This window comes from Homarus americanus, unplaced genomic scaffold (genome assembly GCF_018991925.1).
Source record: "Homarus americanus isolate GMGI-L3 unplaced genomic scaffold, GMGI_Hamer_2.0 scaffold17016, whole genome shotgun sequence".
NCBI lineage: Eukaryota > Metazoa > Arthropoda > Malacostraca > Decapoda > Nephropidae > Homarus > Homarus americanus.
The window spans coordinates 70,569-142,657 of NW_024735036.1; the positions used below are offsets into that span (position 1 = coordinate 70,569).

General features: G+C 42.2%; 2 protein-coding genes across 2 annotated transcripts; both read left to right on the top strand.

Moving 5' to 3' along the window:
* Positions 1-3,030: 3,030 nt before the first annotated feature.
* LOC121870756 lies at positions 3,031-50,841 on the top strand. The gene is made up of 3 exons (XM_042372699.1): positions 3,031-3,778; positions 9,940-10,462; positions 50,545-50,841. Exons 2-3 carry the CDS (start codon positions 9,945-9,947, stop codon positions 50,702-50,704), a joined length of 678 nt encoding a protein of 225 aa, XP_042228633.1. The 5' UTR covers positions 3,031-3,778; positions 9,940-9,944; the 3' UTR covers positions 50,705-50,841.
* Positions 50,842-61,294: 10,453 nt separating this feature from the next.
* Positions 61,295-68,051, top strand: LOC121870757. The gene is made up of 8 exons (XM_042372700.1): positions 61,295-61,498; positions 63,632-63,766; positions 63,975-64,103; positions 64,599-64,710; positions 65,571-65,678; positions 66,403-66,457; positions 66,792-66,875; positions 67,505-68,051. Exons 1-8 carry the CDS (start codon positions 61,318-61,320, stop codon positions 67,817-67,819), a joined length of 1,119 nt encoding a protein of 372 aa, XP_042228634.1. The 5' UTR covers positions 61,295-61,317; the 3' UTR covers positions 67,820-68,051.
* Positions 68,052-72,089: the final 4,038 nt, after the last annotated feature.

Consider the following 72,089-nt stretch of genomic DNA (forward strand, 5'->3'; position numbering starts at 1 on the left):
GAGGAGGAAACAGGAAATTACGTATCTGCTTTATCTGTTACACTTCCATGCATCAGAGACCCTCAAAACAGTAACATCTCGCTGCTCAACTGAGGGTGGGCTAATCTTCAGGTGATCAGGATGAGAGTGGGGGCTAATCTTCAGGTGATCAGAATGAGAGTGGGGGCTAATCTTCAGGTGATCAGAATGGGGGTGGGGGCTAATCTTCAGGTAATCTAATTTTTTTTTCAACAGAAGCAGCTTAACGTGTCATTGCAAATCAAACTATAATTTAACAAGAAAAAAACAATAGTGCGAACTGTATCTAAAATCTTGGTCTGTAACATAAAGGAATCAATATTTACATAACGTTAAGCTGGGATCTGTTACGTTACTAGACTTGTTACGTTATAAGCAGTCAATGTTATGTTATGTTCGTTGTATCTTTATCAATTATCGTATTGGCTAATTTTTCCTTCCCTTTCCTCTTTCTTTCTTTTTTGTGACTTTTTTTGTGACCTCTCTCTCTCTCTCTCTCTCTCTCTCTCTCACAAAACACAAACACATAACAGGTGATATATACAAAATGACTGGCCAATCACCACCAGGTTAATTATCATCGTCTCTTACCTGACTGGCCAATCACCACCAGGTAATTTGTCCTAATCTCTCACCTGACTGGACAATCATCACCAGGTAATTCGTCCTAATCTCTCACATGACTGGCCAATCACTACCAGGTAATTCGTCCTAATCTCTCACCTGACTGGCTAATCTTCGAGTAATTTATCCTAATCTCTCACTTGACTGGCCAATCACCACCAGGTAATTTATCCTAATCTCTCACCTGACTGGGACTAATCACTACCAGGTAATTCGTCCTAATCTCTCACCTGACTGGCCAATCATCACCAGGTAATTCGTCCTAATCTCTCACATGACTGGCTAATCACTACCAGGTAATTTATCCTAATCTCTCACCTGACTGGCTAATCACTACCAGGTAATTCGTCATAATCTCTCACATGACTGGCTAATCACTACCAGGTAATTATCCTAATCTCTCACCTGACTGGCTAATCACTACCAGGTAATTCGTCCTAATCTCTCACATGACTGGCCAATCACTACCAGGTAATTCGTCCTAATCTCTCACCTGACTGGCTAATCACTACCAGGTAATTCGTCCTAATCTCTCACATGACTGGCCAATCACTACCAGGTAATTCGTCCTAATCTCTCACCTGACTGGCTAATCTTCGAGTAATTTATCCTAATCTCTCACTTGACTGGCCAATCACCACCAGGTAATTTATCCTAATCTCTCACCTGACTGGCTAATCACTACCAGGTAATTTATCCTAATCTCTCACCTGACTGGCCAATCATCACCAGGTAATTCGTCCTAATCTCTCACATGACTGGCTAATCACTACCAGGTAATTTATCCTAATCTCTCACCTGACTGGCTAATCACTACCAGGTAATTCGTCCTAATCTCTCACATGACTGGCTAATCACTACCAGGTAATTTATCCTAATCTCTCACCTGACTGGCTAATCACTACCAGGTAATTCGTCCTAATCTCTCACATGACTGGCCAATCACTACCAGGTAATTCGTCCTAATCTCTCACCTGACTGGCTAATCACTACCAGGTAATTCGTCCTAATCTCTCACATGACTGGCCAATCACTACCAGGTAATTCGTCCTAATCTCTCACCTGACTGGCTGATCTTCAAGTAATTTGTGCTAATCTCTCACCTGACTGGCCAATCACTACCAGGTAATTCGTCCTAATCTCTCACCTGACTGGCCAATCACTACCAGGTAATTCGTCCTAAACTCTTACCTAAATGGCACCTGCTTCCAAAACGTAATATTTAAAGACATAATTTACGACATTCAGAATGGTTATGTTTGATGGTCATTACCTGTCGACAGATGTACAAAGTATGTCGTGTTTGGGTCTAAAAGTTGTCGGTATTTTTTTTGTCGGGTTTCGGTGTCAATGTTGTCGGAATTTTGTTTTCTGTCGGGTTGTGGACCGAAAGTTGTCGGTATTTAAATTTTGTCGGGCGTAAACTATGTTGGTTTTTGTCTGAAAGTTGTCTAAAATGGATAGAAGTGTCTAAAATGGGATGAAGATTGTCTAAAAATGGATAGAAGTGTTCAAAGTGTATAGAAGAGTAATTTATATATAAAAGACTTTTATTTGTCGAAACACAGTCTAAAAGATGTCTATAATTCGTCTAAGAGAATCTGAACTGTCTAAGAATGTCTAAAATGTCCTGAATGACCTTAAAAATAGTCGCAAATGGTAAAATAAACCTCTGAAATCTATCTAAATACGTCTAAGATGTCTAGAATATATGTCTAAAAGCGTGTAAAATACCCATCTACAAAAAACTAAATTAGTTATATAATGGAATAAAATGTCTAAAATTTGTCTAAAAGGCGTTAAAATAGAGAAGCTGACTCATACTCGGCGCTGAAAGATTAAGGAAGTATCGAGTGTGACTGACAGTTGAATCTAACACGAGAGTCAGCCAGCCAGTTAGACAGTCACCCAAGCAGTTTAGACAGTCAGCCAGTCAGTTAGTCAGCCAGTTAGACAGTCACCCAAGCAGTTTAGACAGCCAGCCAGGCAGTTTAGTCAGTCAACCAGGCAGTTAGACCCTCCTACACCCCCATCTCCACACCCACCCCCAACCACCCCACACCCCCATCCTCCCATACCCCCACCCACACACCTCCCACATCTACCAAAACCCCCATCCACTCCCCCAAGTACCCCCACACCCCAAACCCACACACCACCACCCCCACACCCCAACCACCCCACCCACCACACCACCACCCCCACCACCCCACCCACACACCACCACCCCCACACCCCAACCACCCCACCCACACCACCACCCCACCCCAACCACCCCCCACACCCCCACACCCCCAACCACCCCACCCACACCCCCAACCACCCCACACACTCACTCAAGTACCGCACTCCTCCACACCTCAGCGTCAGTAACCGTAGAGAGTTCGTGATGATCTGCCGCCGCTGCCTCTGCTCTAGTCGGAAGTCGGCTGGCAGTCAGTCCTGGTGATTTGCCGACGATAGACCCGTTAGAAACATTGGCTGGTGTGTCGCGCGAGAGACTGTGGCCGTGTACGAGAGACAGTAACCGCGTACGAGAGACAGTAACCGCATACAAGAGACAGTAACCGCATACAAGAGACAGTAACCGCATACAAGAGACAGTAACCGTACACGAGAGAGAGAGAGAGACAGTAACCGTATACGAGTAATAGTAATCGGTAAATAATGACCGTGTTGTGCCGTATGAAGCCTTAAAGGAGATAATGAACCATTTGAAAAGAAGAAATTCAATTATGTCTCTCCGTTACAGAATTGTCTTTTGAGAGAGAGAGAGAGAGAGAGAGAGAGAGAGAGAGAGAGATAGAGAGAGACAGAGAGATAATTTCCTCTCGTTAGTAGTGTAGTGGAGTGAGGGAGACATCGGTGTGTGTGTGTGTCGTGGAGGAGGAGAGAGGAGAGCAAGGAAGTGAAGAAGAAGAAGAATAAGAAGAAAAAGGGTTTAGTGTAAGCGAAGAGAAGGTGTAGGAGGGAGGGAGGAGAGGAAGGGAGAAGTTCCAAGGAAGAAGAAGAATAGGAGGAGGAGGAGGAGGAAGAAGAAGAAGACTGTCTGGTGTTGACCTATATCTTCCTAAGCCGTCTCACTCACCATGATCCTCCACAACACAACGCCCTAACCTAACCCACTACATCTCAGGTACTCAATTTACCTCGTGTTAATATCCTTGGTCTAGCTCAGGTAAATTAATCTTGGTCTTGCTCAGGTAAAGTCATATTGGTCTTGCTGAGGTAAAGTCATAATAGTCCACCTCAGGAAAACCATAAGTCATATTGGTCTACCTCAGGTAAAACCATATTAGACTACACTAGGTAAACTCATAAGCTATATTGGACTAGCTCAGGTAAAGCCATGAACTATATTGGACTAGCTCAGGTAAAGCCATGAGCCATATTGGACTAGCTCAGGTAAAGCCATAAGCCATATTGATCTTGCTCAGGTAAAGTCATATTGGTCTTGCTCAGGTAAAGTCATATTGGACTAGACAAGGTAAAATCATAATACACAGTGGCAGATTAGACCAGAGGGCCTGAAAGTAAAGGAGATAGGGCCATATTCGACCTGGCCAGATAAGGACATAGTGTAGAAGGCCATAGTGATATTAGATACGATATAATGTACACAACAGGTAAGACTAATATCCAAGGCCATATTGTATTAGTTACAAGATGAAATAGGTTCACCTGAAGATTAACCACCCTAACGCTTCTTGGGGAGGTTAGCTTAGGTCAGCATCAGAGTGGTTAAGCTTCAGGCGAAATAAGCTGGGGAGCCTAATCTTAGGTGAAATAAGCTGGGGAGCCTAACCTTCAGGTGAAATAAGCTGGGGAGGCTAATCTACAGGTGAAATAAGCTGGGGAGCCTAATCTTCAGGTGAAATAAGCTGGGGAGCCTAATCTTCAGGTGAAATAAGCTGGGGAGCCTAATCTTCAGGTAAAATAAGCTGGGGAGCCTAATCTTCAGGTAAAATAAGCTGGGGAGCCTAATCTACAGGTGAAATAAGCTGGGGAGCCTAATCTTCAGGTAAAATAAGCTGGGGTGACTAATCTTTAGGTAAAATAAGCTGGGGTGGTTAATTTCCAGGTGATCCGTGATAATTAGCGTGCGAATAAGTTATATCAATATAGTAACAGGTGTAAACATATAGTTAATAGCGTTCATTACTGTCTCCGTTCAGGTGTAAATTACCGTAATGCTGTTAGGTGTTGCTGTCTAATGGTGTCTGTCTGTCTGTCTATCTGTTTTTGTACCGAGCTTTTTGTCTCTTTGTCTGTTCCTTTTTTATCTCTTTAATTCTCTTTCTGTCTCTATCTTTTTCACTGTCTCTCTCTCTGTCTCTTTCTTAGTTTATCTCTCTATCTGTCCTTCTGTTTCTGCAACTCTTATTCTGTCTGTCAGTCTATCTTCCTGTCTGTCTCTCTGTATTAAGACACAACGTCGCAAAATATACAAAAAGTCACTAACGTACAATACAAAAAAATACAAAAAACAAACACACAAACAAAACAACAAACAAAACAAACAAACACAAACAACAACAAACAAACACAAACAACAACAAACACACAAACAACAACAAACAAACAAACACACAAACAACACCAAACAAACACACAAACAACACCAAACAAACACACAAACAACAGCAAACAAACACAAGCAAAACAACAACAAACAAACACAAACAAAACAACAACAACAAACACACAAACACCACTCAGAACGACCAATGACTGTGAAGAATTGATGTAACCATATTATCAGATGCTGCGAACTCCCTCCTCTCCTCCCCTTCCCTCCCTCATCTCCCCTTCATCTCCACTCCTCCTTCCTTTTCCTCCTCTCTTTTTCCCTTCCCACCCTTCCCCCTCCTCCTCCTCCTCCTCCTTCTTTTCCCTTTCCCTCTTCCTCCTTTCTCCTCTCCCTTCCCCTTCCTTCTTCCCCTCCTCCTCTAACTCTCCTCTTTCCCCTTCCCTCTTCTTTCCCTCCTTTCCATCCCCCTTTCCCTTCTCTCTCCTCCTCATACTCTTCCCCTCTTCATCTTCTCTCTCATCCCTCTTCCCCCTTAGTTGTTAAAGCTCATTAACGCAACGTAACCACCAAATTATGCAAAGTATTTTAACAATTAATAAAAAATATCATCCTAGTGCTATCATCCTGGTGCTATCATCCTGGTGCTATCATCCTGGTGCTATCATCCGTGCTGGTGCTATCATCCTGGTGCTATCATCATCCTGGTGCTATCATCCTGGTGCTATCATCCTGATGCTATCATCTGGTGCTATCATCCTCGTGCTATCATCCTCGTGCTACCATCCTCGTGCTATCATCCTGGTGCTATCATCCTGGTGCTATCATCCTCGTGCTATCCTCCTCATACCATCCTCGTACTACCATCCTCGTGCTACCATCCTCGTGCTACCATCCTCGTGCTATCATCCTGGTGCTATCATCCTGGTGCTATCATCCTGGTGCTATCATCCTGGTGCTACCATCCTGGTGCTATCATCCTGGTGCTATCATCCTGGTGCTATCATCCTGGTGCTGCAGAAAACCATTAGTAATGTCGCTTAAGATTAACTAAAGGTGTTAAGGGCGGTAATAATCTCTGTGTGACCGACGTTACGACGTGGAGGCAAGACAGTGTTATGTTGTCACTACAGGCAAGCACTGGAGAGTTAAAAAGTATGTGTATGTATGTATATATGTATATGCATGAATGTATCTCCGTCTCCACCTGTTAATTCCCAGCCACATGTCATTAAGGCCATTACCCACCTGGTTACCTGCTGGTCACAGGTAATAAACATCAACCCTCATTGACACACACACACGATGACACAGGTAAACTCTTAACATTGATTGATACTCAGGTGACCCTTTACAGTGGTGATGGTAGTGGTGATGGTGGTAGTGGTGGTGGTGGTTATGATGGTGGTAGTGGTGGTGGTGGTGATGGTGGTGGTGATGGTGGTAGTGGTGGTGGTGGTTATGATGGTGGTGATGGTGATGGTGGTAGTGATGGTGGTAGTGATGATGATAATGGTGATTATGGTTGTGATGGTCGTGGTGATGGTGGTGGTGGTGGTGATGGTGGTAGTGGTGATGGTGGTGGCGATGGTGGTGGTGATGGTGATGCCGACGACGACAATAATAATAATAGTAATAATAATAACGGCAACAACAATAATAACAATAACAATAACAATAACAATAATAACAATAATAATAATAATAACAACAATAATATTAATAATAATAATAATACGTTTTAAGACAACAACAGCGACAAAGTTATTGAATTTCTTTCTCATTTCAACGAAAATTATAGAAACACGAGTTGGCAACATAACGCATACACGATATCTCGTAATGCAGGTTTATAGTCTGTCTGTCTGTCTGTCTGTCTGTCTGTCATCACATCTTCACAGAGACAGACAGACAGACACATCAACACACCTTCACAGGCAGGCAGACAGACAAACAGACAGACGGACAGATTAATACACACACAACCACAGATAGACAGACAGACAGACAGACAGACAAGAATAAGCGATGACGTTACACTTCCATGCACTGACAGAGTTTACATAGTGACACTGTGTTGAATAATCTATTGACAAGTCATTCATTCATTCATTCTTTCATCACAATAAACGACAAGCTATTGGGAGGTGAATGAAGTGAGTGTATTCATTAAGTCACGAATGTATGTTTCTTATTCATCATTATGAGTGTATAAATGAGTAATGAAATTGAATGAGTTCCCAGTCTGTGTGTGTGTGTGTGTGTGTGGTGAATATCTTCCGTAATGGTCACTGATGATACACCTGTAGTCTGTCTGTCTGGAGTGAATTACAGTGGTGATTCTTTGTTTGGTATGAATGAGTCTTTCTTTCTCTGTCTTTCTCTCTCTCTCAATCACCCCCATTACCCCCCTCTCTCTCTCTCTCTCTCTCTCTCTCTCTCTCTCTCTCTACGAGTCATGGTATTACTCCGCTGATTACCAAGAATATACTCAGGGTTGGTCACACAAGGTTCCCATGTTCTTAAGTAAATGTTGAAGTGTTGAGGTGGATGAGGTGGATGATGAAGGTGGATGAGGTGGATGATGGAGGTGGATGAGGTGGATGATGGAGGTGGATGAGGTGGATGATGGAGGTTGATGAGGTGGATGATGGAAGTAGATGAAGGATGTGGAGGTGTTGAGGTGCTGAGGTGGATGATGGAGGTGGATGAGGGAGGTGGAGGAGCAATAAAATCACTCTTCACAACCCTGAATTTTAATGTTTCACGAGCTAAAAACTGAGACATAATTACTTGAATTTAAATATCTCATTATAAGCTGAGACATAGAGGACTATATTTTAATGTCTCGCGTACTGAACACTAAGACATTAAGCCATCAATTTTAATGTCCCACTTGCTATAAATTGAGACATAGGATTTAAATATTAATACCTTATAACGTAGACATAGACATATAAAAACATGCATTTTATCGTCTCACCGCCTTGAAATTAAGACATATCCTATAACAAGTTCATATAACACTTACGCGTATCTGACCCTCCTAGTATGGCACTCCTAGTATGGCACTCCTAGTATGGCACCACAATGACCCTCTTTTATACAACCTGAAAGAAAATATTGATCCTTTAGACATTATTATTTCCACAAAAAACATTTCAGTGTAAAAAACAAAATCTAAAAAATATTGATACATAAAACCAAATTATTTTTTCAGGGGTCAGGTAAGGTCATGATTATGGGGGGGGGGAGGGGGAATCGAACCTATGTCCTCGTGTATGATTAGTATCGAACCAAGATTCCGGATATGCTGGAATTGGCGATCAAAACCCAAGTGGTAAATAACAACAATGACAATGACTCAGGAATCTTCACTACACACGTCGCCTGGTCACAGTTGCTTATGGTGGTAGAAGCAGCAGCTGTAGGAAGAATTGGCTACAGGTAATTGATAGTTGATCTTTCTCATTAGTGCTTCAGGTAACATGTCCCTCGACCACACCTGCCTGCCGATCTGTATGTGTGTGTGTGTGTGTGTGTGTGTGTGTGTGTGTGTGTGTGTGTGTGTGTGTGTGTGTTGGGAAATATCTGCGAACTCCATAAACGAACGCCACTGTAAGCAATACCCTGGCGAACGTTCGTCTAGCGTTATCTGCATAAGTGTTAATATCTTAGGAGAGAGGGCTGGCGAACGTTAGTCTGGCGTACTCTCCATACATGTGTGTCGATCTATGTATTGGAGTGGATGAGGATGCCAGACGTTGGCATTCGCTCGCACTGGCACTTATATCTCTTGAAAGCCATGGGACAAACGAGAGAGAGAGATTTCATCGGGCACCAAATGCCAATCCAAATGTATCTTAGGAACAACAACAAACCCCCTTTTCTCTGTCCGTCTGTCTGTCTATATCCCTCATCCTCTACCCCCTTTTTTCTCTCCCTCTCTCTCTCTCTCTCTCTCTCTCTCTCTCTCTCTCCCTCTCTCCCCCCCTCCCTCCCTCTCTCTCTCAGGATGTAGATAAAAGACATAAGCCATGGGAGGAATAAGACACGCGGGAGATAAAGGCTCTTGGGGCAGGTGAACGAGAGAGAGAGAGAGAGAGAGAGAGAGAGAGAGAGAGAGAGAGAGACATAACATCTCACCTGCAGGTAATGATAACAAGTTGGTCTGTAGTTCTCAACCATTGAACACTAATAAGCTCATAACTTACCTTCTGTTACTCCCTAATTATCCTCTTCTCTTCTCACTTATTTTCTTTATCTTTTATTTTATGTCTTCTTTTGTTAATTATATCCTACTATTTTTTTATTTATTATTTATTCATTTTTTTCCCTTTGTTTCCTAATATATTTTTTTGGGTGTAAATATTAATTAAATTTTAGAGAATCGAAAGGATTAAGAATTTTGGGGTTAGAATTTAGGATCTTGGGACATATTTGGGACACACACACACACACACACACACACACACACACACACACACACACACACACACACACACACACACACACACCAACCTAACAGTCTTGCCTACGGTGCTCGCTATTTACCATCTTGCGGCAGATGGCGACGTCTGCTGCTCCCACACAATCCTCTCCAGCCCCCCATCTTCTAGACGGGCGGACGTTCCAGCAAGCCGCCGCCGCCGCATGTTGGTGAGAAGCCCGCAGGTGAACTGGAGCGAAGACGACGATGAATGGTTGAGGGTGTGTGTGTGTGTGTGTGTGTGTGCCGACCATACTCTAATAAATGTTTTGTTTTACAGGCGTGATGTTGTGGCGTGTGATGGTGGTGGCGGTGGCGGCGGCGGGGTGTGGCGGGGTGATAGAGGCGGTGGAGATGAAGGACACCATCAAGGACCTGTACGAGGCGCCGCCAGAGGGCCAACAAGGCAGACTCTTCCTCAACTACGACCAAGCGGCGGCCTTCAACACCTCCGTCGCCTTCACCATCCCGCTCTTCTCCTTCACCCTCCCCGGGGCAGGAGACACCACGGCCGCTGGTCTAGACACTCAGTCCTTCGGTGCCATTGCCTTCATCGCCCTCTTCCTCCTGGGTGGCCTCGGGGTGGCCATTTACACCACGTCTCAAGGGGCCACCGGCAGACAGTTCTTCGAGGGGCAGAGTGACCTTCAGGAGTCCCTCTTGGCCAAGATAGTGACGGAGTCGCTGGCGGGGCTGCCCAACGTGATCGACACAAGGAGCTGCGCCCAGCTGGCCATCTGTGGGGCCTACGCCGAGTCTTCAAGATATGGATTCTTGGCCTGGCCCGTCAGGCTCCTCGTCCCGTAAGTGTTGGCCATCTGTGTTACGTCACTTATACGTCATCACGAACACCCTTCCCCATCTGTTACGTCACTTACACGTCATTACTAAGACCTTAACCTCACCTATGTGTGACGTCACTTATACGTCATCACTAACACCTTAACCAATGTTCTTAATGGACGATATTTTTCAACCCTCCAATAATTGTTTTTTTTAACCCTATCACTTAAAGTAAACAAGTAAACAGCCTCTAGTGGTGAGATAAAGAAGTTGTTTATCTCCACGTTACGAGACAAGAGAGAGACAGCGAGACAAACACACACTGTCTCACCCCTTACTGGGCCCATGGCAGGTCACACACTGTCTCACCCCTTACTGGGCCCATGGCAGGTCACACACTGTCTCATCCCTTACTGGGCCCATGGCAGGTCACACACTGTCTCATCCCTTACTGGGCCCATGGCAGGTCACACACGGCCTCATCCCTTACTGGGCCCATGGCAGGTCACACACGGCCTCATCACTTCTAGACTTACTGGGCCCATGGCAGGTCACACACTGTCTCATCCCTTACTGGGCCCATGGCAGGTAACACACTGTCTCATCCCTTACTGGGCCCATGGCAGGTCACACACTGTCTCATCCCTTACTGGGCCCATGGCAGGTCACACACTGTCTCATCCCTTACTGGGCCCATGGCAGGTCACACACGGCCTCATAACCATAACATGATACAGCGAGATACATTACACCTAACCTGACTGTTCTGGTCCACTACTCCCTTGACTGTTAAATCAGACACAAAAATACGTCTTAGATCCATGAAAATACGTCTAGTACCTTATTTCATACAGAAACCATAATAACTACCTGATTTGTGGGGATTTTTTGCTTGCTTACATACATACATACATACATACATACATACATACATACATACTGTCTTAAGGTTTTACATACATATATTTACGTAGATGTGAACGAATAAGTGATAAATATTCTTGGGTTATAGAGTTATGAGACGAGAATAGCAATGTGTCGTAACTGTACTAGACCGGGGAACACACACACACACACACACACACACACACACACACACACACACACCAAGTTATTAAGTCAAGCATGGAAGACTAACACATTTCTGTCTTCTCTGTTAAAACACTAAGTCACTTCCCATACAATTTTCTTCCTCTTGTAACGTTATTATTATTTTACTCTATAATCTTGGTCATTATACTAATCTATAACTACCTTGTTTTAATTAGGACCTTTAATTATAGTTCCGTATCTTTATCTCAAGTTATAGAATCGATGATATGAGAAGTTCAGGTGTCTGTTAGTCCTGTGTGTGTGTGTGTGTGTGTGTGTGTGTGTGTGTGTGTGTCTGTCTTCAACTTTAGTCTATTAGATGAATTTAAGGAAGCTAGAGACACTATCATACTTCTAGCAGTTCTCAATAGTTACACCACACCACACCACATACCACATTACACACCACACCACACCACATACCACACTACACACCACACCACACACCACACCACACTACACACCACACTACACACCACACTACACACCACACCACACGAATCTTGAATACGTAATCTGAGTTTTGAGCCTGTGAAGTAATGAGTGTTTAAAGTCACATGGATTTGAGGCAGCATAAGGTGGAAGTCAATTAGTACGTTCAGGTGTTGTAGCAATGTGACCAGGTAGAGAGAGGAGGGGGAGAGAAGAGGATGAGGGGAGAGGTAGGGAGGGAGAAGAGGGATGAGGGGGAGAGGGGAGAAGAGGATGAGGGAGAGGGAGAGAGGATGAGGGAGAGGAGGGGGGGAGGGGGAGAAGAGGATGAGGGAGAGGAGGGAGGAGGAAGAGGATGAGGGAGGGAGAGGATGAGGGAGAGGGAGAGGATGAGGAGAGGGAGGGAAGGGGGAGAGACTGGAGAAGGGAGAAGAAAGAGGGGTGAGAATTAGATGGGTGAGGAAAGAGAGGGAGGAGGTGGAAAGCAGGAAGGAGTGGGGAGGGAGAGAGGAGGAAGGGGAGGGTGGTATGAGAGAGGAGGGGGGAAGGAGGGAATAGGATAAAGGAGGAAGGGAAGGGAAGGAATGGGATAAAGGAGGGGAAGGGAAGGGAAGGGAATGGGATAGAGGAGGGAAGGGAGGGAAAGGGATAGAGGAGGGAAAGGAGGGAATGAGATAGAGGAGGGAAGGAAGGGAATGGGGTAAAGGAGGGAAGGGAGGGAATGGGACAGAGGAGGGAAGGAAGGGAGGGAATGGGATAGAGGAGGGAAGGGAGGGAGGCAGGTTATTAGAATTCAGAGGAGTACCAATATCATACACTTGGGTATTTGGTTATTTTCATATTCAACCCTGAGTACGAAAACGTGAATCCACTGAGTATGATGACAGCCCCTTGAGTACAATGATTAAACTTGAGTACGAACCCTTAACCTCTTGAGTACAATCAGTGAACCTCTTGAGTACAATCAGTGAACCCCTTGAATACGAAGCCTTAACCCCTTCAATAAGATAACCTGTTGCCCTCAGTAAGGAAGCTGAATCATGGCGCTCAAGGGGTTAAGACAGAAATTTGCATATATAGAGAAGATTATCCCGACACACTGACCCTGACGGTATGGCATCCCCCTTACTACCACTACTACCATCATCACAACCACCATTATCACCACTACTACCACTATTACTACAACCACCACTACTACCACAACATATCCTCGGAAATTATTCAAAAGGTCAAAAAACTTTATCAGATCTTTCATGACACTGACAGATGATCAACAGACACACGCCACAGGTGATAATATTGACCACCACCTGTACAGTCCACGTCGGGTTGTACACCTGACCCACTCAGGTGTGCAAATCAGGTCACCTCAAACCACCAAATATCTCTGTCTTCCTTCGTACATTTTTTATCACAAACTTTTTGGCGCTAATTTTTACTTTGTTGATAAAAACTAATTAAATTTATAATAATTGTGATAATTTGGTGGTGGAATAAAAGTGTTTAAGACAAGTCAATAAACCTGTGAGGAGTAAACCCGATATAATTATTAAACCATTATTCAAGACTAAAACATTTCACCTAGTTAAGAAGCTGTGCAGACTCTCTCACTGATCTGTGTGGCTTGACAGCGGCTGAGTGCCACAATTGGCCACCTTCATACTTGCGGCCACACGACCACAAACTTGTGTTTTATCAGAATATTCTCAAAATGACTCGAGTGTTTCATAAAACAGCTGCTCTCACAGTCAACACAAGTAATGTGTTACAACCTACAAATATTAAACTATTTCCTGAAGTAAACCAAATTCCCAGACACTGAAGTAAAACAAACCCCAGACACACTTAACACAATACCTGACCATTATTTTATTACACTACTACACTGTATCTCTAAGTCTTACAACATAATTCCTCTATACTTAATGTTTTTATGAAAAACTCGATTACCTGCTGAACCGGTTCCTACACAGTAAACATGTCTTAAAATAATCAAACTAACTCGTAATGAAAGTATCTCCTGTGACTGACCAAAAAAAGGTGAAGGTAAGATTTATTAATTTGCTCACCTGGGACGTGTGAGTATTAGTGGTTCAAAGGTTCGTTCCAGTGGTTCAAAGGTTCGTTCCAGTGGTTCAAAGGTTCGTCAAGGGTTCCGGAACATTTACTCTCTCTCTCTCTCCCACGTCATCTACTAATGGTGGTAATGGTAGTAGTTGTAGTGGTGTGGTAATGATGGTGGTTGTGTTGGTAGTACCAGTAGTAGTAGTAGTAGTAGTAGTAGCGGTGGTACTGATGGTGGTAGTAGTGGTAATAGTGGTAGTGGTGGTAGTGATGATGGTAATAGTGGTAGTGATGGTGATAGTGGTGGTCGTGCTCATCAAGAATCCTCTCCACCAGTGAAGTTCTTCCCTCCTTTTCAAACACCTCACTACTCACTTTTCCTCCTCACCTCAACACAACCTTTCTCACTTCTGCCTACCCCCCTCCCCCCAACCCTCATAAAACACCATAACGACCATAGTAAACGACCTCATTGGGTGATTTTCCTACGTACAGTCAACCAACATTGACCCCACCCTGTCTCTCTCATACCATTAGATTGATTCTACGATACATCTGACTACACTAAACTCTTAAATAATTACCAGATATAATTTCTAAGTTCCTATTTATTAAAATTTATTCCGATGATCCTGTAAACATTTCGAGTAATTCTTATTTTATATTTTAGTTCATCTTAGGGTCAGTTTGTTGTCCCATACGCTTTCGCTTGTCTGTGATAGTTATTAATATCTTATCATAATATTTTCTTCTCTTATACCATATGGCTTATTATTTACACAAGTCGATTATAATACAAAGGTAGAAAATTATTGACTGTTTATACGGGAGAAGATAATTGAGAGAGAGAGAGAGAGAGAGAGTTATCACACAACATATGCTGGCAACATAGACCAACATAAATTACAACATGAATACAGTTAATATTTTTGTTATGTTACCGTTGTTCCTAGTTCATGCGTGACGTGATGACTTAATCCCTTGAGTACGATGCCTTAAGCGCAATCACATTGAGTACTAAGATTTAATGCTTTGAGTACGATGATTTAATACCTTGAGTACGATGATTTAATGCCTTAAGTACGATGACTTAATCCCTTGAGTACTAAGATTTAATGCATTGAGTACGATGATTTAATGCCTTGAGTACGATGATTTAATGCCTTGAGTACGATGACTTAATCCCTTGAGTACAATATTTCAGCCCCCTAAATACAGCATTACAAACTCATACAGGTGAATACGAAGCGCGCGCACGCACACACACACACACACACACACACATGCAGCACACAGACACATATGAGTAACATGTAAATAAATATGACCTTGGTTTAAACATAATACATTTCTACGTCACACTCACTGGGGTAGTTAGGCAGTGGGGTAAACAAGGTGACATACTCAGCAATATCGTATTAAGTGTCGGATACTGTGTTAAGTGTGTTGAGGAATTTAAATTTTAATTCTTGTTTTACTTCAGAAAATGGTTGAATATTTGTAAGTCTTAACACAAATAATATCAGGCCACTAGGAGAAGTGTTTTAGTCTTGAATAATGGTTTAATAATTTTATCGGGTTTACTCCTCACAGGTTTATTGACTCACAGATTTATTGACTTGTCTTAAACACTTTTATTCCACCACCAAATTATCACAATTATTATAAATTTAATTATTTTTTATCAACAAAGTAAAAATTAGCTCCAAAAAGTTTGTGATAAAAAATGTACGAAGGAAGACGGAGATATTTGGTGGTTTGAGGTGACCTGATTTGCACACCTGAGTGGGTCAGGTGTACAACCCGACGTGGACTGTACAGGTGGTGGTAAATATTATCACCTGTGGCGTGTGTTATGTTTCCTTTAGTTCCAACTGGTCATCTATTACGAGGAGAAGGATTTATGGAGTTATTATTGGTTGACTTACTGTTTATCAATGTCTGTACACCTGCACTGTTTATGTACATGCTGAATCACAGATAACTTGTTGTTCTTACTGATCCCTCCCTCCCCCCATCCCTCCCTCCTACCCTGCATCCCTCCCCACTCCCTCCCTCTCTCCCTCCCTCCCTCCCTCCATCGCTACCCTCCTCCCTCCTCCTCCATCCCTCTCTCCCTCCCCTCCATCCCTCCTCCATCGCTACCCCTACATCCCCTCCTCCATCCCTCCCTCCTTCCCTCCCCTCCTCCTCCTCACCCCTCCATCCTCATCCTCCCGTCTCTCTCCCATCCATCCCTCCCTCCCCTCCCTCCCTCCCTTCCTCCTCCTTCATCCTCATATCCCTCCCTCCTCCCTCCCTCCTTCCCTCCATCCCTTCCTCCTTCCCTCCCTCCTGAAACATTATTTTATTTTGTTGTAGATGAGAATGAAGTATTTTTCATAATACATTTATAAGTAAACATTAATGGAAGAATTCTCAAGGAAGATCCCTCAAGGAAGATCCCTCAAGGATCCCTCAAGGAAGATCCCTCCCTCAAGGAAGATCCCTCAAGGAAGAGATCCCTCAAGGAAGATCCCTCAAGGAAGATCCCTCAAGGAAGATCCCTCAAGGAAGATCTCCTCAAGGAAGATCCCCTCAAGAAGATTTCAAGGAAGATCCCTCAGGAAGATCCCTCAAGGAAGATCCCTCCGGAGTCCTCTCAAGGAAGATCCTCAAGGAAGATCCTCCAAATGGAACCCACAAGGAGATCCTCTGCTCTCAGAGATCCCTCAAGAAGATTCCTCAGGAAGATCCTCAAGGAAGATCCTCAAGATCCCTCAAGGAAGATCCTCAGAAGATCCCTCAAGTAAGATCCTCAAGTAAGATCCTCAAGGAAGATTCCTCAAGGAAGATCCCCTCAAGGAAGATCCTCCAGGAAGATCTCTCAAGATCCTCAAGGAAAGATCCTCAAGGAAGATCCCTCAAGGAAGATCCCTCAAGGAAGATCTCTCAAGGAAGATCCCTCAAGGAAGATCCCTCAAGGAAGATCCCTCAAGGAAGATCCCTCAAGGAAGATCCCTCAAGGAAGATCCCTCAAGGAAGATCTCTCAAGGAAGATCCCTCAAGGAAGATCCCTCAAGGAAGATCCCTCAAGTAAGATCTCTCAAGGAAGATCCCTCAAGTAAGATCCCTCAAGGAAGATCCCTCAAGTAAGATCTCTCAAGGAAGATCCCTCAAGGAACATCCCTCAAGGAACATCCCTCAAGGAGCATCTCTCAAGGAAGATTATATCATCTCTTCACTACCACCATAAGTGATACATCTCGATAAGGACTTGAGCAAACACTTGATAAACACACTCAGACAAACACACACTCAGACAAACACACACTCAGTCAGACAAACACACACTCAGTCAGACAAACACACACTCAGTCAAACACACACACACAGTCAGACAAACACACACACACAGTCAGACTAACACACACACACACACACACACACACAGTCAGTATAACACCTTCACGACACCTGTACCAAGAGAACAGGAGACGACACACCTTACATCCCTCACGGAAGGACGACGCCTGTGTTGACTCCACGGGACCCCTCTGTGTGCACTGTCAACATAGGTGTACACACAGGTGAGAGTGATATAGTGGTGGGTGTACATGGTCTGTGAGTGGGGGTGAAGTGTGAGAGTGTGTATGTGAGGTGTATGTGAGGTGTGTATGTGAGGGGGTGTATGTGTGTATGTGTGAGAGGGTGTATGTGAGGGAATGTGTGTGTGTGTCTTTCCGTCTGTCTGTCTTTCCCTCATTATAGAGACGTTGCTTTGGTAGACAGACAGAGACAGAAAAACAACAAACAGATAAACATATAGATAGACAGATGAAATACGGATTGATAACATATCAGAATAACACAAAAACACACACACACACACTCACCTCCACAAACACACACACACACACACACCACTCACACTCTTCACTCACACACCTCTCACACACACACACACACACACACACACACACACACACACACACACACACACACACACACACACACACACACACACACACTCACAATAAACACCACAGTCACGCAAACACTGCAAACAACAAACAAACAAACAAAACAACATCTTCCTGTATAACGGGAATAAACCAAAATCTATTTCACATTTCTGACATAATTCCATCATTAATGCAATTCCCTAACGTAAACAAACCAATTTTAGCCCTTAAAAGAGAGGTCTATAGGGACGTGTTTCCCCTCTACTCTTTTCCCTTATAATCGACTCCACCACCTCAGAACGAAAGGGAAATTGAATCTATTGTCGAAGACGAGGAATAATGACCCTTAGCCTCGCGGGTGATAAAGGTGGTAATGTGTTTGGGTTGTTGTAGTGTGTTACGTCTCAGTGCATGAAGTGTGGCGTCACACCTGCCGACTGAGTCACGTGTACGGTTGAGGGCGAACGAGACAGCAGGAGCAGCAACAGTAACAGCACCGAGTCGACAAAAACAGCAACAAGTCGACAAAAACAGCAACAAGTCGACAAAAACAGCAACAAGTCGACAAAAACAGCAACAAGTCGACAAAAAGTCGACAGAAAGCAACAAGTCGACCAGAAACAGCAACAAGTCGACAAAAACAGCAACAAGTCGACAAAACACCAACAAACCAACAAGTCGACAAATTCAACAAGCTGACAAAACACAACAAGTCGACAAAACACCAACAAGTCGACAAAACAGCAAATAAGTCGACAAAACAGCAACAAGTCGACAAAACAGCAACAAGCGACAAAACAGCAACAAAGTCGATAAACAGCAACAAGTCGACAGAAACACCAACAAGTCGACAGAACACCAACAAGTCGACAGAAACACCAACAAGTCGACAAAAACACCAAATAAGTCGACAAAACACCAACAAGTCGACAAAACAGCAACAAGTCGACAAAAACACCAACAAGTCGACAAAACAGCAACAAGTCGACAAAACAGCAACAAGTCGACAAAAACAGCAACAAGTCGACACAAACAGCACCGAGTCGACAAAAACACCAACAAGTCGACAAAAACAGAAACAACACCAGAAACAGCACCGAATCGACAAAAAACAGCAACAGCGGCGAGATTAAGATATGAAGAAACAAGAACAGTATATTTATGGCAGAGAACCCCCCCCCCCCAAGCGTTGCTGTGTTAGTTGCTGCAGTAGAACAGCAGATGTATCATTCCTCACAGCCATGACTTGAATAACAGCTGTGAAAATAATAACAGCAACAGCACCAACAGCATAAAATCAGACCACCTGTTGCAGAGGTGTACAGTTACAGGGACGCCGCTGTCAGCACCCCTAGAAGTCCGTGTTTCTCCTGCCGGCGCACCACTCACTACCGCAGGAGGTAACTCGTCCACAACAGGAGTGAAGATACGTAGGGAATTTATCAGGAAAATATTTATTAATAATCTTGAACATCTCGAGGAGACATAACGTTACACTACTACTACTACTACTACTACTACTACTACTACTACTACTTTTTTTTTTAATATACGTGGGCCTCTAGCCTCCCCCAATAGCCACACCTTCGCCACCATTTATTTACCTTAATATTAAATATCCTAATACATAAGAAACTATCCTATCTGTGTTAAATTAGTTGAGCCGCAGATTTATGCGGCATTCAGTGACTGTAGCCTCATAGTCGATATCTGCAGCAGTTGTCGGAGTAGGGGCAGAAGCTCTCGTTCCCCTGAGGCAGAGCAAAGCCGAACGAAGGAGAGAGAAAGTCAGTCGACATCTCATCCAGGCTGTGACATAACTTCTGGGCTGCTGCTTCTGTTCGGAGATCACCTCCGCCAGTCTGGCGTAGAAACATCTTGCACTTGGTCCCATCCCACCAGAGGTTGTGAACACTAGGGGAGTGAAGCTGCCTTGGTCAACGTTTTGGATTCTCTCCCCATTTGCCCTTATCTTGTCGTTCTCGTTCCTCCTATGCGCAGCATCGAGAGCTAAGTTACGGTGACATGCGGCCATGGGATAAAAAATCCTGATGTCGAAGAGTGCTCGCTGTCCTCGCGTCCAGAATCCTCGAGCACTGACGTCAACACGGGCTTCGTTAGATGTGTTAGAAGTCCTATGTTGGAGGATCTCACCATCCAATGGAAGGAGGGTCGGTTCTACCATGACATCCCGGCAGATTTCCTTCAACATATTTGCTGTAAGGTCCCTTACTTCGTCATGCCTCATGCATATGAAGCCCCCTTCTGGTAAAACCATGGCGTATCGCCATCATAGAATAGCCATTATCATCGCATTGGGGAGGGTAAATCCATATCTACTGGCCAACCGTATCTTTAGAGCAATGGCATCTGTAAATTCTTGCTTGTTAAGGCTGAAACCATTTGCCCTTATCGGTAATCGTGAGTTAACCAGTTCGAAAGTGCCCACCTCCTGCGCTATAGCTACTTTTTTTTTTTTTTGTCAGATTTTCTGGAACCTGCAGCAATAATTGCTGCAACATGTCATTTTGGCAGTGCTGCCGATCTGTTGTAATGGATCTACGGATCTTATTAACTTCGCTGGTGTCCACTTCCCCTGTTGCATTCTGGGCTATTATGTGGTCAGTGAGGGCTGCCGTGAGCTTAAGTGAATTTTGATGTTCAGAGTCAGCAATCTCCTCTGGAATAGTTAGTCCCATCCCTCCCAGTCTTGGTGGAAGGTGCAAGAAGTGTTCTTTCTACTGGGGGTTAAGTCGTGGTGTTTCACTAGTTTGGGAAATGAACTTGACACTGATTGCTTTTCCAAAGGGTGGAGGAGGGTCGGATCTCAGGGGATGCACATCAGGTAGTTCCAACGATGTTGACCTTTACGTGTGAATGCTGCAAAGGCTGCATGTGGCTCTGTGTTAGCAATCTCCGATAGAGCATGGATTTCGCTAACCCACCTGTTCACCTTTTCCCCACGATTGGGTCTTGAAGTCCGTAGTGCCACCATTGCGCCTAGATGTCTTTGGCCGTCCTTAGTTATTTTGACTCCTCACTTTCGCCGAAAATCTCCGCTAAGTCTTTTGATCATAATGATCTGGCTTCACGATGAGGAAGGATTTGCTGGCGTTTGGGTGGTAATTCATTTGTGGACCTCGCGATGTTACCAGGTCCCACCACTTTTGATGTCCTAATTTTTCCTTGCCCTTGTGAGGTCATCATCAAAGACATGCCAATTTGTTTGACCCCAGTTGTTTCATACTTCTTTATTTCTTGTTGAGCACTGATAGGGCTCTATTGCATACATTGCCATTGCAACGGGGTCTCCTTGTACAAGTTCCCTCGGTCGACTGTAGGATGGGTATCACCGTAGAGCCTTGTTGTTTACTACGTAGAGGTCTGAAGGATTCCTATACGAATTTTCGAATATACATCGCAAAAGCTAGGACACTTGATCTTGATGTTGTGCAGTGCCGCCCTTGCGGTTAAGCATGTTGAATGCGTTTGAAGCATCCACCAGGAGAACGGCCTCACAATCACGCTGCCAAATATCAATCTCATGGCGTGAATGGCCGCCTCCCCACCAGCCTGAGGGCCAGCACACACTTGTAGGGTTCCCTGCTGCTGCCCTGACATCATCCTTTACCACCTCCATTATACACTTTCCGATGATCCGCCTCAGCACTTCCCCCACCCCTATGGGTCTACATCCTGGTTTCTTTTCCAGAGGAATAAGGCGGCAGGCCGTCAGAGCCTGGAGGTGATGGCAGCAAGAGGATGCAAGCTTTCTTGCAAGGGTGGCAATGGCAGTGCAGAGATCGCTTGCTACAGGGCCAAACTTGTTTGTGCTGAGGATGACTCTCCAACCGTTTGCATCCAGACCTGAAGGGCCGGCTCCGCCTCGAGTCTTCAGTGCCTTTTTCCCCACCATCTCTCCTGTTATTTTCTCGAACAGGACAGCGTTTGGTGGGATATAAGCACCCTGGAGCCTGATGCCTTCATCTTCGCTTGCAGGGGGATGTTTCTCTTTCAATAGTTTTAATGTCGCTCTGTTTATTGGCATCACTCCACCGGAGGATTCATGTGTGAGAGATCTTACCGCGAGAGACACTTTTCCCACACGCATTTTGTTTCCAAATTGTCTTGCCACGTCATCGGTGTTTTGCTTTCCGTCACCCGTAGATTTTAGTCTCTCCTGCCGTGTTCTTGCTTCACATAGGAGATCATCTAGGGCCCCAGTCTGCCACATTGTCAACCTTCTCTTCATTGCTGCCACATTTTCTTTGTGCTTAGCCTTTGTGTGTGTCCTCTGACAAAATAGATGTGGTATTATTGCTACTACTACTACTACTACTTTTTTTTTTTTTATCACCGTGGCCTCCAGCCTCCCCCAATAGCCACACCTTCGCCACCATTTAATTACCTTAATATTAAATATCCTAATACATAAGTAGCTATCCTATCTGTGTTAAATTAGTTGAGCCGCAGATCTATGCGGCGTTATTGCGGCCTCGATCAATATCACCCAACTGTTGTCGGCTTTGGGGCCGATGTCTCTAATTCCCCTGAGGCAAGCAAAAGCCGACCGAAGAAGAAGGACAGTCGACATCTCTGTCAGGCTGTAACATAGCTTCTGGGCTGCTGGCTGTTTCGGAGATCAACTCCGCAGGGTGTGGGCATCTTGCACTTGGTCCCATCCCTCTTTGCGACTACTAATAACACCGTTGACAAAAAAACAAAAAAGCCAAAAACAATTTTTGTCTCAGTTTAAACAGTAAACCACGGATGAGGGCAGGAGGAGTGATTCAGGGGTGAGGGAGGGTGGGGTGAGGAGGCGTGAGGTGGGTGAGGGATGAGGTTGGGTGAGGTGGGGTGAGGAGGGGTGAGGTGGGGTGAGGGAGGTGAGGAGAAGGGGGTTAGGTTGGGTGGGGTGAGGAGGGAGTGAAAGAGAATTGAGGGGAGAAGGGGTTAGGTTAGGTTAGGTTGGGTTAGGTACCGGTCCGCATTGGTTACCTTAGAATAATTGACTCGTGTCGTATATAATAAATAGTAGTCATTTCCCGTCCGTACACACCAAGATTATAGCGGGTAGAGATGAACTGAACTGACTTGACTGAAAGATTATAGCGGGTAGAGATGAATTGAACTGACTTAACTGAAAGATTATAGCGGGTAGAGATGAACTGAACTGACTTAACTGAAAGATTATAGCGGGTAGAGATGAACTGAACTGACTTGACTGAATTCTTTGGTTTGGAGACATTTTATCGCACAGGTAAACTAAGTCAATCAATTAGGTCTCGTTTACCTGTCTTTACGTATAATTGACTCCAAGTGACTAATTTTACTCCAGGTGACTCTTATTGACTCCAGGTGACTCTAATTGACTCCAGGTGACTCTAATTGGCTCCAGGTGATTAATTAACTCCAGGTGACTAATTAACTCCAGGTGACTCTAATTGTCTCCAGGTGACTCTAATCGAATCCAGGTGATTCTAATTGACTCCAAGTGACTCTAATTGACTCCAGGTGACTAATTGACTCCAGGTGACTAATTGACTCCAGGTTACCAACTCCAGGTGACTCCATAAGACTCCAGGTCATTTGGAGAGGTTCCAGGGTAGTTCAGGTGAGTCTCCAGTACCTGTATATAGGGAGGCGGTCCAAGGCGTCACTGAATAGCAAGCAGCCAGAGGGTTAGTTAGGAATGTGTCAGGCAGGAGTAACCCAACCATAAATAAGATCGTGTTTGTGTGTGTATGTGTGTGTTTGTGTGTGGGTGTGTGTGTGTGTGTGTGTGTGTGTGTGTGTGTGTGTGTGTGTTTGTGTGTGGGTGGGTGTGTGTGTGTGTGTGTGTGTGTGTGTGTGTGTGTGTGTGTGTGTGTGTGTGTGGGGATATGTGTGTGTGTGTGTGTGTGTGTGTGTGTGTGTGTGTGTGTGTGTGTGTGTGTGTGTGTGTTTTGTGTGTGTGTGTGTGTGGATGTGTGTGTGTGTGTGTGTGTTACTGCAAATACTTCGTTTAAAGGGAATCAATTAAAAGACGAAATAAAGAAAAAAATGACTTACGGATTTTTTTTTTTAATGTCTTAACTCCTACGGAAATGATTGTTTGGGAGAGGAAAGTGGGTGTGGGTGAGTGGGTGTGGGTGAGTGGGTGTGGGTGGGTGGGGGAGGTTAGGGTAGGTGGGTGTGTCGAGTGTTTGGTGTTGGTTGGAGCAGTGCGTTGACTGTGTGTTTTGGAAGCGATGAACGAGGTATAATGAAGGTGTTTTAATGACATTGTACAGTACTCTCTCTCTCTCTCTCTCTCTCTCTCTCTCTCCTATACTAATGTCTAACCCCTCTCTCAGTTATATGCTTTGATAAGTTAAGTGGATTAAATTTGATTAACTTTATGCATTAACGTAACTGCGGATTATCATAAATGTAAACACACACACACACACACAAACAAACACACACACACACACACACACAGTCAAATAATAATATTCCCATTAGCTTGTAATACCTGGCCTTAAGTGTTCCATATCTGGCCCCCAAGTGTTCCAGACCTGACCATAAGTGTTCCATCTGGCCGTAAGTGCCCCCAGAACACCAAATCAAGGTTCCAGACCACCCAATCAAGGTTCCAGACCACCCAATCAAGGTTCCAGACCACCCAATCAAGGTTCCAGGACTGTCCACCGAGGTTTTAAACAAGACTTCGGTGGAGCACCTCACGGCAGCGCGCTCAAGCGATGGAAATAATGTACAGAGGATGACGACAGCAAGCCGGATGGCAGCATCTCTCTCTCTCTACCTCTCTCTCTCTCTCTCTCTCTCTCTCTCCCTCTCTCTCTCTCCTCTCTCCTTCCGTCTTTCTTAAGGTGTGCGTGTGTGTGCGTGTGTATGTGTGTGTGTGTGTGTGTGTGTGTGTGAATGTTTGTGAATGTGTGTGTGTGAATGTGTGTGTGTGTGTGTGTGCGTGTGTGTGTGCATGTGCGTGTGTGTGTGTAAGTGTGGAGAAAATGTGTGTGTGTGTGTGTGTGTGTGTGTGTGTGTGTGTGTGTGTGTGTGGAGCAGCATCTGACCTACTTACTGTAGTTCTATGACCGACGTATTGATGCTTCTACCTTCCTTTCACAGCCTGTCCTCTCTCTCTCTCTCTCTCCTCTTCATCCACCCCTCTTTCTCTTCCTCTCTCCTTCTCCCTCTCCTCCTCCCTGCATCTCTCCTCCTATACCTATCACTTCATTCTCCCTCACTTCTCCCTCCCTCCCTCCCTTATAACTACTTCTTGTTTTCTCCCTCATCTCCCCCTCCTTCCTTACACCTACTTCTTACTCTCTCCCTCTATTCCTCACATCTCCTTCTCTCTACTATACCTACTACTCTCCTTTCTCTCTTTTCTTTCCTATTTTCTCTATCTTCTCCTTGCTACCTTGCCCTCCTATCCTCCCCCCTGCTGGTAAAGAGGAAAAGGAAGGCTGAGTATCCAGGAAGGTCAGGTCGAACAGACAGACAGACACACACAGCAGTGAGGTCAGGTGAGACCTCTCCTCCTCCCGCCACCTTACCTCAGCTTGCCTCACCCTTGGGGGCAGGAGGAGGGGGAGGAGGACACGATATAGAGGAGATATGTAGAGGAGGAATAAGGCTAGAGAGAGAGAGGTGTATCTTCCTTCATGTTTGTTTGTTTGTTTGTTTACTTGTTTAATGAACCGGTTTTAGTTTGTTTACATTCAGTTGCTACTTCACCCGACCCTCTGTTCATGATACATTATACTAGAAATTATAAGACAGACATTAAACATAAGAAAATAAGGAGTCTGCAGTAGGCCGGTTGGCCTGTGCATGGCAGCTGCTGTCGAGAGTTACTACCACTCTCTGTCATCCATGAATCTATCTAGCCTCCTTTTGAAACTTTCCAGAGTTCCCGCACTTACTAAAAAGTTGCTAAGCTTGTTCCACTCGTCCACCACCCTATTTGTGAACCAGTTCCTTCCTATCTCCCTCCTAAACCTAAACTTATCCAACTTAAATCCGTTGCTCCGAGTCCTATCCTGCTCGGATATTATAAGAACTTTATCTATATCCCCTTTATTGATGCCTTTCACCCACTTAAATACTTCTATCATATCTCCCCGCACTCTTCGTCTTTCTAGGGAATGCAAGTTAAGTTTCTTAAACCTATCCTGATATGGAAGGTTTCTAAGTCCCGGAATTATTTTTGTCATTCTTCGCTGCACCGACTCTAGTGAATTGATATCCGTTCTATAATAGGGGCACCAGAACTGAACCGCATAATCGAGGTGCGACCTGACTAGCGCAAGATATAGTTGCAATAAGACCTCTGCACTCTTGTTACTTACACTTCTAGATATAAAACCTAATACTCATCATTCAAGCAGAAAAAGTAAGGTTTATAATGCTTTGAGTACGATGCCAGGGTCCTTGAATACGATGTCTTAACTGTTTGAGTACGATATCTTAACAGCTTGAATGCGATGTCTTAAGCACTTGAGTAAGGTGTCTTAACAGCTTGAGTACGATATCTTAACATCTTGAGTACGATGGCATAGCCACTAGAGTACACGGTTGACTAGTTAATGGCCCAAAACGCTTATGTGGACGTCGTCAGTTGTTGGTTTGTCCGAGTCAACAGTGTGCGCGCGCATGAGAGAGTTCATTGGTTCATTAACCAGAGGTGGGCAACAGGTGTGTTCTCATGGGGTTGGGTTAAGTTAAGTTAGGTTAGTGTTAGGGTTAATAATATTTAAATGAAATAACCTTACCTAACCTAACCTAACCTAACCTAACCTAACCTAACCTAATCTAACTTAACCTATCACACCTCACTGCGGGGTCAGATCTTCACTACATTACAGGTACTGGAGTTGAAGAATGTCATCTCACCTTTACCGTGACAATAACTGGACCAATTACCAAGGTGCATTAGACACAAAAAGATAAAATAATGCTTCAAGTAACAGGAAACACCGCGGTTGTGGCGACTAATTCACAGCGCCTGACATTTTCCTTCCAACCCACACTAGAACTACGCCAGACTAACGTTCGCCAGTCTTCTCACCACCATACAATTATACACTCGTGTAAGCTACGTCAGGTATAGTTCCAGGTACAGGTCCAGGTCTAGTTCCAGGTACAGGTATAAGTCCAGGTCTAGTTCCAGGTATAGTTCCAGGTAGAGTGACTTACTTCCTTCCTTCATAAAAAGTCTTACAGTTACAGAGACATAAATAACAGTCATACGGGAACACTATGAGATGCAGGTAAAGAAAGGTGTAAAAATAGATTAATTAAGACAAGACGTGTAATTAGTGCTCCCCTCTCCCTCTCTCTCTCTCTCTCTCTCTCTTTCTCCCTCTCCCTTCTTCCCTCCCTCTCTCCCTCCCCACCATCCTCCTCTCTCCCCTCCCCTCCCTCCTTTCTCTCCCCTTCCCCTCCTCCTCCCTCTCTCCCCTTCCCTCCTCCTCTCTCGCCCTCTCCCTCCTCCCTCCTCCCCTCCTCTCTCTCTCTTCTTACGCTCTCTCTCTCTCTCTTTTGCTCCATCTCTTCAGCACTATCTCTCTCCTCCTCCCTCCCTCCTCCCCTCCCTTTCTCTCCCCCCCTTCCCTCCCTCCCTCTCTCCCCTTCCTCCCTCCCTCCTCCCTCCCTCTCTCTCTCCCTCCCTTCATCCCCTCTCTCTCTCTTCCTTGCACTCTCTCTCTCTCTTTACTCCATCTCTTCAGCACTATCTCTCCCCTCTCTCTCGCCCTCTCTCCTCCCCTCCCCTCTCTCTCGCCTCTCTCCCTCCTCCCTCTCTCTCCCCTCCTTCCTCTCTCTCTCTTCCTTTGCTCTCTCTCTCTCTCTCTTTTACTCCATCTTCCAACACTATCTCTCCTCCCTCTCCTCCCTTCCTCTAATAGGACCTGACTTTACCCGTGCCTAATGCCTCACATGGCATTTCCCTCCTCCTCCTCCCTCTAATCCTTTTCTCCTTTTCATCTCCTTCTCTCTCTCTCTCTTTTCTCCCCCCTTCCTGCTATTTCTCCTCTCCTCCCCCATCCCCCATTATCTCTCCTCCTCCCTCCATCCTCCCACGCCATCCACACAAGCACGTATCTGCCCGCCTCCCCTCCCTCCTCCCTCCCGTCCCCTCTCCCTCACCCCTCCCTCCTCTCCTCCTCACCACCCACTGACTTCTGCCCTTTAAAGAACTAGACCAAGCGAACCCAGACGCACTTAAACAATACCCACCTTCCCCTACCACGCCCCACCTCCCCTACCACGCCCCACCTTCCCCTACCACACCCCACCACCACCACACCTCCACCTACCACCACCACACCCACATTTACGAGAATTTGAAGAAAAAAATAAATTACTCAACCAGTTCAAGTTTAAGTTCAAGCACAAATTACATTTATCTCAAATTAAACTTTACGTGATTAAGTTAAATTAAGTTGAGGCTTAAGTGTACGTATTTTATGAGCAAGTTCCACACATACGTTCAAGTTTATATGAGAATAAGTTCAGGTGTCATACTCAAACGGTTAAGACATCGTACTCAAGCGGTTATGATATTGTACTCAGACGGTTAAGATATCGTACTCAAACTGTCAAGAAATTGTACTGAAACGGTTAAAATATCGTACTCAAACGGTTAAGATATCGTACTCAAACGGTTAAGATATCGTACTCAAGCGGTTATGATATTGTACTCAGACGGTTAAGATATCGTACTCAGACGGTTAAGATATCGTACTCAAACTGTCAAGAAATTGTACTGAAACGGTTAAAATATCGTACTCAAACGGTTAAGATATCGTACTCAGGTGTTATGGGAATCTCAGGTACAAGTCAACAGGTGTGTGTACAGGTGTGTGTGTACGGGTGTGTAATAATAATAATAATAATAATAATAATAATAATAATAATAATAATAATAATAATAATAAACGGTTTATTAATAGAGTTGCAGCCGGTGGCTGAAAATTTACAGACTTACATTTGATTTAGAAAATGATATAATATGCATTGAATATATTTACAGGGCTGTACAGTACATAAATCAGGAGTTGTTTATTATTTTAACAATAGATGGGATGGTGCTGTTCTTATATCTATCAGTGCGGGCTCTTAAGGGCTGAATTTTGTTGTAGTGCCGGACTGAGGGAGGTGGGTGGGGGGCTGCCGGTGGCAGGAGGTGGCGATGACTAGGGTGGTGCATTAATTGGCTGCCAAACCTTTCCAGTGCTTGGTGGTGGAGGTCACTGAGGGATGACATTTCCAGGGTGGAGAGAGCGTTGATGTAGCCGGAGTATTCTGCGCCGAACATGATTCTGCAGGCCCTTTTCTGTACCTTCTCTAGCTGACGTTGTTGGGTGGAGTTGAGAGACGACGACCAGGCTGGTGACGCATACGTTAGTTTAGGGAGAATAAAGGCGTTGCAGATAGTCCTCAGCTCTGGCGTGGGTGTCCCAAGTGACCTAAGTCGTCGTAACATGTAGAGACGGTACGAGGCTGCCTTGACTGTTATTTACATGGGCCTTCCAGTCAAGTTTGTTGTCTATAGTACCACCCAGGAGTTTGGCAGACTGCACCAGCTGGAAAGGATGGGCACCCACTGTGACTGCTGGGGCTTGCACTGGAGTGGTGGCGGTATTGAAGAGCATGACTACGGTTTTGGTGTGGTTGATGGTGACCTTGTTCTCCGTAGTCCATGCCTGTAGTCTGTCCAGGGTGCCTTTTAGCGATGAGTAGCCTGGTGCGGTGTTGTCCACTGAAACGCCCACAGTGCAGTCATCCACGTACTTCCACCTGTGAGGAGTGTCCGATAGAGCGTCGTTGATCTGGATGAGGTGTGTGTGTGTGTGTGTGTGTGTGTGTGTATACCGGTGTGTATGTGTACAGGTGTGTATGTGTATAGGTGTGTGTGTGTACAGGTGTGCGTGTGTACAGGTTTATGTGTGTACAGGTATGTGTGTGTACAGGTGCGTGTGTATAGGTGTGTTGTGTACAGATGTATGTTTGTACAGTTGCGTGTGTGTACAGGTGTGTGTGTGTGTACAGGTGTGTATGTGTACAGGTGTGTATGTTTGTACAGGTGTGTGTGTGTGTGTGTGTGTGTGTGTTAATTAAGCCAGGTAGTCGCCGTGTACCTGTAGTCTCCTATACAGTATTGTCTTTATGAAACCTTTGCTGTGGGACTTGAGTGATCTTGACTTACGTCTGTCTGTGTATTTTATACATATAACGAGAGAGATAGAGATAGATAAAGAGAGAATTAAAGACAGACGGTGAGAAAGAGAGATAGAGACAGAGAGATAGAGACGAAACAGACAGACAGACACAAGCCACCTTATAAAACAAATAACTTCTCATCATAAGTAACAACATCAAACAAATTTCCAACCACACAACTTTCTCAACAACTCCAATTTTATTTTTCTATTTATTATATTTATTTATTCATTTATTTTTGTATTTACATTTTATTTTATTCAATTTTTTTTTACCTCAACCTGTTCTTTGGCCCAGCTGACATGATCTAGATTCTCACCAAATATTCTTAGGTTAAATTCTCGCCTCATAAATGCATTTAGATACGGTAGAGTCGCTTTTTTTTTGGTTTACGTGTTAGGTTAGGAGAGGAGAGGAGAGGGTAAGGTAGAAAAGAGGAGAGGGGGAGAGGAGAGGGGTAGAGGAAAGGAGAGGAGAGGGTAAGGTAGAAGAGAGGAGAGGGGGAGAGGAGAGGGGTAGAGGAAAGGAGAGGAGAGGGATAGAGGAGAAGAACATCCTGTGACCGTTCTTGTCGTCTGAGGCGGTAAACACTTCTTTGGAATTCACAGTTATTTTTACTGCCTATAGTTGGTAGGCTCTGTGTGTGTGTGTGTGTGTGTGTGTGTGTGTGTGTGTGTGTGGACGTACTGTACATGATTTAAAGTATGTTAATCAAATAGTAAACAATAAGAGTTATATATACAATTAACTGCCACCCACACCCACCCTGCCACCCACCCATCCACATTCTACAAGCTTTAAACCAGTCCTTTCCAATCTACCTAGACCAACAACCATTAAACCCCACATATCCACCCCACCCACCCTCACCCCACCCACCCCACCCACCCGAACCCACCCTGCTCACCCCGGCCACACCCTACCTTAACCTACCCGTACCCTAACCCACCCCACCCACCCCCATCCCTAACCCACCCCCACAAGGTAGACGCCCGGGGAGTAGGTCATGTGACTCAGAAACAACGTCTACCTCTCTTTACCTGCCCTAACATAAGAACATAACAATGGAGGAAACTGCAGCGGGCCTATTGGGCCATACTGGGCAGTCCCATTTACACCCAACCCCTATTGCTCATATAAGCATCCAACCTATGTTTGAAGCAATTCAGCGTATTCGAGTTAATGATGATATTTGGTAACTTGTTCCACTCATCCACTACTCTGTTTCCAAACCAGTGTTTACCAATTTCGCTCCTAATTCTAAATTTGTCGAACTTAAAACTATTGTTACGAGTTCGCTCCTGGTTGGATAGTTTGAGTACCTTTGTAATGTCCCCTTTGTTCAGCCTTTATTTCCATTTATACACCTCGATCATATCGCCCTTCACTCTACGTCTCTCGAGGGAGTGCAAATTAAGAAGCTTTAACCTGTCTCTGTACTCAAGGTTCCTAATGCCCGGGATTAGTCTTAGTCATTCTCCTCTGAATTCTTTCCAAGGATTCTATATCCATTCTGTAATACGGTGACCAGAACTGAACTGCCTAATCCAGGTGTGGTCTCACAAGCGCAAGAAATAGTTTTAGGATGACCTCGCTAATCTTGTAACTAACACTCCTTTGTATGAACCCAAGTACTTTATTAGCCTTGTTTCGAGCATATACACATTGTTTACTTGGGTTAAGATTCCTACTTATCATTACTCCTAAATCTTTCTCGCAGTCGGATTTCTCAATAACACAGTTGTTCATCTGGTATCTGGTTTCCCTGTTTACATCTCTTATACTGAATGCTTTACATTTGTCCACATTGAATCTCATCTGCCATTTTCAGACCATTCGAAAATTTTTTTAGATCTTCCTGTAGTTTTGTGGAGTCATCGTCAGATTTAATTACACGCTGCTTCCTGTCCTGTAACCACGCCCTAATCCATTTTACAATATCTCCTTTAATGCCATGAGCCTCCACTTTTCTTATTAGTCTTTCGTGGGGGACTCTGTCGAAGGCTTTGCTAAAGTCGAGATATACCACATCATAATTGTGCCCCTCGGCCACTGATTCGAAAACAGATGAAAAGAATGTTAATAGATTAGTTAGACATGAACGCCCGCTTGTGAAGCCATGTTGGGAATCATTGATCAACTTGTACTTCTCCAGGTGATTTCGAATAAAGTTTGAAATGATTGCTTCCAGTAATTTGCCTACAATTGATGTTAGACTGATTTGTCGGTAGTTAGAGGATAGTGATCTATCTCCCTTCTTGAAAATCGGTATTACATTCGCAACATGGCACACTTGATATTAGGAGACATTCTGATGTCAATCAACAGTAATTACTTTTTACTATACAAAAATGCCTGAGTACAATACTACATTAAAGAAAAAAGTATTGAAATTTTATGGTGAAAAGGGGGATCTAGACCCCCAGGACTCCCCCCATGGATCCGCCCTTGCCTTGACACTCTCTGACATTCTCTGACACTATCTTGATATTCCCTGAGACCCTCTGACACGTTATTAACACCCGCTGACAACACAATACACCACAATACACCACAATATGTCACTATACACCACAATACACCACAATACACCACCAACACGCCACTATACACCACAATACACCACTATACACCACAATATGCCACTATACACCACAATACACCACAATACGCCACCAACACGCCACTATACACCACAATACACTACTATACACCACAAAACACCACAATACACCACAATAAACCATCAACACGCCACTATACACTACAATACACAATAATACACCACAATACCACAATACCACAATACACACTATGCACCCACTATTCACTATTACATTTTCGCCCCCAGACCCTGATGTGGGTCAGTGACCTGGCCCAGGTGGCTAATCCCTAAAAAAATGCAACTTCTCCACAATACACAACTATACACCACAATACACAATATACACCACAATACACAACTATACACCACAATACACAACTACACCACAATACACAACTATACACCACAATACACAACTATACACCACAATACACAACTATACACCACAATACACAACTATACACCACAATACACACAACTATACACCACAATACACAACTATACACCACAATACACAACTATACACCACAATACACAACTATACACCACAATACACAACTATACACCTATTACACCAACTATACCACAATACACAACTATACACAATACACAACTATACACCACAATACACCAACTATACACCACAATACACAACTATACACCACAATACACAACTATACACCACAATACACAACTATACACCACAATACACAACTATACACCACAATACACAACTATACACCACAATACACAACTACACCACAATACACAACTATACACCACAATACACAACTATACCACAATACACCACAATACACCACTATTCACCACTATTCACCACAATACACCACAATACACCACTTTTCACCACTATTCACCACAATACACCATTATACACCACAATACACAACTATACATCACAATACACTACAATAAACCACCAACACGCCACTATACACCACAATACACCACAATAAACCACAATTCGCCACTATACACCACAATACACGGGAATATATTCAAGACACATTCCTACAAAAGATGAAAACCAGACCCAAGCATTAGAGTATACCATTATAATGCACCAGAGAAAAGGTAAGGTATAATCACCCTTAAACACACCTGTCTACCCACACTAATGACTTACTGCAACACACCTACACGTGTTTCTGCCTCAGTCGGTTCCTGGAAGTTGTCACCTTAGCCAGTGTTCTGTTCAACGCTTGTGCAATATATTTTTCTGAGGGATTTATATTTATGGAGGCTTTTGAAATATTGGACCTAACCTAACCTAATATAACCTATTGCTAACCTAACCTAATATAATCTATTGCTAACCTAACCTCACTTAATCTATCCTATTGTTAACCTAACCTACCACCCCCCAAATAATGTTAAAATGTCGAATCATCAGGTGAAATAAACTAAGGGGATGGGGGGGGGGGGCATTCAGGTGATACTTTATAAACCATTTTTAAAACTACATAATTCAGAGAGTCTTTTAGATATGCATTCATATACCTATAAACGGGAAATGCCCAAAAAAAAACTGACACGATTTTTTGTAAAGAATATGACAAGAGAATCATCGTAAGTCATCACATACTCTTATCCCCCGTAACATGACCATCTACAACCAAGAGTTAACACCAGAGGCTCGTCAATTAACCCATGAACGCGAAACACTTGTAGAAAATGTTAGTGATTTGAGGACGGACTAATGTAAAGATGGGGTTGGGATTATGGGGTCTGGCTTTGGTAGCGTGTGTGTGTGTGTGTGATGAGGGGGGGTGGTCTCTGTTACTCCAGGCTACTGCAGGGAGGGGGGATGGAAGGGGGTGGAGGAAGAGGGGAGGGAGTGAGAAGGAGGAAGAGAGGAGGAAGAGAAGCAAAGGAAAAAGGAGGAAGGAATAGGGATGGTGGAAGAGGAGGAAAACGGAAAAGGGGAAGATGATGATGGGGAAGGGTAGCAGGGAGGAAGGAAAGGATGGTGGAGAAAGAGGAGGGGGGGAATGGAAAAGGGATGGAGAGAGGCAGATATAATGTACAGAAAAATAACAAAATAATAACATAAGAAAGGAGGAAACTGCAGCGGGCCTATTGGCCCATACTGGGCAGTCCAGTTTACACCCAACCCTATTGCTCATATAAGCATCCAATCTATGTTTGAAGCTATCCAGCGTATTCGAGTTAATGATGATATTTGGTAACTTGTTCCATCCATCCACTACTCTGTTTCCAAACCAATGTTTACCTATTTCGCGCCTAAATCTAAATCTGTCTAATTTAAAACCACTGTTACGAGTTCGCTCCTGGTTGGAAAGTTTGAGTACCTTTGTAATGTCCCCTTTGTTTAGCCCTGACTTCCATTTATACACCTCGATCATGTCGCCCCCTCACTCTACGTCTCTCAAAGGAGTGCAAATTAAGATGCTTTAACCTGTCTCTGTACTCAAGGTTCCCAATGCCCGGGATTAGTCTTGTCATTCTCCTCTGAATTCTTTCCAAGGATTCTATATCCATTCTGTAATACGGTGACCAGAACTGAACTGCGTAATCCAGGTGAGGTCTCACAAGCACAAGATATAATCGTAAAATGACCTCGTTAGTCTTGTAACTAACACTCCTTTGCATGAACCCAAGTACTTTATTAACCTTGTTACGAGCAAAAACACATTGTTTACTTGGCTTAAGGTTCCTACTTATCATTACTCCTAAATCTCTCTCACAGTCGGATTTCTCAATGGCATCGTTGTTCATCTGGTAACTGGTTCCCTGTTTACATCTCCTATACTGAGTACTTTATATTTGTTCACGTTGAATTTCATCTGCCATTTTTCAGACCATTCAAAAAATTTGTTTAGATCTTTCTGTAGTTTTGCGGAGTCCTCGTCAGATTTAATAACATCCTATTTTAGTGTCGTCAGAAAATTTACTTATTTTACTGTCTGTGCCGATATCTATGTCGTCTATGTATATAATAAATAATAGTGGTCCAAGTACTGAGCCTTGGGGAACTCCATTAGTGACGTTGCTCCAATGGAATTTAGTGCCGTTAATGCTCACTCGCTGTTCCCTGTCCTGTAACCATGCCCTAATCCATTTAAGGATATTACCTTTGATGCCATGTGCTTGTACCTTTCTAATTAGTCTTTCGTGGGGGATTCTGTCGAAGGCTTTGCTAAAGTCGAGATATACCACATTATAATTGTGCCCTTCGTCCACCGATTCAAAAAATGATGAAAAGAATGTAAACAGATTAGTTAGACAAGAACGTCTGCTTGTGAAGCCACGCTGGGAATCATTGATCAATTGGTGCTTCTCCAGGTGATTTTGAATAGAGTTTGAAATGATTGCTTCCAGTAATTTGCCTACTCTTGATGTTAGACTGATTGGGCGGTAGTTAGAGGATAGTGATCTAGCCCCCTTCTTGAAAATCGGTATTACATTCGCTATCCTCCAGAATTCTGGAACTACGCCTGTTTTTAAGGACATGTTAAATAACTTTGCTAAGGGCATACTAAGCTCTTCCTTGCATTCATTTAATACTCTGGCAAATATCTCATCGGGACCAGGTAACTTATTAGGCTTTAGTTTGTCTATTTGCTTACTAACATCGTTACTAGTCACTACTATCTTGCTTAATTTGTTTTCTTCACTATCTCTGAATAGAGTCGGTGCCTCGGGTATCATGTTTAAATTTTCAGTGGTGAAAACTGTTGAAAAATATTTATTCAGATTATTGCTCATTTCTCCGTCGTTATCAGTTAGTTCGCCGGTATCTGTCTGTATTGGTCCAATCTTATCTAGTGTTTTAGTTTGATACATTTGGTAGAATCCTTTGGGGTTTGTCTTTGCCTCCCCTGCTTTCTTCACTTCATTATTCCTCTTAGCTTTCCTTATCTCGGACTTAACCCTACTCGCCAATACCCTATAATAATCCCGGAGGTAAATTTCGCCACGATTTATCCTTCTACCTATATCCTTCCTTTGGCCAATAAAGTTCTTTAAATAATTATTTGTCCATTTAGGGTCATTGTTGTCTGATCTGAGTTTTTTGTATGGGATGTTCTGCCTTTGTGCATTAAGTAACTCATTATTTAAATTGTCGTGGAACTCGGCAATCTCAGATCTCATTATCAGGTCGGCTTCAACGGTTAGGTTCACCCCCAAGTTTGACTTATGTTTGTATACCTGTACTGTCTATACACATTGTTTGTATACCTGCACTGTCTATGTACATTGTGTGTATACCTGCACTGTCTATACACATTGTTTGTATACCTGCACTGTCTATACACATTGTTTGTATACCTGCACTGTCTATGTACATTGTGTGTATACCTGCACTGTCTATACACATTGTTTGTATACCTGCACTGTCTATACACATTGTTTGTATACCTGCACTGTCTATGTACATTGTGTGTATACCTGCACTGTCTATACACATTGTTTGTATACCTGCACTGTCTATACACATTGTTTGTATACCTGCACTGTCTATGTACATTGTGTGTATACCTGCACTGTCTATACACATTGTTTGTATACCTGCACTGTCTATACACATTGTTTGTATACCTGCACTGTCTATGTACATTGTGTGTATACCTGCACTGTCTATACACATTGTTTGTATACCTGCACTGTCTATACACATTGTTTGTATACCTGCACTGTCTATACACATTGTTTGTATACCTGCACTGTCTATACACATTGTTTGTATACCTACTGTCTATACACATTGTTTGTATACCTGCACTGTCTATACACATTGTTTGTATACCTGCACTGTCTACGTCCAGTAAAGTACCTTCTGAATGAACGTAAACTAATACAGCGATTTTTCTGAACATGTTTCCAGCAATCAACCTGTCTTCACTGGTAGAACGAGTGTACACGTCAAACAGTGCAGGTCCAGTGGATAGGGAGGCTTGGGGGAAGGGGGGAGAAGGGTAAGGGGGAGGGGTAAGCTAAGGGGAGGGTGAAGAGGGGGAGAAGGTGGTGGAGGAAAGGGATGGGAAGAGGAGGGTGAAGGAAAAGGGGTAAAGAGATGACATCCCTTCTCCAACCCCCCACTACCCCCTCCACACCCCCCCACCACCGCCCCTCTTATGTTTTACCAAGAACTCCCGGAACAGTGCAGATGTATGACAAGGCATTACTGGTAGTGGTGTGATGTGGCGAGTGACCCATTGTGAACAGAATCTCGTCACTTGAGTTTTACAGCAGTCAACTCTCTCTCTCTCTCTCTCTCTCTCTCTCTCTCTCTGTTCCCTTCTTCCTGTCTGTCTCTCTCTCTCTCTATGTCTCTGTCTCTATGGCTTTGTCTCTATCTCTGTCCCCTTCTGTCTGTCTGTCTCTCTCTCTCTCCATTGCATATTGCAGTTAATTGAGCCTAAGTACAGGACCATGTTACGTCAAGTAGTGAATTATGGCGTTGATTAGGTTAGGTTAGGTTAACAAGAAAGTTAAGAAGAAAGTAACAATGAGAAAGAAAGTAAAAGAAGAAAATAACAGCAGGACATAAGTAAAAAAGAAAGCAACAATCAGAAAAAAAGCGAAGGAAGAAGTACAGGAAGAAAGTAAAAGAGAAAATAATAGCAGTAAGAAAGTAAAAAAGAAGCAACAATAAGAAAGAAAGTAGAGGAAGAACGTAACTATAAGAAGAAAAAGAAAGCAACATAGGAAAGAGATAGAACGTATACAGAAAGCATATTTGGTATAATTGCTTAAGCTATACAGGTCTATATATGGACCATTTTGGGAGGGCCATTTTAAGGGGACCATTTTAGGAGAGCCATTTTAAGGGGGGCATTTTTAGGAGGACCATTTTAGAGGGTCATTTTTAGGCGGGGCATTTTTAGGGGGGCATTTTTAGGGGGGCATTTTTAGGGGGCATTTTTAAGGGGGGACCATTTTTGGTAGGACCATTTATGGGGGACCATGTTTAGAGGGACCATGTTTAATTATTTATTGAGGCAAAAGAGCGTTGAGAGGAGGGGCGTCGGCTGCGTGCGTTTGCGGGCGCTGCGTTTTGCGTCTGCTTGCTGGAATTGAGTGTGAGAGCTTGATGTGCTTGCTGGAGGTGCGTGTGTTTCTGTGCGTTGCTGGAATTGGGTGTGCGTGCATGATAAACTTGCTGAACATGTTTGTAGTTGTGTGCGTGCGTGTATGTTGTGCTTGTTGGAGATACGTGTGCTTGCGTGCGTCGTGTTGGTGTGTGCTTGCTGGCGATGGGTGTGAGTGCATGACGTGCGTGATGGAGATGGATGAATCTGTGTCCGTGCTTGCGTCCGTGCATGACGTACTTGCTTGAGTCTGGAGATGCTTACGTGCCTGGTTCATGCTTGGGGGGGGGGCTGGCGCTTTATGCGGTTGTTTGCGTGTGTTTGTTAGAGTTTAATGTGCTTGTGTGCGTCCGTGAATTATCTATGCCGTATTTATGTGTGCGTATATGTTTGTGTGTGTGTGCGTGCGTGTGTGTGCGTGTGAGTGTTTTGTTTATGCTTTTGTGCACATACCGTATATATGTGCCAAGGTATGTATTGTTTATGTATATGTTAGTTGTGTATACACTCGCATGTGTATACTTTACCAAAACACACACACACACACACACCCCCACTGCTGGAATAGACATGTTTAACTCGGGTATTGTAATGTACTTCACCTGCCATGACACCTTTAATTAAGGACGCCAGATTGACCAGGTGAGGATGGCATAGCTTAAATAATCTCCCTGAAAGAGTTGTAGCCTAAAAGTTCCTTCTTAATGACACTGGCAGTTGTAGGCTCTTAAACAACAACAACAACAACACTAATAATAGCAACATTAACAACAACAACATTAACAGCAATAACAACTATAACAACAACAATGATAACAATAATAAAAGCAATAATAACAGTAATAAAACATTTATAACAAGAAAATAATAAAAACCACAAAATTAACAACAACAACAGCAACAAAGACACTCCAGCTTCACATCTCACGTCAAGGAAGAGGCAAGTCATGTAATCGTCATTAATTACCCGCGAAAAAATAGTAGTGACGTAATTTTTTTGGTGTTTACCCGGAAAATATAACGCAACGTCACCTATATATTTAGCCGGGAAAATACCTTTATATTTAACCGAAAAAATACCTATATGCTGTATATTTAACCGGGAAAATGCCTTCGTGTTTGACCGGGAAAATAATAATGAAATTATATACATTTAACATCATCGTTTACCGGGAAATATAAACTCAATTTCATATATTTTTTTACCATGAAATATATCGTGATTTACTTTTTATATAAAAGCAAAATAAAAAAATAAAATACAGTTAATTACAAAACCAGTTACTTCTTTATTACAAAAAATCCAGACTAAAAATAAACAGATAAATACTGAGACTTGCACAATGCAGTATTTCAGTATTGAACTTAAATAAATACTGTACATAAAAACGCCATTAACTACAATTACAATTAGAAGTTTTTTTTATTGTATTTACCAAACATTACACACAGATAAAATTAAATAAATAAAACAGAATTAAAACAAACTATTTTCAACAATGTAAGAACGAAGAACAATTACATGAGTCACACACACACACACACACACACACAGTAGATGTCTCGGAAGGCGTGACCGAGCTACAGCCAATTGACTTTACAAGTTTATAATGGCGTGTCTTAGTTTGTTGCAACCCAGCCAATTGTGTTGTCTTATCTACACATGGGTCTTTATATAGGACATGTGTATCTTACGAGAGGTTAGGTTAGGTTAGGTTAGGTTAGGTTATTCTTCAGGTAATCCAAGTGAATGTTTCCACCTAATTCAGATCTCCCTCTTAATCTAAACGAGCCGTCAAAAGTTTTCTAAATATTGAAGTATTCTGGCTAACACAAATGGCACACGCACACGCACACACACACACACACACACACGCACACACACACGCGCGCACACACAGCACGCGCACACACACGCACACACACACACACACACACACAGAGTTATGACAAGGTAGTGAGACGTCAGACGGAAGCTTCCTTGTAAGGTGATGGTTCGTGGTGTTCCCTCACAGCTGAGTGACTTAGTGTTGAGTGTGTCTTTACTACGGTATGTGGAAGTCCCTAACATAACCTAACCTAACCTAACCTCTCTATCTGTCAATTTGTCTATCTATGAGTCTCCCTACCTGCTCGTCTGTCTATATGTTTGTTTATATCTGTCTGTCTGTCTACCAGTTGTATCTCCCTCAACCATCGTAAACAGAGTTAACTGCCTCGTTCCGCTCGGCATATGGCAAGAGTCGTTCGTTACACCATTTTCTTAACATCTCATTAGCATATAATTACATATTTTTAATGGCTACTTACTGTTGAATTATAAGTGATAGACACGAGGTATTAAAATTTATTTTAGTTCTATATTTATGTCTATATTTGATGCTGCTTATCGATTATAGGTACTGAATAATAATAATAATAATAATAATAATACTAATACTAATACTAATACTAATACTAATACTAATACTAATACTAATACTAATAATAATAATAATAATAATAATAATAATAATAATAATAATAATAATAATAATAATACAACAAATAGGATAAATAAGGAGGTGAATATTAATATAAAATAATGTGCAAATGAAGATGGAAAGTGCCCGTGTAAGCAAGTTCTTGTTGTAGTCGACCTGTGAGTAAACAACTGTGTTCTTCCTCACTGGTTCTCTGTGTTTAGTTGGTCAAGTGTGTGTGTGTGTGTATTTACTTGTGGGAAAGAGAGTGGTGTGTATGTATGTATGTATGTATGTATATATTTACGTGTGTGAAAGAGACAGTGGTGTGTTTGTGTCCATTTGTATGTGTGTGTGTGTGTGTGTGTGAGAAATTTTTCGCTTATATGAGTCACATATACAAAAACACAAAATCATCCAATATACAAGACAGACAGACAAAAACAAACAGACAGAAACAAACACAGACAGACATAAAACAGACAGAAACAGATCGACAGACAGCAACGCCCATAAAGTCTCCTCACTTTCCTGTCTTATGTAACTCTTCCATCAACCATTAATTTTCCATTCCACGACCCACCGCCATCACCGCCTCGCCCTCACCAAAACTCAATCCATCACTATTTCAAAAGCTCAAATAATTACAATTTTCATCCCAGTAGACAGGGGAGAAGAGCGCGTCGGGAAGGGGGGGAGGGAGTAGTCAGAGGACCGTAAATAGATATAAGATTTTTTTTTTTAGCTTTTTAGGGTTGACAGACTGACAGACAGACAGACAGACGGACAGACAGACAGACAGACAGTCACATTTTACGTTCATGGCATCAAAATTACACTGAGAATATACCTTAACTGGATTTATTAACTAATCATCAATTACGTGACAAAAAAATTAACCTAGACAATATTTAACAAATTATCTATCCATATATATATATTTTTTAAACATTACTAAATGTATATATTTAAGGTAGAGTCTTAGCGCTATTCAGATGGCGAATATTTTGGTACTTTGTTATTCAGGTACAAAACATTCTTCTATGTTAACCTACGAGCAATATTCATCTTACGATATTTTTGTAAGAAACCTGTAAGATCGTCACGTATCTCATAGACAATTCCGAGGATAATCACCTACAGAAAACGGAGCTTTTTACCCAGGAGGGGGGAGGGGGGTCTTCGCCTGGCGTGAAGGGCGCTCTTGGTGTTCTTCAACGCTTAAGTGGGAGGTAATTTCACCGTCTGTCTACAAACCGCGGATATCCGTTGGTGGATTATTTTATTAGTGTGTTTCCTGAGGAGGAGTTGCTTGGACGGTCGGTGTTTTACGTGCTACGGTGGTGTTGGGAGAGAGAGAGAGAGAGAGAGAGAGAGGATGGTGGAATGAGAGACAGTATTAATGATACATATAGAGGGGGGAGGTGGTGGAGAGAGGAGAGTCACAAAAGATGTTGCAGTTCGCGTCCCAGGGGTAAAAAAATAATCATGACGCCATTACTATATCAAGTGGTTCATTCTCCGTTTAATAACAGTGTATAAAATATCTCCCTCACATTATCTCTCTAATCTAAACCACTCAACAAAACGTCTACCATCTCGTCTCGTTTCATCAAGGAGACGCATATAACAACCCTAAAACGATTCAAATAAGTTCATATTTGTCGTATTTTTTAGACTCATTTTACCATGTCTTAAATAAGGTTAAAGACGAGTGTGTGTAGACAGTCAAAAAAACTATCTGTACTTGGTGTGACCGATGAGTTCCAGAATGAACACTGTGACTCCTGTTGTCTCGGTAAGGTTGTCAAAATCCTTCTTCCTTTGTCATATTTATTCGACACAATTTGGTATAGATAGTTTTTTGAGTGACTATATGGTATATCTTATCTATGTATACTGGTATACTCGATATACAGAGGGTGTATATCATACCTGCACACACACACGCCACCCCTCCAAACACACGCCAACCCCAGCCACCCCTCCAAACACACGCCCACACACGCCACCCCTCCAAACACACGCCCACACACCACCCCACTACACGCCCACACAAGTCGCTTCAGGAACCAATTAGCTGTTTTGTTAAGCCTTTGTCAATACTGCACTAGAGCCGCCGTCAGCTGAGTCTGCGGTGTGCGCCCCCCTGTCATTATCTCCTTTAGGCGGTCTGTCTGCGATCTGCGCCGCGCATATATTTTAATAATATCATCTGCGCAGTCTATATCTAACCCTAATTGAGCAGTTTGTCTCTGATCCGCTGCGCTTCTTGTCATTAGCTCTTGTGAGTAGTGTGTCTGTGATCTGCGCTGCTCATATCTTGTAATAATATCATTTGCGCAGTTTGTCTTTGAACCGCGGCGCACCTCTGAACGCAGGACAAACATACCGAATTAAGCATTATAAGGGGGAAGGGGGGGGAGGAAGGGGGTGGGGAGGATAGAAGGAGGGGGTGGAGGGATGGAGGGTGGAGGAGGGAAGAGTGGGAAGGGTGATGGGGGAAGGTGGGGATGGAGAGGAAAGGTAGGGAGGAGGGGGTAAAGGAGGGTAAGGGGATAAGGAAGGGTAAGGGGAATAAGGGGGAGTAAGGAGGATAAGGGAGGGCAATGGGGGAGGGGGTTGTGGTTCGTAGACATTTGGGAACGAAAGTTTATCACATTAAACGGTTTTTTTTTAGTTTCTGAGTTTCAAGAGTCGTAATGAAACTTGTTAATAATGATCGTAAACCATCCACCTGACCTAACATGACCTGACCTTAAATAACCGCACATGACTTGACCTTCCTTCCTGCCTTCTTTTCAGCCTTCATTATTTCCTTCCTTCCTTCCTTCATTCTTTTATTCCTTCCTTCCTTCACGGGCAGACGGACGCATGAGACAGCCAACCCCCCTACCTCTCCCCCGGTAGGTAAAAAGTGCTCCCGCTACATGCAGGACGGGAGGAGAGAGGGGAGTGGGGAGAGGGCAGGGAGGACAAAGAGAGGAAGAGAGCGGGGAGGACAGGAGGTTAAGAAGAGTATTGAAGAATTAGATGGTTGGTTGACAGATGGATGAGTTGGTTGATAGATGGATGATTTGGTTGACAGATGGTTGGTTGGTTGATAGATGGATGAGTTGGTTGGCAGATGGATGAGTTGGTTGATAGATGGATAGGTTGGTTGGCAGATGGATGAATGTTGGATGGATGGATAAGTCAATTGGGAAGGGGAATGAAGTAGGGAAAAGGAAGGAAGGAGGGGAGGAAGGAAGGAAGAAATATGGGGAAGGAGAGGAGATGCGTGAGAGAGATTGAAGTGGGAGGGAAACATCGGAAGGAGAAGAAGAGGAGGGAGGAGTGGGGGGGGGAGGGAGGAAGGAGGAGGGAGGAAAAGGTAGGGAGGGAGGAAAAGAAGGGAGGAGATTTTATTTTTTGTAGAAAGGAGGTGAAGGAAGAGTGGGGGTGGGGGAAGGAAGTTATAGTTTGGAAATTGAAGAAATTTAGGAGGAGGTAAGAGAGGGCGGGCTGACCGCCTAGCTAAGCTAATAGTGTGTTAGGGTTGTGTCTTGGGTTAGTTATTGTCTGTCGGTACAGGCACTAGACAGCCTACCCTGTCCCATATATGGGTGTTTTAAGGGCCTTCTTTCATATTCCGCCGACCCACATGGCGGATGCTGGTCTAGGGAGGTATCTATTGCCTGGCCGTGTAGATCGGGGGTGGTAATGGACCTTTTGAGATTTGGTAACTTTTTGTGAACCATGTATGGTTGTTGTCGTTGTCTGGTGGGAGTCTTTGAAGGAGTTCTTGCTCTGGTCGTTCTATCTTTTACCAGACTCTGCTGGCCAGGGTGTGTAGCTGCTTGATGGGTTTCATTCTCAGGTCTCTATGTATCTCGGCTGTGGTTCTGGTGAAGGGGTATCTTTCACCTGTGACGAATCTTAGGGCTTCATTTTGGACCACCTGTGAGTAGGGAGGAGGAGGGAGGGAGGAGGAGGAAGGAAGGAAGGAAGGAAGGAAGGAAGGAAGGAGGAGGAAGGAGGGAGGAGGAGGAGGGAGGAGGAGGAGGGGAGGAAGGGAGAGGGAGGAGGGAGGAGGGAAGGGAGGGGAGGGAGGGAAGGAAGGAAGGAAGGAAGAGGGAGGGGGAGGGAGGAAGGGAAGGAAGGAAGGAAGGAAGGAAGGGAGGAGGGAAGGAAGGAAGGGAGGAGGGAAGGAAGGAAGGAAGGAGGGAAGGAAAGGTAGGGAAGGGAGGAAGGGAGGAGGGAAGGAAGGAAGGAAGGAAGGAAGGAAGGGAAGGAAGGGAGGAGGGAAGGAAAGGAAGGGAAGGGAGGAAGGGAAGTAAGGAAGGAAGGAGGAGGAGGACAGGAAGACATTAACTAGGGTGGGACCTCAGGTGACCGTCTGAAAGGTACAGGTAACTCTCTAAAGGATTTTTTACTAATTACTTTTAACACTTACAAACAATATAAAATAACTGTAAATAATTCCATTGGTAAGAAAATTGATGAGTTACCTGAAGATTAGCCCCTTTAAAGCTTGTGCAACACGGTATCTAACCTAACCTAACAGCACAAGGTGGTGTAGCTAGGGTGTCTAATCTCAGGTGATATAAGCTGGGGTGTGCAATCTTCAGGTGATATAAGCTGGGGTGTGTCATCTTCAGGTGATATAAGCTGGGGTGTGCAATCTTCAGGTGATACAAGCTGGGGTGTCTAATCTTCAGGTGATATAAGCTGGGGTGTCTAATCTTCAGGTGATATAAGCTGGGGTGTGCAATCTTCAGGTGGCGTAAGCTGGGGTGTCTAATCTTCAGGTGATATAAACTAGGGTGTCTAATCCTCAGGTGAACCAATTACCACACTCGTAGCGTCTAATTACAAAGGTGTGAGGGAGTAAACACCTTTGTATACTGTACCTGTTGACAGCCTACGACCACACCTTTATAAACGACTCCATTAACGCACCGATAACTTTGGGTTTTATAGGAGAGTTACCTAAGGGCGGTGGTGGCTTACCCGGGCGTAATTACCTACACCTGTGACTAGTGAAGGTGTGGGTGTGGAGCTTGATGTATTAAAATGTATATCTGATGTGGTTTTAACAGCTTCTTGACGTCTTGTTAATTGCCTTTTGGTGATGTTAAATTTTTGGTTCCCAAGGGCCACCTAGGCGTTAATTTGTTTAAGGTGTAGAAGCTGTCGCCAACACAACAACCACGCCCTATGTTAACGAGCTGCATGACCCAGTGTTAAGGAATAGTCCGAGAAGACCGGACAACTCGCCAACTGCACTGGCTAACTAATACTCCGGAATACGATCTGCAAATCAATTAACATCCAGGTTCCCAATTACTGCTGGGTAGACAGATAGATACACATACACACACACACACACATACACATACACATACACACACACACACACACACACACACACACACACACACCTACCCCCACACACACCTCAACAACACAACACACACACCCACAACCCTACACACCTTCACACACACAACTCATCCCTACACCCCTCCCACACACCCCCACCCACACCCACACAAGTCACGCCTTTTTCCTATGGTTAGTTGAACTCCATAAACAAACCGCAACACATAACTAACGACTCTCTCGGTGTTTACACTGAACCTCCGCCGCTCACACACACACACCTCTCTCTCTCTTCACTTGTTCTTTTAAGTAAATAAGTGTGTTTTGTAAGTAAAATTTAAGTATCTTTTTCTCCCCATCACTTCTCTCTCCCTCTCAGCCCTCTCTCCTTACTTCTTTCTCACATTCTGACTCCCCCATTCCCTCTTAGCCCTCTCTCTTCACTCTCTCACTTCTTTCTCATACTCTCAGTCCTCTCTCCCTCTCAGTCCCGTCACACTTCCCTCACCCTCTCACTGCTCCTTCTCCTCGCCTCCTCTCACCCAGATCATTTCATCCTTCTCTCTTTCACTTCCCCCCCTCTCTCTCTCACACATTCCTTTTTTGGGTCAAGGGTAAACCTGACTTGACCCCTGAGGGCCCATAACGGAGCGTCAACACGTAACTGACCACCTCCTCTCTCTCTCTCTCTCCTCTCTCTCTCTCTCTCTCTCTCTCTCTCTCTCTCTCTCTCTCTCTCTCTCTCTCTCTCTCTCTCTCGCTGGGTTGCTGTTGGTTTGTCTGTATGATGAATTAATCTCTTGTGAATAATGAGTTAGTTTCGTGAGTACAATAACTTAACCCCTTAAGTACGATGACTTAATACGAACGAGACTACTGAAACCCACAAAGAAATAAAGATGAAAAAACTAATAAATAAAGATGGAAATAAAAGCAAAGACAAAACAAATAAGAACATAAGAATGGAGGATACTGCAGTTGGCTTATTGGCCCATACTGGGCAGTCCCATTTACACCCAACCCCTATTGCTCATATATCCATCCAACCTATGTTTGAAGTTATCCAGAGTATTCGAGTTAATGATGATATTTGGTAACTTGTTCCACTCGTCCACTACTCTATTTCCAAACCAATGTTTACCTATTTCGCGCCCAAATCTAAATTTGTCTAATTTAAAACCATTGTTATGAGTTCGCTCCTGGTTGGATAGTTTGAGTACCTTGGTAATGTCCCCTTTGTTTAGCCCTGACTTCCATTTATACACCTCTATCATATCGCCCCTCACTCTACGTCTCTCGAGGGAGTGCAAATTAAGATGCTTTAACCTGTCTCTGTACTCGAGGTTCCAAATGCCAGGGATTAGTCTTGTCATTCTCCTGTGAATTCTTTCCAAGGATTCTATGTCCATTCTGTAATACGGTGACCAGAATTGAACTGCGTAATCCAAGTGAGGTCTCACAAGAGCAAGATATAGTTTTAGGATGACCTCGCTAGTCTTGTAACTAACACCCCTTTGTATGAACCCAAGTACCCAATAAAAAACAAATAACAATAACAAAAACAAAGACAAGAAATAAAAGGAAATAAATGAACCAAAAACAAGGACAAAAAATATTCTTAGAAAAAAATATTCATTGGTTAACAAAAAAATCATTATTCTCTCACTAAAACATTAACTCTCCTCAGACGGAACAAAGACAGTGAGATAATTACCCATTGTCTTTGTTAATGAAGTGAATCTCTCAATGGACGCATCACGTGAGATATTGTCTCTCTCTCTCTCTCTCTCTCTCTCTCTCTCTCTCTCTCTCTCTCTCTCTCTCTCTCTCTGTGTGTCAAAGGAATAACACGTCTTAACAACGCTTGACCTATCTTCGGCAATGGTTAAATCTCCACGCAAGAATAAACTTACGATCATTTAGGAATAAAACTTTACCACATTAACAATCAATAAAAACAACCCCCCCTTCCCCAAAAAAAAATAAAAAAATAAAAATAAATAAATCCTCAATTGAAATTTCAAACACAGGTACAGTTTCCAGGTAAAAAATCCAGGTAAAAGATAAATTCCCTACCGTGGGTTACAGAATTATGCAGGTGAACTGAATCTAAGAATTTACCTGTAAAATATATCTAACTTTTGGATAGTGGGTCAGGGCGTTGGCTGGTGTGCGTCTGGAAGCTGCTGAACCGGTGATACGAGACGAGGGAAAAACAAAAAATCACAAATACCTTTTCTTGAAGAACCTGGTGTGTGTGTGTTACAGGTGCTCTAAATTTACCTTTGCCTAATTAATACCTTTATTATCAGTTGGTAAAGTCATTTTTTAGGATGCCATAGACAGCATGTGGCAGACTCTTATCTTACAGAAATAGGTGATATTGATAGAAATAGTTGTATCACTTGAAGATTAGCCACCCCAGCTTATGTTACCTCAGAATTATAGCCACTCTAGCCTAGCCTAGCCTAACCTAACCTAACCTCACCTAAACTAACCTAACCTAACCTAAACCCTCCTCACCTCACCTCACCTAACCTAACCTAACCTCACCTACCTAAAACTAACCTAACCTAACCTACCTAACCTAACCTACCTACCTAACCTAACCTCACCTAAACTAACCTAACCTCACCTAACCTCACCTAAACTAACCTAACCTAACCTTACCTAACCTTACCTCACCTCACCTCACCTAAACTAACCTAACCTAAACTAACCTAACCTAAACTAACCTAACCTAACCTAACCTTTGGGGACGGACAGACAGACAGGACCCCCCCAAAAAAATACCTTGCCCTGAAATTGTGGGATGAGTGATAAACCTGACCAACAGAGAGGCAACAGATAAACCTGACCAACAGAGGCAACAGATAAACCTGGCCAACAGAGAGGCAAAACATAAGCCTGGCCAACAGAGGCAACAGATAAACCTGACCAACAGAGAGGCAACAGATAAACCTGGCCAACAGAGAGGCAACAGATAAACCTGGCCAACAGAGAGGCAAAACATAAGCCTGGCCAACACAGACAACAGACAACCCTCGCCAACAGAAGTAACAGACAAACCTGGCCAACAGACAGACAGCAGACACCACACTACATAATAAAACATTTCACCTCCCCAGATCCCGTCTAATACCTCTCTAATATAACACAAGTACAAAGTTACCTGTTATCTTTATCCTACTAAATTATTATTATTTTTTTTTTTACATTCCGGATCAAATTCTTTACACTTAAGATTAATATAATATCGAGTCGACTCAACAAAGCTTTTAAATATGTAGCCAACGATTTAACACAAAGACAAAAATAATGGAGTAAGTCTTAGAAATTCGTCTGGCAATATTCTTAGAAATTATTTAACTCATTCAAACCAATATTCTTAGGAATTATTTAACTCATTATTATTTAAACCAATTAGGAATTCTTTTAACTCATTATTATCTGTACCAATATTATAAAACCATTGTTACATTCACTGAGATATTTAGTGAACGAGAGAAAGCCAGTTCGACTTATCACTGTAAAATAGAAAACGAGTTCTCTTTTATGTCAGTTTTCTTCTATTAAGCCACATATGAAAGGGGAAACTATTCTAGATTCCAGATTTTTATTTTATTTGTTTATTTTTTATTTTTTGGGTCGAATTTGGAGTAAAAAAATCTATTTACACTATTCTAAATTAATGTTTTAGTACAAATACATGACCTGATCTGGTGTCCATTTTCTATGTTTTACAGGAAGAAGGAGGAACTATTACACTTCGAATTACACCATCACACTTAGAATTACACCATCACACTTAGAATTCACGTCATTAATTGTGTCTTCCCTCTACAGGTCTCCTCACAGTGTGCCTGAAGAAGAGATGACGGAGTACCAGAGAGCGGCGATGTACGGCGACGAAGGCGAACAGGATTGCCTCTACGAGTATCCCTGTCTGGTCCAGCCGCTTGAGATTCTCTTGTATGTTTATGATTATTGGTATGGCGAAGACTAGATGTGTCCCTCCCACTCCCTCCCACGACCCTCGCCCTGGGAGACGACACGACGCGACAGACTGCTGGAGTTGATATGAGAAGACCCCCCCCCCTCCCCCTGTCGTAAACAATGAAACCTCTATTTAACGGACGATATAGAAAAAAGTCCGTTATATCGAGGGTCCATTGTGATACCTCCATTTAACGGACTATAGAAAAAACAAAAGTCCGTTATATAGAGGATCCATTAGATGTGAAAATCCCCTCCTCATCATCTAACGGATTATATGGAAAGAGAAGTCCGTTATATCGAGGGGTTTATTATACTTGGCGGCTGAGTCTACAACAAGCCATCTTATGCCATCTTGTATGACCGGTCTACTGTAGGGACTTAAACAAGTGGCTGAGGACTTAAACAAGTGACTGAGGACTTAAACAAGTGACTGAGGACGTAAACAAGTGACTGGGGACTTAAACAAGTGACCGGGGACTTAAACAAGTGACTGAGGACGTAAATGAGTGACTGAGGATTTTATTGAGTGACTGAATACACCCTCTAGCTACAAGTCACTCAAGACACTCACTACTGGAGGGGAAATACACCCGGAAAATACATAGTTTCCTCACCTCATATAATAATATAATGATGTTTTTTCCCTCGTTCATTGTTGAGTAACTTCTCCCCATCAAGAAAAACAAAACAATAATGATAAATATCTTAAAAAAAAAACATTGAAAGAAAACAAAGTGACAAGGAAATTAGAAGAAAAAAAGGATATCAATGTATAATGTAATGTCACTTATCATTATATTGTACATGAAAAATGGGTGTAAAAATATTATATAATGACCTTGAATCCAAATATTGTAAGAATGATTGAAAGATAATGCGGTTAGTCTTAGAACCAACTCGATAATGACCAATATTTTTTTTTTAATATTTGTGATCCAGTGATAATGACTTATACAACCTGAGAATATCTTGAAAGGTAATAATATCAGTCAAATCAGCAAGAGAAGGCACCACGACTATCCAGGACCTATAGAGTGAGTTGAGTGACTTTATACCTGTGTTAAGAGTGATTAGAAGAGACGATAATAAAGTGAAAGACAGACAGATAAGACAGTCACTAGAACAGAGATAAATAAAGGTGAATGACGTGGTATAGTGACGTAGACCTGTGGATGAGGAGATACTATGAGAAAAGTGAAGGAATTTAGGTTGGTGTTAATTACAGGTGGAGACTCTCATTGGCCAGGTGTGATGACAAACATAACCATCATTTAGACTCCTGAGAGAGATTGGATAGTTAAGGCTGTGATGGACTGTCTCTTTGACCTGGTAAATGACAAGTTACACATTCCTTACAAAGTGACGACACCTACATGTCTTTTAAGGTAGAAACAGACAGACAGACAGACAGATAGGATGACAGAGACAGACAGTACCAAAAAAAAAACTGGACATTGTTGCCACTAGTTTAGAAATCTACTTTTCTCCGTCATTGGCATTGCATTTCTTTCTGTCAGCGAATGAGTGAGTGAATCAGTCAGCCAGTTGTGTATGGAGCCGCTGACGCAGCTTAAAATTCGCTTGGATAGATCGAAGAGAGTGACGTGGCCTACAGTCTCTCACACCAATACTTGCAATGTGTAAATATTGCAAAGTCAACATACGACATTCTTATGGGACATGCACGTGTCTTAGCGGAGATATACGGACATAGCTCTGGAATAGGTAGGTATATGGAGGGGGTGGAAGATGGAGAACTGAATGGGAGAGAAGCTGGTGTCTGTTATCTTACACTCATAACAGCTTGGGGGTAGTTGGGGGTTGGGGCAGGTGGGGGTAGGTTGGGGGGTATGGGGTAGGTTGGGGGTAGGATGGGGGTAGGTTGGGGGTAGGTTGGGGTAAGATGGGGGTAGGTTGGGGCTAGGATGGAGGTAGGATGGAGGTAGGTTGGAGGTAGGTTGGAGGTAGGATGGGGGTAGGTGGTTGGGAGATGAACAGGGAATCTTTCTGTAAATAGCATAAGGAATCTCAACACGCCCTCTGTGGTAGACGCTGCAGAAGGACCCACCTTAAGGCTCGCCACGACGTGATACTTTGTTGTCTATAAGGCGTCGAGGATGATGGAAAACCTGGCAGGTGTTTGTTAGACATAAACAGAGGAAAGATGTCTAACCTCTTCCTCGTGTGGAATTAATAAGACATTTAACTGAGGAACTTTTACTGAGACATATATGTGTGTGTGAAAAACTTGACAAGGAACTGGACCTCTGAGAAGTATTACACATCCATCTAATAATATTCCCCACTATTCTCTGTATGTGTAATGAGTAACACCACACATTAATGACTATTCCCATTCGTATGTTGTTGAGACCTTATGTTTATCGAGTGAGGAAGCCATCAATGACCAGGTTTGAGGTGTAGCTGTAATAAATGTTTATAATCCTTTAATGCACTACAGGGACCACGTTAGTGTGTTTTAGTGCTAACATGTCATTGATTCACGAGAGGGATACTGACTCCCAAGCTAAGAGTAACATAGTAATGGTACTTTATTTTTGGTTCATTACACGATGAGACAAATTCTGGGGGATACGTCTCAGCCGTATGTCAGTTCTTCGTTCAGTTGGTATTTTCATAGAACAGACTGTGGTTTTATAGCCAAGGGGATGTCTTGTCAACCCACAGAGCAGACTACAAGAGGAGACCCCATGCAGAAAAAAACATAATCAAAATATAAAGTTGTTATTGCATGATGATAAAAGACAAAATATAATTAATTTTGTGTTTTTGTGTACGTGTATTTGTTTATTTGCTCACTTCATACTTTCGCCAACACATTTTCACTTCATTTTGCAGAGAAAAATAACAAAAACACCACGAATGAGGCTTAAAAAACGGGACAAAACACAATGCTTGTTATATGTCCTCACAGGCGCGATTCTGTCTCTTTGCTTGAAGCTTAAACTCACCATAGAGAATTAGTAGTTAGTACACAAGGAACAAAAGAACGTTAATTGTCCTTCCCTTCCCCCCCACCCACCATCTCAAGTCCCTGCTTTCCTATATAACCTATAGTCACATGTTCAACGTCATATTATACTGTATATACACACAAATTTATTTCTATATTTACGAATCTCAAACACAAACTCACCGATACGAATTGAAAAAAGAAAAGAAAAAATCCTTCATTATTTTGGTGTTGTGATATTGAAAGTTATGTAAAGGATAAATAAGTTTCTTTCATATATAGAAAACGAGACGAGACAGAAGACGTAAATCTCATTCACTTTACTTTTTTTGTTTTTCTCGTTTTAAATGGTTCGTCTGGGATCACTTAATGTCCAGTTCACAAGACATCGATTAAATGGACAAACAAACATTTTTACATGATAAGAGGATAATAAATTTAATCCCTTTGAGGTTAATATATATCACAGGGTTAAAATTCCATTATCTTACGATTTTGAAGTTGAATTCTTAAATAAACCGAAGATAAGTTTTTCTAATGGACTAAAATCAACTCCTTTAATGCTTGGATAACGTTGTGATCTTTACAAGTACACAAGTCAGTTAGGGAGGAAGAGAAATTACCCTAAGAACGTTTGAGAATCTATCTAAAGTGTGTAGAAAAGTTCCCACAGCACTAGTTAGAGAGGGGGGGGGGAAAAGTTAACTTGATATAATAATGAGAATGTTAAGTGAGACAGACATTCTTACGGCATATAAATCGAGGAAGATGGGGAGGGGAAGAGAAGGCGGAGAGGAGGAGGAAGAGGAGAAGGTGGAGAGAAGGAGGAGGAAGAAGAGAAATATTCAACTCATTCATGTTTTGAGAAATTATTTTTATCGTCAAGTTCCACCAACACCCCCCCACCCTCTCCCCCCCCTCTCCCCCCCCCCCCTTCCTCCACCCCGACGGTCACTCATTTGAAGAAAAAACAAGAGTATAATAATAATGATAATACTCACTACAAAACCATTCAGAAAACACTATGATAAATCAAACAATTTCTTGCCATCTGCACCAGTAACAATATACAGTAGGTTTCCCATACTTGTTGTGGTGATTGTTGGATTTTTTTTTTAACTTAGTTGTGTTTATTAGACAAACAAAAACGTTTCTCGCTAGATTTTCAAGTCAGTTCATACGATCATATTTTACCGAGTCAGTTAATCTTAGCTTACTATAGGTTCATACTAGCTTGTGTTATGAAAGCTAATGATCATTATTAAACTGTTTAATAATTATATAATGACGCCATTCTTGCCATTAAACATTAATTATCGTCATTCACGTCACCACAATAAACCCTAGACGCTCCTACGACTATTTTCTGCAAGACATATGTATGTATGTATGTATGTATGTATGTATGTATGTATGTATGTATGTGTATGTATATATGTATAACACGTCCTTGCTGTTGCTACGGAGACAAAATAAGGGAGAACTTCTCATATGTATTAATATTTCAATTGAGGAAGAAATTTAGATTTTCTCTTCATTACCTCGAGGTTGGTCTTCGTTAAGTAGCGAAGAAGCTGTTGGCCAGTCTTAAATAAGGAACCTAACCTAACCTAATCTAACCTAACCTAACCTAACCTAATCTAACCTAATCTAACCTAACCTAATCTAACCTAACCTAATCTAACCTAACCTAACCTTTATCATAATACTCGTTTATATAAGAGGGCAATTATATTTATTTATTTACATTACTTATCGTTATTTATTTATTTATTTATTTATTTACGTGTTAGGATATATTTTATGTGTGTGTATGTATGTGTGTGTGTGCGTTTTCATGGTACTGTAAACTGTATGTATAGATATTCCAGAAGTTGCTTGTTTAACATGTACTGTAAAAATGAATAACTGGTTTCATAAAAATACATTTTGTCAATTACGTAAACAGAAGCAGATGTTATGTTATGTTATGTTAATTTAGATATACAACATTCTATTTGTAATTTCGTATGATCGTGTTTACAACAAAGTTCTGTTTAATCTATACGAGTGGATGTTATTGCAGTAACATGTATTAAACAATGAAAAGAGGTGTATAGCGTTGTATATTATGTGTATAGTTATAAGGGCAGATATGACGAACTGTATTATTATTATTATTATTATTATTATTATTATTATTATTATTGTCATTATTATTATTATTATTATTATTATTATTATTATTAGTATTATTATTATCATTATTATTATCATTATTAATATTAGTATTATTTTCTTTCTATTTTCATTGTGATTTGAAAGTTGTAATTAGTTGTATTAGTCATTTAGTGTATTGTTATAGGTTAATAAGTCAGTCAGCACGTCCCAGAATATTAATACAAGTTTTGAGTCAATATTGCATTAACTAAACTGTATAATATTTTGTCTGTATGAACGTTGACGAAAGACTTGGGTGAACAGTAATAATGAATGATTTAGTGAATAATGGTGATTTTTATTTTATTTTTTTTACTTTTTTTACATAACACGGATTATCCCCCTGGGCATATAGTTACTTTAAGTTAAGTGTCTGTAACTAGCAATTAGGTAGTTATGACTCAGTTCTACGAGTTCAGAATCCCCTCGAATTATGTAGTATAGTAAGTTGATGTGTTTTTATTTGTTTGTTAAAAATTTTGTAAGTAGGGTGAAAGAGGGAGGGACATACGCCAAACAAAGTCATTTATCTTTTATGTTCTGCGTGATTAAACGAGAGTGGGGACGCTCTCTGATTGGCTAATTTGTGGATAGAGTAATGAAAGCAATTATCACATTGGCTGACTGTTGATGTAGTATTTAAAAGCCAGTCCTTGATTGGTTGATATAGATATAGTATCAAAGATGCTGCTCCCTCATTGGCTGATATTGATGTAACAGCTAACAGGTTTCCTGATTGGCTGGTATTGATGTAATAGCTAAGACGTTTCCTGATTGGCTAATATAAATGTAGTATCAAAGACGTTCCCTGATTGGCTGATAATATAAGTCTTCATACTAAAGCCGTTTCTTGATTGGCTAACTATAAATGCATGACTACTGTGATCGTCTTCCATTGGACAGTGTTTTCATAAAGACTCAATGTGATTGGTTCATTGAGGAATGAATCAACGTTTGGCATTTGTTTCATGAGAGCGAATCACAAAACGATATTAATAAAACCGTATTTCCTCTCTACCTCTTAATATTTGTTCTTATTATTTTTCTTATTTTTGTCATTTTGTAAAGTATGAAAATAAACACAACTCTTTAATTATAACCTTTTGTTTATCCTCTAACGAAAAGCTGAAACATTTCTACAGTACGTTCTTATTAATGTCTACCGTATGAACATTGTTTATATACCTGCAGTGTCTATGTACATTGTTTGTATACCTGCACTGATTATGGACTATACATTGTACAAACAGACACGACAAATGGGCCCCAATCCTTAGGGGGTCCCATTTCAAACACATAGAACGGGGCCCCGATAAGAATGGTCCCATATACTGATGGTTAGATCATGCCAAGTTGGGCCCTCATTTGAACTACTGCATATTTACGGAGTCAAATAATACAAGGGGCCCATAAAGAACAAGGTCCCATAAAGACAAGGGCCCATTAAGGCAGGGGCCCATCAACACAAGGGGCCTATTAAGACAGGGGCCCATTAAGACAGGGGCCCACCAATACAAAGGGTCTATTAAAACTGAGTTGCACCATTTGAATAAAGTATTAAATCCTTACAACGCATAAGATTTAATGGGCTTCAAATATATCCCCACACTTAAAATGACCGCGTGACCCAATTCGTAAAAGGTCACTTGTTAGCCTCTTACGCTAGTTTGAGAGAGAGAGAGAGAGAGAGAGAGAGAGAGAGAGAGAGAGAGTACAGTAGAGTAAGCGGGCGTGTTTACTGTTAGCGGCTCAGCACATACCGTTAGTATCATCAGCATCACCGCGGCGCGCACTGACCAAGACCTGACTGTCATAGAAAACGAACACTAAATCATCATTAAAGAAAACGGAAAAAATTAAAGTAGTAACTAAACAAATTTGATGGCTTACACACGAGGAGGAAACTCGTGTATATTAACGTATGGAAAAACGTGCGTCCAAAAAGTAACAACTATAATGAGTAATGACGTGGAAGGTCAGATTTAACTCCCAATAATTGAGAGAAATAAGGTTAACATGACATTTAGATAGAATGAGAGATTTATTGTGTTTTTTCTTATAAGATTTGGATCACATGAAGAAAAGACAACTCAACTTATTTCACCTGATGATTAAACACCCCAACAATAAGTGGGTTGGGTTAGGTTAAGTTGGGTTGGTTAAGTTGTGTTGGTTTAGTTAGGGTTGATTAGTCAAGGTTAGGTTAAATAAGATTAGGCAAGGAGAATCGACCCAAAGGAATGCGAGTTCAATATTGCTGGATATGACTCCTTTACGAACCTTTCTCAAGAAACTTGCGAGAGGGGTGTGGTTATTTATGCTAGGCAAGACCTTAGAGCCAGCCAGGCGAGGGTACAGGGAGAGGATGTTTTTGAAGAGTCCAAGTGGTGTAAAATTAAACTAAAGGGAGGGGGACTTACTTATTGTAGGGTGTATCTACAAATACTCAAACTGTGGCCCACTAAATCAAAGGAACTTAAGAGCCTTAATAGACAACGCGGCGATGCTCAACCCTAGCCACCTCCTTATCATGGGGGACTTTAACTATGGCGACATCGACTGGAGAAACGAGTTCACCCCAAGTGACTTGTATAACCCTGCTACTCTTTTTGTAGAAACTCTGAGAGATAATTTTCTGTTCCAACATGTTAGACACCTGACACATTACAGAGGGGAGCAAACACCCAAGCCACTAGACCTCATCATAACAAACGAGGAGGGTATGGTGGCCAAACTGGAACACCTTGCCCCAGTTGGCACCAGTCACCATATAGTGTTGTCATTCAGATTTAACTGTTACCGAGTTCAAGATAAGGCCAGGCCAAGGTGCAAATATTACAAGGGAAATTACAACGGGATGAGGGAAGAGACGAGGGGTATCCACTGACCTGACTCATTAAGGCACAAGAACGCGGACACTACGCTGAATATCATAACTAGTAAAGTGACCCATTTGATCGATAAAAAATATACCAAATACCAAACCCAGTGCCTCTAGGAATATGAGGGGATCCCTACACATGAACCACGCGGCGGTCGACAAAGTTAAGAAGAAAACCCAGAAATTCAAGACGTGGGTTGGGTCAAACGATGAGCAGGACAGGAGGATGTATGCAAGAGTCAGAAACCAAGCAAAGATAGAATGTAGGAGGGCTGAAAAGGAGTTCCAGAGGCTGGTTGCAAGGGAGGTCAAGTCAAACCCAAAGGCGTTTTACCGCTATGCAAAGTCGAAATTAAAAACGCGAGTAGGAGTATCAGACCTGAGGCTTGAAGATGGTAGTTACGCAGATTCTGACCAGGATAAAGTTGAGGCATTGAACAGCTTCTTTTCCTCGGTGTTCACAAGAGAGGATGCGATTAACCTTCCTGCGTTTGAGGACAGACGGTTCGACACAGCACTGACCCACATTATGTTCACAGAAGAGGGTATTAGAAATAAACTGTCAAAGCTAAAGGTCCATAAGAGTCCCGGTCCTGACAAGGTGCATCCCAGAGTGCTAAGAGAGTTGTGCAACGAGCTTGCCGAGCCCCTGAAGATCCTGTTCTGTAAATGCCTGGATGAACGAAAGGTCCCCAGTGAATGGAAAGTGGCTTAAGTGAGTCCTATCTTCAAGAAGGGCGATGGTCACTCCACGAACAACTATAGACCGGTGAGCCCGACCAGCATAATATGTAAATTACTTGAGAGTATTATCAGAGATGCCGCGATGGAACATCTACTACGAAACAACCTTGTAAAGGATAGCCAACACGGTTTTATGCCGAGGCGCTCCTGCTTAACACAATTGCTCAAGGTATTGGATATTTGGACCCATGTTCTGGTAATATCGACAATATTTACCTACATTTTGCCAAGGCTTTCGACAGTGTACCCCACGAAAGGCTGAAAATCAAACTGGAAGGGTACGGAATAGGGGGAAATGTCCTAGCGTGGATAGAAGACTTTATACATGACCGCAAGCAGTGTGTGGTGATTAATGGCACGAAATCATCATCTGTACCTGTCACAAGCGGGGTACCACAGGGCAGTGTATTGGGCCTGCTGTTGTTTGTTTGTTTCATAAATGACATGTCTGACGTTGTACACTCCTCCATACAAATGTTTGCCGATGACGCCAAGTTATTTCGGGAAATCAAGAACCAAGCGGACTGTGAAGAGCTGCAGAAGGACCTCTGTGAGCTCCAAGAATGGTCTAAGAAATGGCTGCTGAGATTCAATGTCACGAAGTGTAAGAGGATGCACCTGGGGCGTACCAACGGTAAGGAGGCGTATCAAATGTCCCAACGGGATGAAGAAACTGCACTATTTGAGACTGAATGTGAGAAAGACCTAGGTGTGTATGTTGACAATGAGCTGAAGTTCTCGGGCCATTGCAAGAAGAAGGTAAATCAGGCAAATAAATTATTGGGTCTTATGAGAAGGTCGTTCAGATATCTAGACGGTCCATCCCTCGTAACGATCTTCAAGAGTGAAGTGCTTCCCCATCTGGAGTACTGTCACCCCGTCTGGTCCCCAAGATATGCTAGAGACCGTCAGTTGGTTGAAAATGTTCAAAAGAGGGCCACCAGACTGGTGCCTGCCCTTCGGCACCTCAGCTACCCTGAGAGATTGGAGCACCTGAACTTGCCTAGCTTATACTACAGACGGGCAAGGGGTGACCTAATAGAGGTGTAGTAGCATCTCAAGGGTCACTACTCAGTCGAGTGTCCTTACTTGGAGCTGGCGGGCGCTCGCCCCCCAAGGGGTCACAGCTCAAGATTGAAGAAGCCGCAAGTCCAGAAAACTGTGAGGGCAAACTTTTTCGGAGTGAGATTTGTGAACTCTTGGAACAATCTGCCAGAAAGTGTTGTGACGGCATCGAGTGTGAGCTCTTTCAAGACAAGACTTGACCAACACTGGAGCAGGTTCAGGTACATTCAGGAGCCGGTGCATGCCCAGTACTTGCCAACAGTGCGTAACAGAGACATGACCGATCGCCCAAGCGGCTAACGAGCCGATCAGTGGTGAAGAGGATAAAAGTAAGTAAAAGTTAAGTTAGGTTATGTTAGGGTTTGGGTCGTTAATAATCGGGTTGTATTTCGTCTAGGAATCGAACCATTGTCCATTCACTTACTTAAGAGAGTACACTGGCCACTACACCTCGGGGTGTCTTGTCCGATATCTGCAAAAAAAAAAAAAAAAAAAAATAATAATAATAATAATAAAATAAATTATTATCTATAATATATTTATATTTAACAAATTTTATACGAGGAAAAAGCAACTACGCCACATACACAATCAATATTTTTGCCTTGGTTTTTGTTTTTCTTATCAGTCAAGGTAACACGCATTTTATGGCATCAGATAGTGATTGTTATCAAAGCCGCCAGCTGATAGAACCACAGATAAGGAGAGAGACGACACCTCCCCCCACACACACACACACGCCCCTTAGTCCTGAATTATGGCTACTTGGAGGAACATCTGCTTTACCTCGGTACTTCTCTTCTTCTTCCTATGTCATCCAGGCCTATGTGAGAGTGATGGTGATGATGGTGGTGGTGATGGTGACAGAAGCTTAATGGTGGCGGCAATCAGCAAGAAGTATATGATGGTATGGAGTTCTCCCAATGATAAACTTGGAAGTGAGTTGGAACATATTATTTTTTGTTTATACATTATTGTGGTTAGGTTAGGTTAGGTGAAGTGGAGGGAAGGCTGGTGAACGTTAGTCTGGCGTAGCTTCCATAAGTGTGTCATTGTGGGGTGGAGGGAAGGCTGGCGAACGTTAGTCTGGTGTAGCTTCCATAAGTGTGTCATTGTGGGGTGGAGGGAAGGCTGGCGAACGTTAGTCTGGCGAAGTTTTCGTAAACATAACATTACGTGATAGAAGAAGAAACGCCAGGAGCTAGTGACTGCTCATATTGGCGAGATTTCCCTAATACGTAGACCATGAGGCGGTAGGGGTGTGTGAGGGGCGCGTCATGTGAGGTGAAGACTTGCTTCACTACAGAAGGGTGAGCTGATAACCCCCCCCCCCCCTGTGATGACTGGCACTTGGGCACATCGTTGGGTTAGGTTGGGTTAGGTTATTTAGTCATCAGGTAAAATAAACTGGGTTGCGTAATTTTCACGTTACAACATATCAATACAGGTACAAATACAGGTATAATCATTCTTAATTAACTAACAACAATACATTACAGGTATAAGTACATTCCCAGGTATCGAAATATTATCAATTCAGAACATGAGACTAAATACAGCAGTTTCATTATTTCACAAACAATAAATACAGTTACAGATAGAGATACAGGTAAAGAGATTTAATTAGTTCCTACAGGTACAGGTAGAGGTAGAGGTACAGGTAACTAATAAGAAGGTACATTCACGCGCCATACTCTCGACGCACCCTCTACCCCTGACTCGATGGAAGTCGTAGCCTTAGCTTCATACCGAACGTCACCACCCCCCCATCGTTCAGTGGTGCAATGTGGTAGCTCGAAGCTTCGCTGGATTGTACGAATAAATAGTTCATGATGTAATATTTGAGAGAATATATGCACGATACAGGTTTTTTTTTAGTGAGTTCACAACATTTCTTTTTACCATCACTATACTTAACATCACTATACAAGAGGGACTGTTCGGTTTGCAGCCCTGACTACGACTTCCCTCGAGCCAGGGGTAGAGGTAGAAGGTGCATCGTAACTATGGAGCGTGAGTGTACCTGGATGACACCCCAGTAATTTTACCATGATAACAATGCCTTGATAATTCCCCCTTCTTTCCTAACCCTCACCTACTCTGACAGTCTCCTTCCACCATCCTCTCCCTCCTTCTCTTATCCCCTCCCATCCTCACTCCCTCCCTCACCTATCCCTCCCATCCCTCTATGAGGGTCTGTCTCTGTTTCTCTTCAATTCTCCTTTCCTCTATGCTTCTCTCTCTCTCATTGTGTGTGTGTCCGTTAAAGAGAGAGAGAGAGAGAGAGAGAGAGAGAGAGAGAGAGAGAGAGAGAGAGAGAGAGAGAGAGAGAGAGAGAGAGTATTATAAACGAGTTAACAAAACATCGAGGCACTTACACTTGACCTTGGCACTCCCGTGATAAACAAACTCATAGTCACACTAAAAAGTATGTCCCTCAATATTGTCAATGCCTATGTGCCTCCCTCCACCCCTACTGTATCTGTCCCACCACACCATATCACCCCCACCCCCACCCTCCTTGTGGGGGACCTCAATGCCCGACACCCTAGTCTCTGCTCCCAGGGGCCCTACACAAACTCCCGGGGTAACTCCTGATTTTCTTACCTACAAACCACTGATGACCCTGTTACCAACACCTCTTCCCTCCCTGACCAGATATCCCTCCTCCTAGTCACAGGCCTGGCACTTGACCTTATTAGGGACCTGCCACACACTGCCATAAACAGATGAATTGTACCGGGAATTTCCCCCACACACTCATTATTCTGTCACTTTATGTAACTTGCTGACAAACCCCATGACCCTTCAGGCTTTTAAGCCCTTAATGCACGAGTCACAAAGGCAAGCATGAACTATGCGTGCTTCCCAGATGGGCGCTGGAAACGCTTTTGCGCTTCACTTTGCACAGGATGTAAGGGGGTGCCCAATAAACTAGCCCCCTCAGGGGCAAATAAAAACAGAAAAAATAACTCCATACAGTGACCTACCTGTCCGTCCGTCCGTCCGTCCGTCTATCTACTTTATGTGTAACAATCTCTTGCAATAACCTCCTTCCCAACACACAACAGGTTCATGGTCTGACTTCAACGATGATATAGACTCAGTCCTGTGTACCAGTGACCTGAATTGTACCGCTGCTCTCTACAACTTGGACTTGGCATTGAGCTACGAGTCACCCTTACCCTCTAAACCTTACTGTGTATGTGAGTACACTTCATACATGAGTACACTTTAGGTTATGTATTTGAGTTACACTATTTGTAAGTAGATTTTAATGATAATGTTCAGGTTCCTTGAAATGGTAACAGAATATATTAATTATTATTATTATTATTTCATTAATATTATTCCAATCATCATCATCATCATCATCATCACCCACACCCTTGATCCTTGGGTATGTATCCACAGTACAAAACACCGGGGACGAAGGTTCGAATCCTGAAGTGGGTCACTGTACATGTGGTGCCGGTCGGTGTGTCTCGTACAGCCGCTCCTATAGTTTGGACAACGCTGTCTTCTACTACTGTGGACCTTGTGGTAAGTTGTCTGTCTGTCTGTCTGTCTGTCGCTTTTTGTAAGGGTTATTAATATCTCTCTCTCTCTCTCTCTCTCTCTCTCTCTCTCTCTCTCATCCTTGTCTAATAAATGAAATTCCTTAATATATCAAAATAAAAAAGTTCAGTACCATTATTACCTTCCGACATTTTCCGATTTACAAAATTTCACAAAACAGTTAAACTTAAGTCACTGATTACTATCGACGCCATATTTAACTGTCGTGTTTATATTATTAGATAACCAACCCAACCCAACCAAACCCAACCCAACCCAACCCAACCCAACCAAACCCAAACCAACCAACCCAACCAACAAACCAACAACCCAACCAAACCAAACCAACCAACCCAACCCAACCAAGCCTAACATCCCCTAAACTAACCTAACCTAACCTAACCTAACCTAACCTAACCTAACCTAACCTAACCAACCACTAAGCGTGTGCATGTAACGTGTGTGTGTTGATCTTTACAGGATGGGTTGGTGCACAGTGCACAAACCACTCATGTACACATGCGTTAGCTGAGTGTCGTGGTGGTTACTGTGAGTGTACTAACGATGGCATCTTCTATGACCTTACCTATTGGTGAGTTGACCTGACCTGACCTGACCTGACCTGACCTGACCTCTTATGGTTGTTATACTGTGTTCTGCTGTGTTACTTTATATATTGCTGTGTCATCCTGTGTTATCAGTGAGTGAGTGAGTGAGTCAGTCAGTCAGCCAGTCAGTCAAAGTTGGCAAATTCCATTGAGCTAACACACATAGATAAGACAGTTATTGAATCAGTTAATTGAGTCAGATATTGAATCAGTTAATTGAGTCAGTTATTGAGTCAGTTAATTGACTCAGTTATTGAATCAGTTACTGAGTCAGTTATTGAGTCAGTTATTGAATACATTGTTGAAATAGTTATTGAGTCCGTTATTGAGTCCGTTATTGAGTCCGTTATTGAGTCCGTTATTGAGTCCGTTATTGAATCAGTTATTGAATCAGTTAATGAGTCAGTTCATGAATCAATTATTGAGTCGGTTCATGAATCAGTTAATGAGTCAGTTATTGAGTCAGTTAATGAATCAGTTAATGAATCGGCTAATGAGTTAGCTGATGAGTCAGTTATTGTATCAGCTATGGAATCAGTTATTGAGTCAGTTAATGAATCAGTTAATGAATTAGTTAGAGTCAATTATTGAGTCAGTTATTGAGTCAGTTAATGAATCAGTTATTGAGTCAGTTAATGAACCAATGGGTGACTTAATGATAGCTAATTAGTAAGACTCGGTCAATTAGTAAGACTGAGTCAATTAGTAAGACTAAGTTAATAAGATTGAGTCAATTAATAAGACTGAGTCAATTAGTGAGACTCGGTTATTTAGTGAGACTAAGTCAATCAGTAAGACTGAGTCAATTAGCGAGTTAATGAGCTTTCTTTACACACTATTTCAGTTACATTCCCTTCTACTTCAAGTCCATGGCAATTGAGATGTTGGTGTCGACTGCTGTAATCGCTATGGTGTGCACCATCTTCGCTTACGGCTACCACAGATTCAATGCGTAAGTGTTTATTCTCTCTAGTGCCTGGCGTTTATTCTCTCTAGTGCCTGGCGTTTATTCTCTCTAGTGCCTGGCGTTAATTCTCTCTAGTGCCTGGCGTTAATTCTCTCTAGTGCCTGGCGTTAATTCTCTCTAGTGCCTGGCGTTTATTCTCTCTAGTGCCTGGCGTTTATTCTCTCTAGTGCCTGGCGTTAATTCTCTCTAGTGCCTGGCGTTAATTCTCTCTAGTGCCTGGCGTTAATTCTCTCTGGTACTTAAACATAGCGACAGTAATGGCAAACGTTAGTCTGGCGCAGCTTTCATATCTTCGACGTACACATAACGATGTACAAATAACAAAGATGTACACATAACTACGACGTACACATAACAACGACGTACACGTAACTATAACCCACACAACAACGACATAAACATTACGACGTACACATAATAACGACGTACACTTAATAACGACGTACACATAGCAATGACGTACACATAGCAACGACTTACACATGACGACGTACACATAACGACGTGCACACAATAACGACACAGGAAATGTACTTTGATAAACAGTGATAAGAACAATAATTCTTCCTCAAATAATCTGTGTAAAAAATTGTATCATGAAAAATATAATTAATGATTTTTATTAAGGATTATTATTATTATTATTATTATTATTATTATTATTATTATTATTATTAACATATTAACTAAACCTTGGTATTACACACAGACGGAGGCAAAGAGGTTATCCTGATAGTTGGTTCCGAAGCAATACCAGGAGAGAGGTGAGTGTGTGTTTGTTGTGTTTGTGAATGTTATAAAGTGTGTTTGTTGTGTTTGTGAATGTTATAAGGTGTGTTTGTGAATGTTATAAGGTGTGTTTGTTGATAGTTTGAATTTTTTGCGAGTGTTTGAATTATGTGTGTGTTTGATTTTGTTTGTTTTATTTTTATTTTTGTAAATACCTAACCTAACCTACTTCTGTCTGTCTGTGTGTCTGTCTGTCTGTCTGTGTGTCTGTCTCTCAACCACATCAACATTTCTCTCTGTCTTTCTCTATCTCCGTCTCTCTCTGGCCATATCATTGTCTCTCAACCTGTATCTCTCCCGGTCACACAGTCACCAGCTAACGACACGCCCCCGACCTACGACGACGTAGTGGAGAAACTGCCTTCCTACCAAGACGCCCTCAATATGGTCAAGGTTAGTCGTGAGTTAGGTTAGTTTAGGTTAGGTTAGGTTAAGCCGAGTTAAGGTTGGTTAGGTTAGGTTAAATTAAATTATGCCATGTTTGGTTAAGCTTGTTTATGTTAGGTTAAGTTAGGTTAGCTTAAAGCAGTTTAAATCAGATGAAATAAGCTGGGTACTTAATTTTCAGGTGATGTCATAGTTCCAATGACCTGTGGTGTAATGTTCAGCATGCTCGCCTCGCAAACGATTGGACCCGGGTTCGATCCCCGGGCAAGGTGAAACTATGGGCAAGTTTCTTTACGCCATTTGCCTCTGTCTACCCAGCAGTAATTGGGAACCTGGATGTTAATCGATTTGCGGATCGTATTCCGGGGTAATGGTTAGCCAGTGCAGTTGGCGAGGTGTCCGGTCTTCTCGGACTATTCCTTGACACTGGGTCATGCAACTCGTTAACTCAGAACGTGGTTGTTGTGTTGGCGACAGCTTCTACACCTGAAACTAATTCACGCCTAGGTGGCCCTTGGGCCGGCCATCCTCGAACAAGAGGGGCAACCATTATAATATATACCATAATCATTTGTTAATAGTTGTTGATATAAATGAGTGACAGAGTGTAAACACAGCGTCCATCTTGTTTACAGGAGGGTGAAGGCGGGAAGACCAACGATGCCTTCGAGCCAGACGACATCCATCTTCCTCCCGCCTACGGTGACGTCAACAACGGAACCACTAACTCCACATCCATAGCCATACCTGAACCTATGTCCACACTCACACCTATAACCACATCCACACCTATATCCACATCCACACATATATCCACATCCACACCTATGTCCACATCTAAATTCACGCCCGCATCCACATCGGAGAAGATGGATGAACCGGATGGAGCTTCAGCGGTTAGTGACGTCGGCGAGAGAGCTTCAGTGTCTCAGCCAGTCACCAGGGAGTAAACAGCAAGCCTTGGATCCTGATTGGCTGTCAGTGGAACAATCTGCTTCAGGGAGTTCCACAGCCTAAGCCAATGAGCTGCAGGAGTCCTAAACTCCCCAAAAATGTTCTTCTATGCAGCCTGATTAATTCTTTACTGTTTTAGTTCATTTATATAATTGCCTAACCTAGCCTAACCTAAGTTAACCTAGCCTAACCTAAGTTAATCTAACCTAACCTAAGATAACATTAACCTAATCTAACTTTAACCTCACCCAACTTAACTTTTCCAAACCTAACCTAACTTTAACCAAACCTAACCTAACCAAACATTAAGCTAATCTAACCTAACCATACATTAATTTAGCCAACCCAAATATTAACCTAACCTAATCATATATGTTAGCAATAACCTTGTAATTATTAAACTATTATGTACAGGTGTGGGAGCAACACATCCTCCATGACTTTAATAAACTTTTACTATAACTTATGTACAAGTTTATCAGCCACCTTAACCGTTTATTGTCCTAAAGTGTAAGTAGACAAACAATGTACATAGACAGTGCAGGTATATAAACAATGTACATAGACAGTGCAGGTATACAAACAATGTACACAGACAGTGCAGGTATATAAACAATGTTCCTAGACAGTGCAGGTATATAAACAATGTACATAGACAGTGCAGGTATACAAACAATGTACACAGACAGTGCAGGTATATAAACAATGTTCCTAGACAGTGCAGGTATACAAACAATGTACATAGACAGTGCAGGTATACAAACAATGTACACAACCAGTGCAGGTATATAAACAATGTACACAGACAGTGCAGGTATACAAACAATGTACACAGACAGTGCAGGTATATAAACAATGTACACAGACAGTGCAGGTATATAAACAATGTACACAGACAGTGCAGGTATACAAACAATGTACATAGACAGTGCAGGTATACAAACAATGTACATAGACAGTGCAGGTATACAAACAATGTACACAGACAGTGCAGGTATATAAACAATGTACATAGACAGTGCAGGTATATAAACAATGTACACAGACAGTGCAGGTATACAAACAATGTACATAGACAGTGCAGGTATACAAACAATGTACACAGACAGTGCAGGTATACAAACAATGTACATAGACAGTGCAGGTATATAAACAATGTACACAGTCAGTGCAGGTATATAAACAATGTACACAGACAGTGCAGGTATATAAACAATGTACACAGACAGTGCAGGTATATACAAACAATGTACATAGACAGTGCAGGTATATAAACAATGTACACAGACAGTGCAGGTATATAAACAATGTACACAGACAGTGCAGGTATACAAACAATGTACATAGACAGTGCAGGTATACAAACAATGTACACAGACAGTGCAGGTATACAAACAATGTACACAGACAGTGCAGGTATATAAACAATGTACATAGACAGTAGGTATACAAACAATATACACAGACAGTGCAGGTATATAAACAATGTACATATAGTGTGTATATAAACAATGTACATAGACAGTGCAGGTATACAAACAATGTTCCTAGACAGTGCAGGTATATAAACAATGTTCCTAGACAGTGCAGGTATACAAACAATGTACATAGACAGTGCAGGTATACAAACAATGTACATAGACAGTGCAGGAATACAAACAATGTACACAGACAGTGCAGGTATATAAACAATGTTCCTAGACAGTGCAGGTATATAAACAATGTTCCTAGACAGTGCAGGTATATAAACAATGTACATAGACAGTGCAGGTATACAAACAATGTACATAGACAGTGCAGGTATACAAACAATGTACACAGACAGTGCAGGTATATAAACAATGTACATAGACAGTGCAGGTATATAAACAATGTACACAGACAGTGCAGGTATACAAACAATGTACACAGACAGTGCAGGTATATAAACAATGTACACAGACAGTGCAGGTATACAAACAATGTACATAGACAGTGCAGGTATATAAACAATGTTCCTAGACAGTGCAGGTATATAAACAATGTTCCTAGACAGTGCAGGTATATAAACAATGTACACAGACAGTGCAGGTATACAAACAATGTACACAGACAGTGCAGGTATACAAACAATGTACATAGACAGTGCAGGTATACAAACAATGTACACAGACAGTGCAGGTATATAAACAATGTTCCTAGACAGTGCAGGTATATAAACAATGTACAGAGACAGTGCTGGTATATAAACAATGTACATAGACAGTGCAGGTATATAAACAATGTTCCTAGACAGTGCAGGTATATAAACAATGTACATAGACAGTGCTGGTATATAAACAATGTACACAGTGCAGGTATATAAACAATGTTCCTAGACAGTGCAGGTATATAAACAATGTACATAGACAGTGCAGGTATATAAACAATGTACATAGACAGTGCAGGTATATAAACAATGTTCTTTTAGACAGTGAGGTATATAAACAATGTATATAGACAGTGCAGGGTATATAAAACAATGTATATAGACAGTGTATATATAAATAATGTACACAGACAGTGCAGGTATATAAACAATGTTCTTAGACAGAGGTATATAAAACAATGTACATAGGATAGTAAGATATAAACAATGCGTACATAAGACAGTGCAGGTATACAAACAATGTACATAGACAGGAAGGTATATAAAACAATGTACATAGACAGTGAGACACAAACAATGTAATACAGACAGTGAGGTATATAAACAATGTTCCTAGACAGTGTATATAAATAATGTACATAGACAGGCAGGTATATAACAAATGTACATAGACAGTGCAGGTATATAAACAATGTACACAGACAGTGCAGGTATATAAACAATGTACATAGACAGTGCAGGTATATAAACAATGTACATAGACAGTGCAGGTATATAAACAATGTACATAGACAGTGCAGGTATACAAACAATGTACATAGACAGTGTAGGTATATAAACAATGTACATAGACAGTGCAGGTATACAAACAATGTACATAGACAGTGCAGGTATACAAACAATGTACCTAGACAGTGCAGGTATATAAACAATGTACATAGACAGTGCAGGTATATAAACAATGTACATAGACAGTGCAGGTATACAAACAATGTATATAGACAGTGCAGGTATATAAACAATGTACATAGACAGTGCAGGTATATAAACAATGTACATAGACAGTGCAGGTATATAAACAATGTACATAGACAGTGCAGGTATATAAACAATGTACATAGACAGTGCAGGTATACAAACAATGTACACAGACAGTGCAGGTATATAAACAATGTACACAGACAGTGCAGGTATATAAACAATGTACATAGACAGTGCAGGTATATAAACAATGTACACAGACAGTACAGGTATATAAACAATGTACATAGACAGTGCAGGTATACAAACAATGTACACAGACAGTGCAGGTATACAAACAATGTGCATAGACAGTGCAGGTATATAAACAATGTACATAGACAGTGCAGGTATACAAACAATGTACATAGACAGTGCAGGTATACAAACAATGTACATAGACAGTACAGGTATACAAACAATGTACATAGACAGTACAGGTATACAAACAATGTACACATAGACAGTGCAGGTATACAAACAATGTACATAGACAGTGCAGGTATACAAACAATGTACATAGACAGTGCAGGTATACAAACAATGTACACATAGACAGTGTAGGTATACAAACAATGTACATAGACAGTACAGGTATACAAACAATGTACATAGACAGTGTAGGTATACAAACAATGTACACATAGACAGTACAGGTATACAAACAATGTACATAGACAGTGTAGGTATACAAACAATGTACACATAGACAGTGCAGGTATACAAACAATGTACATAGACAGTGTAGGTATACAAACAATATATAGACAGTACAAATTATACAAACAATATACATAGACAGTACAGGTATACACAAACAATATACATGAACAGTACAGGTATACAAACAATATATACATAGACAGTACAGGTATACAAACAATGTACCCATAGACAGTACAGGTATACAAACAATATACATAGACAGTGAGTATACAAACAATGTACAGAGACAATGCAGAGTATACAAACAATATTCATAGACAGTACAGGTATACAAACAATGTACATAGACAGTACAGGTATACAAACAATGTACATAGACAGTACAGGTATACAAACAATATACATAGACAGTACAGGCATACAAACAATGTACATAGACAGTGCAGGTATAC

Bases quoted from the DNA above. Each gene is read 5' to 3' on its own strand.
- LOC121870756 (XM_042372699.1), top strand. From the start codon at position 9,945: ATGTTGTGGCGTGTGATGGTGGTGGCGGTGGCGGCGGCGGGGTGTGGC. The intron at 10,463-50,544 runs GTAAGTGTTGGC...TTCCCTCTACAG, and splicing joins CCCGTCAGGCTCCTCGTCCC to GTCTCCTCACAGTGTGCCTG.
- LOC121870757 (XM_042372700.1), top strand. From the start codon at position 61,318: ATGGCTACTTGGAGGAACATCTGCTTTACCTCGGTACTTCTCTTCTTC. The intron at 64,711-65,570 runs GTGAGTTGACCT...ACACTATTTCAG, and splicing joins TTCTATGACCTTACCTATTG to TTACATTCCCTTCTACTTCA. The intron at 66,458-66,791 runs GTGAGTGTGTGT...CCGGTCACACAG, and splicing joins GAAGCAATACCAGGAGAGAG to TCACCAGCTAACGACACGCC.